Genomic DNA, 72,089 nt, shown 5'->3' on the forward strand with positions numbered 1-72,089 from the left:
TTTAACTTTTACCGTGCACAAATAGATCATTAAAATTATATACAGTTAAACAACTAGACAAACATTCAAAATGACAATTCGTGTGATACCTCATCCTACATGACAGAACACGTGCATTTATTTGTTCAATTTCATTGTGCACACTCCAAATTAGAGGGTACGGTTATTAGCCGAATCCAAGTTAAAGGGTGTTTATGTCTTTTGCTTTTTCTAAACTCTTCTGTCACAATTTTTCTTTCAAACCCTGTGTCTAAAATTATAAATCAAGGAAACTTCTAGGCAGGGTTCTCCTCTATCACCACTTCCCTATCCTTTATTAGTAAACCCTATTTTACGTTTCTCTTCAATTGCTCTCTTCATCGTATTGCAGATTGCTCTGCTTCGTCCGATCTATAAGGTATCTTTTATTGCTTTTTTGTTCTTATTTTCATCTTATTCTATGCTTTATCAATTGACTAACGGAATTTTGAAGTTGTTGAATCAATGTTCATTGCGTATTTAATTACGTTATACAACTGTTCATCGTCGTCCTGATCTATTTCGTTTTAGTGTTTTTTTCTCTCGATCTATTATTTGATTTGATTGATAATATATTTACTGATCTGAATGAGATTATCAGGCGTATGTTTTTAGAGAATTTTGTAGCTTTAGGGGAGTACTAATAAGACTTATTTTGTGAATCGGAGAGGAAATAGGAGAAATAGAGCGGAACGGGGATAGGTAGTTCATATATCAGATTACAAATAAATTGGCATTGATTGAATTAATTTTGTATGTTTTAATCTCTATTAAACGTTGACTGATTTTTTAAGTCGGAGTAGATTGTGAAAGAACAGGTTATTTTGAAAGTTTTTGCCTGTATATGTGGTGTTCTTTATTTGTCAAAAGTGAGCTGAATGGCTCTGCAACTTGATAGTCAAATTAGAGCGGAATGGATATAGATAGCTCATATGTCAAACTCCAAATAATTTGGTATTGCTTGAATGGATTTTGTACGTTTTAATCTGAACAAAACAGACACTGATTTCTGTAGTCTAACTGGATTGTCAAATGATAGCTTATCTGATAGTAGTTGGCCTATATTTGTATGGCTCCCTTTTTGTCAGAAGTGAGCTGAACAGTGTTATATAGATAGCTCATATGTCAAATTCCAAATAATTTGGTATTGATTGAATGGATTTTGGACGTATTAATCTGAACAAAACAGATACTGATTTCTTTAGTCTAACTGAATTGTCAAATGATGGCTTATCTGATAGTAGTTGGCCTATATTTGTATGGTTCCCTTTTTGTCAGAAGTGAGCCGAACAGTGTTATTAAAAGCAAGCGCGTTAAGTGAAGCTGTATCGCTTTTTTTTTCCCAGTACAGTGAGGCTATAGTGAAAAAGCGAGCTTCTTCAGTCCCAGAAGTGAGAAGTGAGACTTCAGTAAAAAGTGAGAAAAAACTCATTTTTCTGCTTAAGCGAGGTTGACAGTAACTAGCTTTTTTTTTCTAAAAAAAAGGAATTGTAGAAACACTTTGCGACTTCTTTCCGAACATTTCCCACTTTTCACTTCTTCTTCTTTGCTCTGTTTCTCTACTGTGAGCTTGCACTAAGGTTTTCTTTTTCAACTTGTAATCTGCAACTTTCTTTGTTTTGCAATATAATCTTTCTCTGCGACTGCGCTACAATATAGTCTTTTTTTTTGCTCTATTTTGTATTTCTTTCTCTGTTATGCTTTCTTTATGTCCATATTCTGCTTTTTTTTCTCTGATTTGTAAGGCATTTGCTATTCTGTCTCTATTTTCACCTTTTTTGGTAGCATGTTGTACTTACTTGAGAATTGAAAGATTTTCTTAATATGTGAGTTCCTGATTATTATTAATCCATGCATCCTTGATAATTTTTACTTTTGTACTAAATAGTGCTTTAATTGAAAAAGGGTGGGCGTTGCTTCATGCTTCTCGCTTTGGTGAAAGCAAGCCTTTGTCGCTTTTTTTCGGCTCACTTTTCAAAACACTGGAGCAGAATGGCTCTGCAATTTGATCCCTCATATTTTATGCATTTAGATGGTGATGGAGTGGAAACACAAATTATAACAAGAATTATCTAGGCTATTCATTTCCTGTTGAAAGAAGTATTAAGGCTTTGACATTGGGGATAAACATAGTCTAGTTTTTGAAACTAAGCAATCGTGGGGTTCTTTTTCATGTTTTTTTAGGTTATGCAGTTTGAAAGCTTATATACACTGATAAATGACCCAAGAGAATGTTGAAATTCCTGGGCGGATTAGTTTATCATTATGATTATGTACCTTTGTTATTCCTATTCATAGAAAAAGTTCTATAGAATGTGTTGATTTTCAAGCTGCTATTGCCTAAGGAACTCATCTTTCAATCTTAAGGGTAGAACAGTTTATGACCTGTCATTATTAAAATCATTACCTTTCATTTATTAATATGAATTTAGTGTAGCAACTTTTAGTTTCCTTTCCTGTATTTGATTTGTGGTTTGTTTGTTTTTGAAAGTTGCAGGTGGTGTGCCTTCTGTAGAGTTTCGAAGTTGTATTGGTCTAAGTGAAACTTCTTTTATGTCCGAACAAGCCATCTTGTATTTGGGATCCATTGGATTGCTTGGAGAGTATTGTCCTACGTCAAAGAAAAAGAACCGTTATTTCTCAGGTTGGGTTGACTGTATGCATCTCAAACCATTAAAGGAAGAGCATTACGACTATTCTGGTTGCTGGAAGGCACAATCGGCACTTTGCAATTGTTCTGCTGAAAAATTCTCTGAACATACGTAACACTTCATCCAGAAATTTCTTACCGAGTCAAAGATGGCTTTGCAAAACATAGGTGCCAGCAACAGCGATGATGCCTTCTACAGGTATAAGATGCCCAGGATGCTTACCAAGATTGAGGGCCGTGGAAATGGTATCAAGACAAATGTGGTGAACATGGTTGATATTGCCAAAGCATTAGCAAGGCCCCCGTCCTACACAACAAAATATTTTGGAAATGAGCTTGGGGCTCAGTCGAAATTTGATGAAAAATCTGGAACTGCCCTTGTCAATGGAGCTCATGAAACTCCCAAGCTAGCTGGTCTTCTTGAGAACTTTATTAAGAAATATGTTCAGTGCTATGGTTGCGGAAACCCTGAAACAGAGGTCATAATAACCAAAACTCAGATGATCCAACTTAAATGTGCTGCATGTGGTTTCCTTTCTGACGTGGACATGAGGGATAAGCTGACAACTTTTATACTTAAGAACCCGCCTGAGGCTAAGAAGGGCTCCAAGGACAAGAAAGCTATGAGAAGAGCTGAGAAGGAGCGGCTGAAGGAAGGAGAGGCTGCTGATGAAGAGCTAAAGAAACTGAAGAAAGAAACAAAGAAAAAGGTTTCCTCCAAAGATGCTAGCACTAAACCTAGTTCTAAAAAGAAACATGGCGGCTCTGATGAGGATCATGCTTCACCACCTAGAAGCCATGTTAATGTGAAAGAAGAGGAAGAAGAAGATGATGATGATGACGTCCAGTGGCAGACTGATACATCGCTGGAAGCTGCTCAGCAGCGTATACAAGAACAGCTGAATGCTGCGACTGCTGAAATGGTTATGCTGTCCACCGTTGAGACAGAAAAGAAGAAGTCAAAAGCCCCAAGTCCTAAAGCTGCTTCTGTGACACCAGAGATTTCCAAGACTGAGAATGGAGTGACGAACCATGAGAGGCTTGTTAGAGAAATAAAAGCAAATCTAGCAAAGGGAGTTACTGCCAGTAAATTACAATCCTTTTTGGGTTCACTCTCTGGATCTCCTCAGGAAGTTATTGCTGCTTTTTATGAAGCTCTCTTGGATGGCGTTGCGAAAGGATTTGCCAAGGAGGTTATTAAGAAGAAAAGCTACCTTGCTGCCATTGCTCAAGATGAGGAGTCTCAACTACGTTTGCTTCAAGCTATAGAAGAGTTTTCTGTGAAATCCAACTCAGTTGCACTGAAGGAAGTGGCTCTGGTTTTGAAAGCTTTGTATGATGATGATCTATTGGAAGAGGAATATATAGTACAGTGGTACAACAAGGGTGTTGGTGCAAACAAGGACTCCAAAATTTGGAAGAATGTCAAACCCTTTGTTGAATGGCTGCAGAGTGCTGAGTCCGAATCCGAAGAGGAATGAGATCAGAAGTGTTTCCGCCTGTTCAAATTTCTGTCTTGTGCTGGTTTGATTTGCCTGAGATTCTATTGTGTTGGTCATTTACATGTGTGTTAATCTTATGCTGTTTGTGTTATCTGTTTATGTTTGTTTATTTCATGATACTTGTGTTGTTGTCTGTTTGTCTTTGCTGCAAACTCATGGAGAAGTGCCTTTATTTGGTATTATTTCCTTTATGGTTGTTATTATTATTATTCATATAAGGAACCCGTTCTTGAGTAATTTTTTGTCATGATCACTATTCACTAGTCACTACCAATCCTTATTTGAGACATGCACAAAATCTAGTGGATTTTGGTCCTCCTTCCCTACCTCAAAAGGCATACATAATATGTTGCTTCGACTCTTCAAAATTATTGTTAGGTGCATGTCAAATTTATTTCTCGAAGGGCATACACATCTATTTTTAAACATGACAAACGACATTGCTGTTGATTGCGTGAAGGGGTGAGTGAATGTTTTGCCAAAAAGCTCAAGCCAAAGGAGATAATTATTAGGATTTTGTATTAATATTCTTACCATGATTTTCCTTTTCTGACGAAGGCAAGACATTATTACCAAATACGCCATAATTGAGATTAATGCACCGCTCTCCATATATAATATATACAATAAGTTCAAACCAAAAGATTTACTATTATTAGAGTGTATGCAAGATCTTACCCCTATCTCACAGAGATAAATATGTAGTTTCAATACACTCTCAGCCTAAAATACGCATTTCAAGCGGTTTAGAAAAGGAATACAGAAATACAACAACCCAGTGAAATCCCACTAATTAGGATCTGGAAGGTTAGAGTGTACGCACACCTTATCACTATCTGATGGAGGTAGAGGAGTTGTTTCTGAAAGACCCTCAACTAAAGTGTATCAAACCAAGTAAAAGTAGAAGAAAACATAACAGTTAATAAAAAAACATGTAAAGTTTACATGAATAAAACAATAACAAAGTATATATGATAAGGACTACAAGAGTATGACTAATACTACGACAGATACTAACAAGCCTAAACCTTCACAAAGCAGACAACATTCAACCCCTATTTAACATTCTTAGCGTAATACACAATCTCCACTCTTTACTATCATGTCCTCAGTAATGTGAAATCGTGTCATATCTTGTCTAATCAACTCTCTTCAATACTTTTTCAGCCTATCTCTATCCCTCTGCGTACCCCCAACAATCAACCTCTCACCCCCTCTTCACATGTCCAAGCAGCTTCTTCAATTTGGACTTTAATGGAGTCTTTGAGATTTTTCTAAGAGTTTTGGGTTTTCAATTTGGAAGAAATGAAGTATTTAAGGTGTTTACCCTTTATATACTTATATAAAATACCCGAAAGACCCTTAATGAACCGCCAATGACTTAATTTAGAAGTGGGGTGAATATACCAATTCACCACTAACTTGGCAGCAGCCTGCGAAGGAAGAAAGGTCGCTTGACGCCTGCCCTTGATGGGGCGTCACCACCACGACGGGCCGTCAGTGGTTACAGTAGCCTTCCAAGGCTTTACTCTTCACCCATGTCCAATTTCCACATGACGACACCCTTCGACGGATAGGCCTACGATCCGTCGACTGCTTCGTCGTCTGGGGCCTGCCTAGGACTGTTTTGACAACAGTTTTTTGTCCTTTCTCAAGGACCCTTAGATGGTCCTTGGGGATAATTTCCCCAACATTTCCAACCCAAATATAATCGTCTATAAGTTTAACACCTCTCGCCTGAATTTCATCCAAAACGAACACGTAAAACTCAGTGAAACACGCCTAGGCGCACAAGGTCACTTCAAGGCATATCTTTGAACGTCATGGACGTTCTTGGTCGTTTGACCTCCAAACTTCACAAAACTTTAAATACTGCCTATATGTGATATATTAACTCATTTAAGGACCTTACAACCTCATGAAACACACATAGTCACATAGAACCACATAAGAGACATTTAGGTGACTTAGTCGTCAAACGTCTTAGTCGTCCCTTGACGTTTGACTTCCAACCCACCTAATATTTTAGATACTGCTCTATACCATATATTAGACATATTTAGGACCTTAGACCATCAAGACCAACATGTTAGTCTCTAGTTAACCTAGGTCATCATTGGGGTCTTACAAAAACATGTGGGTACGACTCTTCAAGGACTACCCTAAGGGTCCTTGGAGAGGTTCCTTGCATTTGATCCAATTTTGAAAAATGAAGTAGAAGCTACTTACGATTTCAGGTGACGAGGCGTAGGTGGGACGATGAGTCATCGATGCCTTCGTCGTTGAACACTTAGACACTTTCCAAAAGTGGCCAAAATGACAAGTCCCTAAACTTACCTACAGATGTGCAGGATGGTTGGGTGAAGGTGTAAAATAGTAATTGCTATGTATTACTTCTTGGATTTACCTTGTTATGACAATTGGTTATGTAATTATTGGTAATTGAAGTATGAAGGCAATGAGAGGGCAATAAGGTATGAAGATTGATTCTTCTTGAACTCGATTATAGAGTATGATTTACTTTGATTGCAATGCTTCTATGTCTAATGTGTGGTTGTAATGTTGATAGCAAGTATACCTCATCCTTAACTTAGACTATTGAATTGATTATGAAGTATGCAAGTATGTTCTGACATGATTATTATATGATTGAAAATAACTTCTCATGATTATGATAAAGTTTTGAGTTAAAGGTTTACTCACTTGTATATGGTTTTCTAAAGTGAAAGGATAGTTCTCACTTATGAATATCTATAAGCCATGATGATGAATTGTTCACATAGGGATTTAGAAGAGACTAATGTGATCTTGTATGAAAGGTATGATGATTACAAAAGGGAATATATGTTTAGTACCAAAAGAGCATGTAAATGAGATGGAGGTCTCACGTTTAGTAAGTCTGGCCTCCCACATGGATTTCTTCACGTTTAGTAAGTCTGGATTCTCAAAATATGTGTTGTCTCATGATATGGAAACCTCCACGTTAGTAAGTCAAAGTTTCTAGTAATAATCTCCTTAACCCTTAACTATGTGCCCATATAAAACTATAGCTTAGTGGATCCACCTCAATAGCTATGTAAATTGGTTACACCGTAGGCAAGTTTTAACCCTCTTTTTTCGGTGTGGGAGGAGAACACCAGATTCCATGTAGCTCACATAGTCTCATGTCGGTTATTGCACTATTTTTTACTAATGTAATAAGATAAATGAATAAGTCAAGTATGTAACTATTTTTAGAGTTGTCTTGAAGGTTACTACATAGGGTAAGGGAGGGTATGAAACTTCTCTTACTCATTGAACATGTGAGATCCTAAGAGATGATTCTAGTAGTGGGTTGTATGATTAAGTAATCTATATGTTATGCATGTCAAGTTATATATGAACTTATGAATCAAGCACGTTATGATAAGTTATGAGATTATGTTGTATGTACGTAATAAGTGACTTCAAGTGAATGCTTAGCTTTGGATAAGGTTATGGGGTTCTATTCTTGGCATTGCACAAGTATTGCTTTGAGTTGCTTATGTATTGGGTTAATATCATGTTGGGTTGACTTATAAAATTTCAAATATGTGCATGTTGAGTTATTGAACATAAAGTATGATTTTGACTAAATTGTGTCTTTTCTCATGCATTGATGATTTTATGCATAGGAACCATACTTAGTACATATGTTTTGTACTAACCCATATTTCTTCCCCTTTCCCCCCAATATTGTAAGTTCCGGCCATTAAAGAGCTTTTAGGTCATTTTGCAAGGATACTTGAACTTCTTCCTCCAAGTAGTGGTGAGCCTTCAAAGTTCAAGGATGGTGACTTTGATCTATCCTAGTAGTGTTGATATTGTTTAAAGACATTTGTTGCTTCCTTATACTTAAAGAAAATTGTTGTAAGCCCTAAGTGGCAATATGTACTTGTGTAAGGGCTATGCCCAAATATTGTACTTCGTTTAGATGGTTTAATGTGAGGCGGTATTATTAGACTAACTCCTTATATGTTGTATATGTTAACTAATCGAAAAGCCTATATAAGCTTTCTATTTGAGGAGTTTAAGTAAATTCTATATGTATATATCCAAAGTAAGCGACAGGTCTATGTATACCTCAATATGTATTAAGTTTCAATTTTTTTCCCCACTATAAAATGTAATGATGAATGTTAAGAGGCTAGTCTTAGTTCTCTACGGAACGACGACGACAGTTACGTATAGGGGGTGCTCCCCGACCGTGACAACTTGGAATGTGACGTACATGTGTTTATGGTGACTTGATGTGGTTTCCTATACTTATGTTATGAGTTTTCTCCAAAAAGAGCCTGTTTTTACAAATGTTCTTTTAGCATGGTTTTAATTTCATGTCACCATACTTAGTGCATTCTAATGTACTAATTCCATATATTTTGTCTTATCTCTAAAGGTGTAGGTGACAATTGAGAGGGGTCCTTGAAGTGAAGCTTGGACATTAGTATCCATTCAAGCAAGTTGTGGTATGTCCTCAATTGATTCGAGGACATAACTATGTTTAGCTTTTCTTGTTAAAGACATTGTATTAGACTTTGTTATTTCTATTATATTGATATATGGGCCGTGACCCAAGATATTCACGTGTCTAAGATGACAACTATGAGACTTAGTCTTTTCTATGATTGTTTATAAAAGAGATTTTGAAGTATTATTTGATTGTTTTGAAAAGTATTAATTCTGCATTACCTTTCATATATACATATATGATGAATGATGTCAAAGGGTCTGTATAAGACCTTCAAGAGGTTGAATACGCCGTGTGGTGGCTTGAGAATATCATTCCTTCTAGGGTATACTCTCGGATCGTGACATATTGACTGCAAAATCATTTTTGAGCCATATTATTGATGATAAGAACATTTTGAGCAAACTATAAACGGAGGACATTTTTATTCATTTCACATAGTTTAGAGCTTTTTTTTTTTTTTTTTTTACCCTTTTCCTTTTTTTTAAAAAAAGTAAACAGTTATGTTGGAGAAAATTACTAAAATTAATAACAAATAGTTTGTCTTAGAGATAAATAAAATTAGTACACATTTCTTCAACTAAAAACATTGAAACATTGTCAAAACAATTTACTTCTAAACAAAAGTATCTTTTAAATAAATTATTCAAATACAAATGTTATTATTTGTAAAACTATTTTCTAAAAAGCTATTTTTAACAGAAGTTCTTACAAAAAATAAATAAACTTATAGGTTAAACAACCCATAAGTTGAACATACTAATAAGGAAAATAAAAAACAAATTAAAATAAAATTAATCGTTAGATAAATATCTTGATAAACAATAATCAAGAAGAAAAAAAAGTAATCTCTAAATACTTTTTAATTTACCCAAATATTTTAAAAATACTTAAAATTAATTTACTTACAAATACTTTAAATGAATCAGTTCAAACATACTCTATTATACTTAATCAAATGCCGTTTAAGTTCAACATACTAATAATGGGAAATACATATATTCAAAGAAAGCTAATCATTAAATAAATTTCTTGATAAATCACAATTAGTAATCTAATCTAATTGCTCATTTTGTTAATTCACCTAAACATTTTAAAAGTACTTACAACTTATTTTTACTTAAAAAACATTTAAAATACATTAATTTAAATAGATTTCTAATTAAACATCGTTTAAATTCACAAATTGATGAAAAAAATAAAATGTACATATGCTAAATAGTCAAACACATTTTTCAAGACAACATTTAAAATTGAGATCTCATAATATTTGACTAAATTCGATTTTGTTAGCAAGTTTTGGAAAAACATAAATATTTTTCCATAAGTAATTTTTTATAATACACTATAAATAATATGATAATAATAATAATATAATAAAATATTGAAATAATATTTACAAAAACCGAATTTTGACCATGATAAGAGTGAACCATTCATCTAGTAGCGAAGAAGAAGAAGAAATGGCGAGATTTTCAGTTGGAAGAGAAGAAGATGATAATGATGAAGGACCCAGTAACCCCACAAGAAGGCCTGAACCCAAGAGACGTAGAACTACCGCCGGAACTTTCTCTTGTAGCGTCGTTATCCGTCAACAAGAAGAAGAAGAAGAAAGAGAAAGAGAAAGGGAAAGGGAGAGAGAAAGGGTTGTTGAGGAAGAGGAGGAGGAGGAGGAGGAGGAAGAGGAGGATTGGGAATCGGAATCGGAATCTGAGGGAAATTTCCGATTGAGCGGTGATCGGAGGTTGCCAGTTCGTGAATCGGAGGTTGCAAGAGAGAACAGGGCCATTTCTGGGGAGGACCCAGATCAGAATTTGGAGGGTTCAAGAGGAAACGGGTCAATTTCTGTGATGTTATCGGATCCTGATGTGTTGGATTGCCCAATCTGCCTTGAACATCTCTCTGTTCCTGTCTTTCAGGTTTCTTCTTTTGACCCTGTTCATTTGCTATTATTTGTAAGAATTTATCTGCGTATATATGTTGGAATCAATTGTGTTTGGAGAATTCTTGATTGACATTTATATAGTTTATTGCTCTTAAGGAGGTGTAGAAGTTGCCTTTTTTGTTAGTCCAACAGGTGGGGTTTGGGAGGATAGTGTTTATGCAGACTTTAGCCTACCTCGTGGAGGTGGTTTTAAGAAACAAAATACAGAAGTTAAGCAGAAACGTCAGATAATAGAGACATGATTACATGGCATTCAGTATTGCATTGAAAGTGCATAGGAAATGTGGATCTGTTAAAGAGTTTAGTTGGGAGAATTGCTGACAGAGGAATGACTGCTTTAGGTGTTTATCCCATTTCATGTGGTTTGAACTCTGAAGTTATAAAATTTCATTCAAATTGGAGAATAACTGGCTAGTGTAGGTCTCTGTTTTACTGGTGAAGTCATAGTCTTAACGCATAATATTCAAGTTAGAGGAAGTACTAGGGTACGATGGAGTATAATAAGACACTTAAAATGGCTACCAGATTCCGATTAGAGATTACAAATGGGTATCATTATAAATGGGTTACTTTGTAATTAGGCTCTCTTTTCCCTTAAGGTAATTGTTGTGTTTGCAAAATCCCTAATACCCAGACCTCCATGTTCTTTTGGTAATATGACTTTGACCTCCCATAAATAGATATCCCTGCCCATAGGAATGCTCTTCTCAGACCAATTAATTGCTCTTTCACCTCCCATAAAAAGATATTGCATGTTCTAGTTTGCCAGCCTCTTCTCCACCTTTTCCACCACTCCGTTCCATATCTCTGGTGCTTTGTATTTTGCACCCAAAGGGAGACCGGAATAGGTAGAGTGGAAAGACCATGTATCATACCCCAGAGTTCCGTGCAGGGTATTCAAATTTTAGACTTCTTTGACAGGGTAGATCTTGCTCTTCATCATGTTAATATGTAGTCCAGAGACAACTTCAAATAGCATGAGAGTTAGATTGAGATATAGAACTTGGAGAGTCTCTGCCCAACAAAAGATTAGGGTATCATCAATGATAGAAATTATTAACTGTTTACTATTCCTTTGTTGGAGATCTATCTGATATAAGTCATTAACTGTATGCTATTCCTTTTTTGGAGATCCATCGTGATAGAAGTTATTAACTGTGTACTATTCTTCTGTTGGAGATCTATCGTGATAAAAGTTATTAACTGAATTCTATTCCTTTGTTGGAGATCTATCTGATAGAAGTCATTAACTGTGTACTATTCCTTTTTTGGAGATCTATCGTAATAGAAGTTATTAACTGTACACTATTCCTTTGTTTGAGATCTATCGTGATAGAAGTTATGTACCTAGGCCTCTTTTTAGAACTCTTGGTTTTAGCTCACAGTAACTTCAGATTTAATCTTGTCACTGCATATATAGGCATAGACAACTGAGATTCAGATCTTAAGATCTACATTCTTCTCCTTGCCAGGGTGTTTAATTTGTGTCTTTTCTCATCTAAGAGTTGCAGAACAGCCACAATGATACTTTAAGTAGAATATAGCTATTGGTAATCAATTTGTTGTTATTACAACAAAATATGACATTTAAATGCATGAGCATGTTTAAATGAAGCTGTTGAGTGTTTTGAACTAAGCAAGAAATGATGAAGAACAGGACTCTAGGGATGTGACAAATGCTAATATGAAAGGCTAAGTAGTGAAGTGAAAGTGGATGTGACAAATGCTAATATGAAAGGCTATGTAGTGATGTGAAAGTGGATACCTTTTTGACCAAGCAAGAAATTAAAGCCTTAGCTGTAGGTTTATAGCTCAATAGTGAATTTAAGTGCAATTTGTTTATGCTTTCTATGTAACACATTTTTCTTTTTCCCTACTTCTTAAGCTGTGTACTTTGAGAAACCTTAAAATTTATAAGCAAGCAGAGTGGAGTAAGCTGTCATCTGCAAATATTCAAACTGCTTACTATAAACGTATTCTGACATTCTTTTTTCTTTCTGGACAAATATATAGTGTGAGAATGGGCACATAGCATGTGCCTCCTGCTGCACCAAGATTGCTAATAAGTGTCCATCATGCTGTTGGCCAATTGGATATAACCGTTGTCGAGCTCTGGAGAAGGTTCTAGAATCTGTGAAGGTCTCATGCGTGAACAAAATGTATGGTTGCAAGGAGATCCTGAGTTATAGTAAGAAAACTGACCATGAAAATGCATGCATCTATGTGCCTTGTTTCTGTCCTTCCCATGGCTGTGACTTCTTAGGTACCTCAACAAACGTATATGCACATTTTAGGGACAAACATGCTTCTTCGGCAGAGCACATTTTTTTCAATGCTGTCCATCCAATTCATATAGAAAAAGATCAAAGTTACAAAATTCTTCAAATGAGGACAGAAGGTATACTTTTTATCATCAACCATGCTAGCGACCGTGTTGGAAGTGCTTTCAACATTATCTGTGTTGGACCAGCTAGGCAGAAGAGAAGATTCTCGTACAAGCTTGTAGTAACAGACGGGGAAAGCTCTTTTAAACTAGAATCTGTTGCAGAGAGCATGCCAAACTGGTCAGAAAGCAGTCCTTTGAAAAAATTCCTTGTGGTTCCAAGAGATGTCGTTAACTCCAGTGCTCCGCTGAAGTTGAATGTTTTCATAGAAGAGAAGGAATATGTCTGCAATGGTTGCAGATGTTGATGTAATCTTATTTTATCATGTCTTGGCTTGTTCATGCCTTGCTAACTTCTTTAGAAATTTTATGTGAATAGTTTTTGGATGGGTGCTCTGCTATATTTGGGGATTTGAATTTGTGCTGTTGAATATCAAAGGATTTTGAATGTTATGTTTGATATTGTTGTGCTCGAGAGAGTTTAGCCTTAGCTTTGCTTCTTAAGTCAGCTTTTCCCAATTTCAAAATTGCTTTGTTAAAATGTACTACTTCTTATCGAGAATTAGTTTGTGTTAGGTCAATAAATTTTAGATGTATTTTTTCTAAACTGATTTCCAATGTCAAATATGTGAGTAAGTATTTCTAAATATATTTTTCTCTAAATTGGTAGTACTTTTGGGTAATGCAGGTGGTAACAACCAAGGCAACCACCAACGTAGGTTGTAGTGCAAGTATCACCATTGAATGAATCTTACAATGCGTGATTTAAATTTAATCGAATTATAATATAAATGCGACCAACATTAGTTGCAGTGCAAGCACCATCATTGAATGAATCCTATAATGCGTGATTCAAATTTAATCGAACTATAATATAAATTTTGAATACGGAATAAACAAAATGAAAAAATAGAAAAAGTAAAACAAATGGGCTAAACCCGGTGCCCGATTGTACTCACTCTTCCTCTTTACCGATAAAAAAAAATCAAGCAAAGAGCCTAAATAAGAAGACAAACGAACGCGTGAATTCCCCGGAGGCCGACGAGTTCGCCCCCATCTACTCGTCGATCAACTTCCGTCACTGTTCATAGCTGCCGGAATCCTAGTATGATCGACATGGTTGAGGTTGAGGCTTCTCCAACTGATCTCACCGCACAATGACTATGGTTTCAATTCTCAATTTCCTTCGATTTTTCATCTTGCTATGTGCCTTATATCACCTTATTTTATTGTTTTACAGTCAATTTTTGATTTCTTTGTTTTTGCGGAACAGCAGCATCCACTTATTGTTCAGATCATTTGGTTCTCTTTCAGTTTAAAATAGCTTAAACTTTGAAGTTTCTCTTTTATCTTTTAATAAAATGATATATAGCCATGCAAATGTCTAAGACTTGTTTTTAGACTACAAATTGGGATGAAGGAGTAGACAACTGCTAAACTGTTTGGAAGAGGAAAGACAGAGTTCCTTAATGTTACTGCACCAATTGGTAATGTTAGAATCTAGTGTAATCCTACAACTGGGGTCTGATAATATGTCCGCAGCCTTACCCCTATATTTATCGGGTAGAGAGATTGTTTTGATCGACCGTCGGCAATCTTCCTTTATCCGGGCATGGGACTAGCAATGTGAACAGGCTCACACAGGTGATGTTTTAGTGAACAGAGCACATGATATTTATATCACATTTGAAAAATGGCGTAGGAAAATGGAACAATCTAATATGGATACGGTATATTTAGCCATTTGTGCCTGAATGTATGATGTCCAGGTTTTTTGTTGTGGAGTTATTGACTTGTCGAAGTACTAATGGGCTTCTGAAGAGACTGAGGATATCTACCATGTAAAAATGATAACTTTTTCTATAAAGTAAGGACATGATATATCAAAGTGCAAGTATCAGCTATGGTTGCCTGTTTTGTTTTGGACTATCAGCATATTTCACTTCATTACATGATGTAATAGCATATCTGTCACAAAAGAAATGCACTGTTTATTAAGGAAATTGACATTGAGGAGTAGCTGAATCTTCACGAATTAGCAGAACGAAGAAGCCTAATATTTAAGTGTGTATGCATAATACTGCAGCCAACTTGCAGGCATATCTTCAGCTGATGCTGTAGTTGGGAGCATCATAGTATATAACGGTCACATTTTCTATATGTGGTAAAATGTTCATATTCTGTACAGTCAAAATAGTTCATTTCTTTTTCGGATTCTATGTGCTTTGGTATCATCTTCGTGTTTGACTCGTTTATAACATTGTTGGCCTTGTGGAGTTTTAGTATAAATGTTTTCGTGTTCTTCTATTTTAAGGTGGATGGGTATTATAGGTAACTGAATTTCTCCATTCTTTAATTTTAAGGTGCCTAGTGAAGGAGAATTTGCAACAGAAAGAAGATGGATCAAGGTATTAGTGAACCTGAACGGAGTAGAAAAAAGAAGAAAAAGCCACTCCTCATCCTACTTGCTCTAGGGTGCACTTCAGGTGACATGTTTATTTGAGTAAATACCTTATCTTTGTAACTTGTTTATCTGATTTCCACTGCTTTTGAACCACCATGTTCTGCTAACACTGAGAACAATATTTTCAGCTGACTTTATAAAAAGCACAGTGCTACAACACATCCTCAATCTTTAGGCCTGAAAGCTGTAAGAATCTATTTCTATGCATGAAATGCCTTAGTGTACACCTGTTGAGTACATTGAAGCAAGTTAGTAAGAGCACATCACTTTTCAGGCCACAGAGATGGAAGCTGATGGGTCGTTAGGAGAAGGTAAAGTGCACTACTCGTGCCTGCAAAGTGTGGGATAAGTACCCGAGGAGGTTGATTTTTCAGTTAACTCTTCTGCTTCTCTATATGTGATATTGTCGTCTGCTTCAGGTGTGTTCTCTATAACATCTTTTGATAAGATTACCATGTTTAAGATCCTTATATGCATTAAGTTTATGTGATAGCATGAACACCTGTGCTTAAAACTTATATTTACATGTATTTCTTTGGTTAATTCCGATCCATTTATGACATTTGTTCCTTTGTCATTAACTCTGATCATGTCAGTGATATTCTTAGGTGATTATGGAGTTGTTTGGTGTGACATTAATATGATGCTAAAATCTCTAAAAACACGTCACCGATCAATCTATTTATACATTGCTCCAAAAAAAGAAAGTCATAATAAGATCCTAACTTGTTCATCAACTTATAAATAGAAAGCTTACACATATATATAACAAAAGATAAAACTAAATTTAGAGAAAATGCATAATTACCCCATATAACTATAACACTTCTTTTAAAATGACGCTCAAACTTTACAAGAATCCTAATACCCCACTAAACAATTCGAAAGTAATATAAATACCTCATTTTCCATTGAAACCCACTTATAAGAAAGAAGGTGAAAGCACACACCAATTGTTACTTTACATGTGTCAATTTTATATACTTCTGGTTATTTTTGTTTTTATTTGCATTTTTTTTAAAATTTTAATTCTTTATTTTCTTTTCCGTTTTCAATTCACCATTAGTGCCGTGCTATGCACTATTTTCACTTTATTTTTTATCAAATCAAGATTAAAATTGGAAAATCAAATCAGCTGGCAAATTATTTTTTTCTTAAATTCAAATCTCTATCAAAATATTATTTTGTGTACTTTGCCTTTGATTTTTGCAAATCAGCACGGTTGTATCAACAAAATGGAAATTCTCTCTCCGAGCTTGGATGGGATAATTTTGCTTGGTTTGAGGACGATTTTAGCCCCGTAATTGATTAGGAGTCAATGGAAATAACACCAATACTTCTTTCTTTTAACATTGCCATCATCTTCGTGCGCTTCTTATGACCTCGCCGGTCAAAAAGGATGAGAAGATTTCCGTCGGCCAAGAAGGACGAAAAAAAATCTGAGGATGAAAGGAAAAATTGTCGTCGCTGCTATCGCAGAGGAAATCAACTAGTTGCCATTGAAAGAGAATGAAAAGAAAGAATAAAAAGAGAAAAGAAATCCTAAAAGTCATTGCCATCTCTTTCAATGGTGAAGCACTTAAGAAAAAGAAAGAAAAAATAAAAATTTAACTCTAAAATATTTCTTTTATATTTTAAAGGGAAAAGGGTTTGATATACCCCTCAACTTTGTGATTTAGAGGTGATATACCCCTCGTTATAAAAGTGACTCATATATGCCCCTACTTGTAAACAAATGACTCACATATACCCTTTTCTTCTAACGGAAATGAAAAAAAAATTTGATCTAAATTTTTATTATTTTTTTCTAAAAAATATAATCCCATATGAGTAAATTTAATCCTCGTCAAACATATTCTTTTAATTTTTTTTTCAATGACTAATTTATAATTATTATTTTGATAATCAAATTTATTTATGTTTCACTAATATTCTTGTAAAAACATATTGTAGATGACCAAATTCTTTCTTCGAATACGAAATTAAATTACAATACACACAAAAAAATAGTTTAATTTTTTTCTCTTTAAACTAAGGAATGAAACAAAAAAATAAAATAAGAATAAGAAACTCAAATAATTATAATTAAAGAAGTCAAAAAATAATTTATGTATGAAAAAAATTAAAATATACCTTGAATTTTGATAGAAGAATCATATATACCCCTAAATAATTTTTAAAAAAAAATTAGAAGTAATAAATATAAATTTAAAACTAATTTTTTAACTTCCGTTAAATGAAGGGTATATGTGAGTCATGTTGTAATGGCAGGGGTATATGTGAGCCGTTTGTATAACGGTAAGGGCATATATAAGCCACTTTTATAACGAGGGGTATATTAGCTCCAAATGACAAAGTTAAGGGGTATATCAGACCCTTTTCCCCATTTTAAAAGAAAAGTATTGAAAATAAAAGGTTTAATTTTATTTTAGTTTTCACGCCCTTCAGGCGAGTTATATACACTCTATTTCTTAAATGTCGGGATAGGGTTTTTCAATTTAAACTACTTTAGGGGTTTATTAGGATCTCACAAAGTTTAGGTGTCTTTTTCAAAAAAGGGTAATAGTTTAGGGGGGTTTCTATGTATTTTCTCCTAAATTTATAAAACATAAACATGACCCGTAACTTGACGTCAGCTGGCAACTGTGACCTTTAACTTTGAGTGTGCATAAGTAGACACTCAAAGTTGGAGGACATAATTGTTCGCTGAAGCCAAGCTAACGGTCATGTTTATGTATTGTACCTTACATTTAATATGCACCTTTAATGTGTGAAAAAAATTGTTGTAAAAATACAATATAATACGAAGGATAATACATATTTCCCCCTTTTTCTATGTGATATTTATGTGATAATTAAAAGTTGAATGACTAGGTAAAATTTACTCTTGCATAAATTAACATGTTTGGGCATGTGAAGATTAGATACATAGATGCTCCATTGAGGAGGTGAGAGAGGTTGAATATAGTGAGTACGGTCAAAGAGGGATAGAGATAGGTCGAAAAAGTACTGAGAAGAGGTGATTAGACGGACACAACAAAACTTCAACTTATCGAGGACATGACCTTAAATAGGAGGGTGTGGAGGTCACAAGTTAGAGTAGAAGGCTAGTAGGTAGTGAAGTGTTGTCTTGTTTATCGACTTGTTAGGTTTGGTGGTTCCACCCTAGCGTTAGTTTTATTCTTGTAGTGTCTTCTTTTTTATTTCCTATCACCATTTGCTATTTATGGTGTTTCAGTTATTGCATTATTTTGTTATTGTTACGATTTCCATTTTAGTTGCTATGTTTTTTTCAGTGTCGTTTATATTTTCACTTACTTTGATTTGTTATACTCAAGCAGAGGGTGTTTTATCGAAAAAATATTCTCGAAAAGAATTTGTTTTATTTTAAGAGATATTTTCGACTTTTAGGAGTCGCCACTTAATTTTGAGAAAATTAAGAAAACTTATTTTCCAAACAACTTAAAACGGAAAAATTGTTAGGAAATTATAAAAGGGGGTTCGGGATTCATATTAGCGTCTTAGGAAGGTGTTGAAAGCACCTAAGACGCTCCGTTTAATACGGTTTTCCGGCGATTAACTACTTGACTATTTTTTATTCTAAAATTTGCGTCTTCTTTTGTTTATTGAACTTATTTAGCAATTTACTTAAGCGAATCTTCAAGCTTTGAAATATTTATTGCTTATCTTGCAATTTTACGAAACTGTTTCGAAGTTTGAATTTAAAGTTTTTATCTAGATAAATTTACAAGTTTGAAATGTCATCGTTTTGAGATTCCGTTTTAGTTTTAAGTTTTGATAAAATAGATAGACGTTTTGAAGAGGTTTGGAGTTTTCTAACCCTAACTAACGACATTCAAGTAAACAACATAAACAAATAGTAAGGAGAGAGAGAGAGAGGGAGAGAGATTCGGGTCCAAGTTTCGGGTGTTGTTCGCCTTGACTGAAATTGGACCCAGCCGCTTTTGGGTATTTGACCCATTTTGTACCTGTGCTAATCTAAACATACCAAATAAAATATGAGAAAGTAAAGCGATAAGGGCTTATGCCCGTTACAAAATAAAAATACAATATAAAAAAAAAGTCTTTCCGTCTCTTTTCTTCCAACTTCTTCAATTCTTCACTCTTTTTACGCGATTCTCGACTTGGCGAGTTGACTCGATGGAAAGAATTTTCGAGCCTTTATGGCTCTCCCGAATGGAATCCAAAAATGGACTCGAGGAAGGTTTCACATGCAAGCAAACGACATGAATTAGTGCATAAGGCAACGTAGCAACGGAACAAGCTATGAATTGAAGCAACTTTACAAATCATTTAACAATAATCAATAACCAATTTAGTTTTGAAGGAAAACCAAGCACTAAGGTGATATCCTTTGGACCTCAAAACAAAGAAAAGCCATAGGAGATAAACGATAAATGCATATACTGTCGAAGTAAAAAGATAATCCAAACTAGAGAATGGTCAAAACTAATCTCGAACAAGTGATGAGCATGATCATGAAAACATCCAATGATGCTGTGTATGTACATTTTCACCACCTAAACAATGTAAAATAAATACTAATAGAAAACTACTTTATGCCATACAAAGACTTAGACTAAGCAACTAGAAACTAGGATTTCCTTCAAATGAAGACTCAAGAATAAGTCATTCTAGCAATTATCAAAACAAGATCCAGACGGGAGGTCGCGAAGCGAAGCCATACTAGTACGAGATAAAAGGAGAACATCAGAAAATCAAGAACATGCTGACTAACTAGAAGCTCACTCGGTTTTTATTGTCATTTCTTTCTCAAATAGAAAACACGATAACCATTACATCAAAGAAATAAGATATGTGCATCATTAACGACTTTACGAAACTTGAGCATTACTAGCGACCTTGAGGAAACAAAAAAAACACAACATCACATTATTGAGCTACGGAAAACAGAACAGGCTTCGACTAGTTCAATAAAACCGAAGCCATGACAAAGGGAAGCAGGACACAACGAATACCAAACTATAAAAACGACATGCCATAGATGAACTCAACATGGAGCAGAACGAGCGTACATAATAGAATAGAGGCATAACACACGACACCTCGCAATCTCGGACCCAAACCCAACAGATAAAACATCCTATATTCCCAGCAAACAAGCCATATATACTCTCATTTGAAAATTTTTACACATTTTGATCCAAAACAAACGAAAGACATTCGAATTAATTAACAGCACACTCCGAATACCAGAACAGCGACAAACCAGTTTTGAAACCACAAAAAAAAAACGCAGAAACAGTAAGAAGCAGGGGAATTTACCTGTTGACGAGCAGCGAAGCAGGGACGGGCGAGCAGCAACAGGACGAACTTCCACAACTCGAATGACAACCCCCTTTGCTTCTCAACGTGTCTTGCTTTCGTGGCTCAACTATTCCTTCTATTCCGGCACACGAGCGTATCTTGCTAAGAGATTTTGGCTAAAACGTTAGCAGAATGCCAAGCCTTCCGAGAAAATCTCTGTATATCTCTATGTCATGAAGCTATATCCCACAATTTTCAATTCTTTTCCCCACCCAAATTTTCCAACCAGAAACTCCAACCTAAAGCAAAACCTTGTTTAGTGTTCTCGGAAAACAAAGAAAAGCAGCCAAGAAAATTTCCCAACCCCCAAATTTCTAACACTCAAAAATTCTCCCCCCTAATCTGGAGAGGGAGGGGGGTTTAAATAGGAAAAACTAGGGTTTCGTAGGGAAGGCGGGGGAATTTTAGGCAAAGGTTTGGGGCGGGGGAATTTTAGGCAAAGGTTTGGGGTAAAATCGAAATTCTCCCCCCAATTCGAATTGAAATCCCTTAAAGGATGAGATTAGAGATGTCGATAGTACGCTCCTTGTACGATTCTCCAACGACATGAAGCGAACAACCGTTGATTTCGTTGCAAGGACGAGAGGAGTGCTGCGATATAGCCACGTTGCTCTCCATTTCGTACGAGCACCTTACACCCTTTTGAAAATGGACGCACAAATAGACAAAGGGGAAGGAGGGAGAGTTCGCGTGGGGGAGACGAGGGAAGGGAGATGAGAGGAGGAGAGAGCGTGGGGAGGAGACGCGAGGGTGAGAGAGGGGTTTTCCGTTGGTGAGGTTGCGTTTAGGGAAGGGGTTTGTCGCGTCTGTTTCCTGGGGAGCGCGTGGGGTTTCGTTTGTAGCATGGGGGAATCTGTTGGGGTGTGGGGAACGCGTGGTGTGAGGGGGAAGGGCAGAAGGAAGGGGGAAGTCGGGTCGGGGGACGGGTCAAATGGAGTTGGGCTGTTGGGTTTGAATATTGAAAAAGGGTTGGAGGGATTAAAAGAAAATGGGTTTTAGTTTAGTGGGCCTGGTAGAGAGGAAATAAAGATGGGCTGGAATAGAATTAATTAAGGGAAACTTACATAAATATACTAAAATAAAAAAATATTTACCATTTATAGCAATAATATCTTTTTTTCACTTGATCACTTTTAATTCATTTTTAATACAAATTTAATACATATTACAAATAACAATTTATTATTCATATATAATACAAATTTTAATAATGGATAATACATTTATCGCACATTTTAATACACTTATAATACAATATGTCAAGTTTTTAACAAACAAACATAATATATTTCAAAAAACAATTATAATTCATATATATTGCATACATAATTCACTTTTAATTCATATTGTAGATTTGACATAGCATTGTTATAAATGGTAATAAATAAAAAGTATTGCTAAAATCAGTAATTATTTATTAAAATGTACTAATTTATGTAATTTTTCCATTAATTAAAATGGGGAAGGGAATAAAATGGGAAGTGGGCCACCTGAATATTGAATGGAAGGCCCAAATCTGGTTCTTCCAAATTAAAGGGAAAAAGAGTTCAATTTAAATAATAGCCGATTGATTTAAAACAAAACGAATTTGGTGTAAATTTATTAACGAGCTTATTTATTTAGTAACATAATTATTTAAACTGTAAAATAGTGATTCAAAAGTATAATTATAATTTAGATTAAACTAGTTTAATAAAACATTTAAATGTATATTTTTTGATGGTTTTTTTTTGAATAATCATAAGATATACTAATTATATACATAATTATGTGAGAAATATATTGTCGAAAATTATGTTAAAACGTATTCGAAGTAACATAAAGTTCATGTATTATATTATTTAATTTTCGCAAAATTTATAAAATTAATTGATTAAAATAATTTGGAAAACTTACGAAGCTCGATATTTAAATTACGCCGTCGTGGGTCAAAATTGGGTGTCAACAATTGTCCCTCATTTTACTCGGATTGATACACACAATTTACGCAATTCGAGGAAAATGAAATTGACCAAACCAATTTTGACCAACCCTATTCATTTTCTAAAGGAAGGATTTGACAAAGGGTTTAGGAATTATGGCCGAACCCTTGGAACGGGTTTCCTACATATCTCAGGTTATATGAGAATTCATGCCACTTGTAGTTCGATAAGCTTGATTTACCGCTTGATTTGAAATAGTCAAAAGCCACCTCGATACCGAATTATGAAGGTATCGAAATGCTCGAGAATAGGATTCGAGAGCGAATGTTGGAATACTGTCGAGTTTTCGACATTGAATCCGCCTACATACCTTTAAACCTTCGGAATCAGGCTGTGTGTAGTTCGACTCGATCGGTGGAAAAGGAAATCTATTATGCTAGATAACCTTTGGTTTTTTGACAAGTGACAAATTAATGAATATGAAAAGGATGCTTGTAACCTCTTTAGCCATGAATGTGGCGCGCTTCACACCCGTAATTAAGAACTTACATGGACATAATTTCCAAAGCTCTTGGCGCATTTGTCACTCAGATTGGAAACTTGCTTCCGATAAATCGAAACCTTCGGACGCGAGACTGAAACTGACAGAACTAAAGAAAGACTCGCATGCTTCGAGGGGGGTGGTTCGATTGTGGTGGAAGTTGCTCCTCTGCTCGCATCCTAAGAGTTTGACGTTCCTCTTTGGACTGTGTCCCAGTTCGCTGCTAAGAAAAAGTTCCACGTTGTGCTATGTCCTTTTGATGTCGTCCGCACCTGTGGTTTTTGGCGAATTCATCCTTTTGGATGCTCTCGACAAAGACTGAGATAAAACTCGTCAGCTTAAAAAAAATGCAATTAGGATGGTAGACAGTGTCTTTTTACCATGTCGACACTTTATTGTTCTCCTCAATATTCGACGTCGACTCGATTGGTCTGACGTCCAGCAAATAAAGCTTAGGCTTTGTGTTTTGCTACATACTCTTCAATGTATTCTATATCTGATGTCGAAATAAATAAATAAATGCTGATGCGGTATTGATGTCTCTTTTGTCGTCATCTTCGATGCTCTTCTTGATGTTTATTTTTATCAGAAAAAAAGAAAAAAAAGATGAAGTTGAGGCCGATGGATAAATGCTGTTCTTGGGATACACAATTTCCCTTTCTTTATCCGTGTATGTCCTCTTGCGGGGCATGAATATCTTCCCGTGATACGTAAATTCCTGCGAGGTATGAAATCTTCTCGCAATGCATAACTTTCAGCGAGGCATAAATTCTTCTCGTGATGCATAAATTTTGGCGAGGTATGAATTCTTCTCGCGATGTCTAAATCTCAGCGAGGTATGAAATCTTCTCGCGATGTATAAATTTTGACGAGGTATGAAATCTTCTCGTCGTGCATAATGAATTCTTCTCGTCGCACAAATTCCAGTGAGGTATAGGTTCTTCTCGCGATGTCTAAATTTTAGCGAGGTATGAAATCTTCTCGCGATGTATAAATTTGACGAGACATGAAATCTTCTCGTCGTGCATAAATTTCGACGTGGTATGAATTCTTCTCGTCGCACATAATTGTTAACTCGCAATGCATGATTCTTCAGTGTATGAGTTCCGCGATGCATGATTTCCGCGATGCATGATTCTTCAGTGTATGAATTCCGCGATGCATGATTTTCGCGATGCATGATTCTTCAGTGTATGACTTCCGCGATGCATGAATATTTATATCGTCTGTGTTGGTAATAACGGCAAAACGACCTCCAAATAATATACCGACTTGATCGATAATAACAAATAATAATAAAATAACTATCTCTTCTGGGTAATGCATTGTCTTGATTGACAATAATTATCTTGCTTTGATAATGTAATGCAAATAGCGTCCTTTACGGAAATCGTGAAACCTTCGTTGAGATTCCTGTTTGATTCGCCTTTGAATCTGGCTAGACACTTTTGTAAATTTCATATTGTTGGGAATTTCTTGAAATAAACAAATCATATTCTCAAGTCTTTGACATAAGTGATATAAACGCCTCTTGCTTTTAGGAAAACCCTTGATTTTGGGATAGCTTTCTCCTCTTTGGAGTTCTCTGTAACGAGTTAGCTAGCTCAATAATTATCCAACTGTAACGAGGTGGATGACTCGATAATATTCCAACTGTAACGAGGTAGATGGCTCAATAATAGTCCAACTGTAACGAGGTGGATGGCTCGATAATATTCCAACTGTAACGAGGTGGATGCCTCGATAATATTCCAACTGTAACGAGGTGGATAGCTCGATAATAGTCCAACTGTAACGAGGTGGATGCTCGATAACGGTCCAACTGTAACGAGGTGGATAACTCGATAATATTCCAACTGTAATGAGGTGGATGGCTCGATAATATTCCAACTGGTTCAAAAATAGAAACCTGAAATGGAAAAGCATATATACGAACCACTTATGGGGTGGATCGCCCAACAAACTATATGCTAAAGTCTTTGATTGGCCAATCAAAACACATAATCCACTGATGGGGTGGATACCCAACAAATAAGAATTATGACTCTTGACATATTCAAGAAACAAAGTACGCCGAAATTGCTACGCGACAAACATACTAAAAAAACAAATTGACGTTTATGCACGTCGCGACTATGATTCTGTTCTTTAAAAGAAAGAATTATCGAGGTGAATGACTTAATTCATTCACATGAAAAATAAAGACTCTCTCGTCTTCCTTGACAAACTCAGCAGAATTTGAGTTTGTTGCAGTCATTTCTAATCATTTATCAAAAACTTGTAACAATTCGATAATTTGACTGTCAAGGAGGTATTGTGGTCACCATCATTTTTGTGATGTGATGGACTCGGCAAATTCCCTTGCAACACTTCTAAATTAGTGTCACTTTGATCATTTTCAAATTTGACGTCGATTCATATAATTTGACTTTATCAATACTATCACCTGCAAAGCTCGACACCAAACATTAGTATCGATGATGAAGTAAAGAATAAAAGTAAAATTGAGGAACTAGATTGAGTCATTTGGCTTATCTAGATTAGGCTATGATGAGTCCAACGGTAACTTTGATCATGACTCGTAACTAGCGATCCTCCTGCACCTTGTTTCTTGCAACTTTGGAAGAATCTATCAGTGTTCGGCCTCAATATTCCTGCAAGATAAAAAGAAACTTGTTTATCACTTGAGGCAATATAGAGCAATAGAGATAAAATGAGATTGAAGATTTTTTAGGTTTCGCTGATGAGTCCACGATGGGTGCAAGTGACGCCCTTTGTCATTCATGACAGCTTTATATAGCCATTTTGTGACTTCAATGTTCCTGCATCCAAAGAAAAATTCTTAGTTTGAAGGACTGATCTGTGTTGGTCTTGTCTCCATGCTCCTTCCTGCGGTCAGCTTACACGCTCACCTGTCCTTTATATGACATATTTGATGGAATTTTCGAGGACCCTCCTCAAAAGTTTGTCCCGGTCTACAATACATAAGAACTCTCATAACTTGCTCTGTTAACTCTGAGGTTGCTCATTCTGGAATTTTATTTATCCCAATTTACCTCAATAAGCAACAAATGACATTTGTGGAATTTTTGAGATCAAGACCAAAATTCGACGGAGTTAGCCTTGGATGGATCTCAAAAATTACGACAATCTAGTTTGCAACTGGGACAGAATTTTTGAGATCACCAAGGCTAACTCCGTCGAATTTTGGTCTTCTGTTCTGACATGTTAAAGAAGTCCAACTTTAAATGAATTTTTGAGCTCCTCTCAAAAATTCTGTCCCAGTTTCCATTATGAAGGGAAATGGAAATCTTACTAGGTATGTGACCGAGCCGTTGTGGCGCCTACGTATCCCATTGGAGCAGGAATCAGGTCGAACGTAGTTCCCCTCTCAAGGATTAACCAAAATAGGAAGTTTTGATAAAGAAACGACCGAGGCCGACATAGGCCGCCTACGTATCTCGTTCTCGAGAATTCAGGTCGAACGTAGTTCAATCAAGAAATGTGCGATACATTTTCAAAAGAAAGGTAACAAAACTTCATATGCAAAATTTGGCCAATGTTGGGCATTCTTCTTCTCGAATGAATATCTTCAAATGACTCAGTTCAGAAATGTCTTGTACTCACTCTTGAGCATCCAATATGTCATTCATTCAGGTGGTTTCCTCAATATTGATTAAGTTGCTGTTGATCAAGTTTTGTATCTTGTGCTTCAGAGTTGAAAAATTCTCTGTGTCATGTCCAACGGCTCCTGAATGATAAACACATCTGTGGTCGGCTCTGTAAAATTTTCCCAAAGGGTTGGCTGGTCTTCCTTCTATAGAATGGAGCATACCCATTGCCTTCAACCTTTCATAAAGTTGAGTTTGAGATTCCCTTAATGGTGTAAATATTTTAGGAGCCTTCCTAAATTTTGGGCGAGGAAATTTTTCCTGATTGACATTATGGTTTTGGTATTTTCTTTGAGAAGCTGACCTTATATGAGTAGCCGTGATCATACTTACCTCCTCCACTTTTCCTTTTGATTTATCCATATCAGTAATTCTGGAAGATTTTCCACTAGATCGCAATGCGGTAAATTTGGTGAGCTTTCTAGTCTTGAAACCCTCTTCCAAAGCTTCTCCCACTTTGACAATCTCGACAAACTTTTGTCCCATCATACACAACATTCTTTCATAGTACTCAGGCTCTTAGGTACGAATGAACATTTCAGTGAACTCACGTTCGGACATTGGAGGTTGAACTCTTGCGGCCTCTTTTCTCCAACGAAAAGCGTACTCTCGATAATTTTCTGTAGACTTCTGTTTGATCTTCTCCAAGTAGTAGCGATCTGGGCATCTTCTATGTTATGTCCGAATCTTTCCGTGAAATCCTCTGCGAGTGCATTCCAACTTTTCCATTGTTTCAGCTCCTGTGATGTAAGCCACTCCAGAGCTTCTCCACTTAGACTTCGACCGAAGAGACGCATCAACAATGCTTCGTTTTTGCCAACTCCCACGAGTTGATCACAATAAACTTTCAGATGTGTTAGAGGATTTCCTGTTCCGTTAAAAGTGACAAACTTTGGCACTTTGAACCCTTCTGGGAGGTCGATATTCGGATGAATGCATAAATCCTTATAGCTCAATCCATCGACTTCGGAAATATAGTGCAACTCCTTCATGGCTTTCTTGATCTCTTCTTTCATATTCACCTTGACTACCTCTTCTTTTGACCTCCACTCTCTCTCCTGTTCCTTATAGTGATCAAGCTCGGAACAGTCATCATAAGGTTTATTTGAAGTTGGGATTTGGAAAGTAGTCTTTTGAGGTATGGGTGGATCAATGGAGGGATTCTGGGTATTTTGATTGGCTTGATAATTTTGGGGGAAAGTTTGAGGATCAGTATTTTGGTTTTGAAGATGGGGGAAGATTTGAGCATTGTTCGTACTTTGGTTTTGAGTGAGCGGAAGGATTTGATTGGTATTGTGAGGACGATGTGGTGCTTGACACGATGTGGTGGCGTGATGGGGATTGGGGGTAGTTGAGTCAATGGTTGGAGGATTTTGAGCGGGGTTAGAGAGAAGGTTCTGAACCTGTTATGCGCTTGGTGGAGGAAAGTGGAGTGGAGGTCTTTCATCTCTTGGATGGTTGAAGGATGAAATTGGATTAGACAAATCTTGCATTCTTTGCATTTCGACCCTCATTTCGGCAATCTGTTGCATCAACTGCATAATCAATTCATTTTTATCAGCGGCGGCAGGTTGAGCCATGACAACATCATTCATGTCAACCTCATCATTGTTATCCCCCATCGTTGTCTCTTCTTTTTCTTTTTTGCAAATTTGATCAGGTAAGGAATCTTTAGGGGCCTTAGACCTTGTGAAATGCGGCTGATCAACCAACACAGATCAGTTTTAAATACCTGACAAATGAAAAAAACTCAAAACACCAATATGTTAGTGCCTGGAGGTGGTAAGTAATACAAAATATCACATATAGATGTAAACACATAAGAGTTGCTTTATTCGGGGATAAACTGACTCACAAATATAGAGAAACCAATATAGAGACAGGAATTTGTCTACTTGACTTTGGGATAAAAATGTCGACTTGAGTCAAGACAAAGTTGGCGGTATCTTTCATTACCGTACTTTGATTTTTGATTGAGATGTAACTCTAATTTCCTTGTAAGAGTCGAAAAAGATAAAATTTTTCAAAATTCTTTTGATTTGAAATGATAAATCTTTTTCTGATATGAGAGCAGTACTAAATTTAATTATTTTTTTTATTTTTTTTATTTTTATTTTTTTGGGAAACTAAAGACTCGAAAAATATTTGGACGCACTTTTGATAGTGACTTGATATTTGTGCCTAGGGTTTTAAAACAATTTGTGAGCAAGAGTATCTCCAAATAAAGCAACATATTCACATAAACAGTTATAACACATAAATAAATATTGCGCATTCTAAACCGATATGTGGCCCTTTTCTGGCAAGGGTGGCCCTAGCGATTTGAGGGATGTATACGTCATTTCATTGCCCCAAAATTCGAATTTATACAAATTTATAATCCTTACCCTATGAGACAATGATTTTTTCTCAAACAACGTATACATCCTTCAAATTTAAACACATAAGTATGAACGTCCGTTTAGGCCGTGTGCCGTTTTGGACTCAAGGTGGTCTTCTAATGGGGCCCAACACGCCATGGGTATTGGGTCATCTTAGGCAAATGCGCTATTTTCAGGATTTGATTTAGCTCTATCCTAGGTTTTCTAGATTTGTTTTCAAATAGACGGTTACCCGAGTCGGACAAACATCGGGGTGGAGCTATCGAGCAACACCGGATGACCGCATTTCGACTATTTGTTCGATACTCCCAAATGACTTCTTGGGGTATTTCTGAGAGAAGTCGCGGTAAGCCGCGTAACTTCCGTTTCCAAATGCAACTATTTGCCGTTTGTCGGAAGTTATGCCATGAAAAAAATGCAATTTCTAGAAGTTTAGAACAACTTAAACAAATAAACAGTTATTTACAAATAGTCTTATAAAGTTAGTCTTTAAGGTTAGAATCCTCCGTTCCCCAGTGGAGTCGCCATTTCTGTTTTATCGAAAAAATATTCTCGAAAAGAGTTTGTTTTATTTTAAGAGATATTTTCAACTTTTAGGAGTCGCCACTTAATTTTGAGAAAATTAAGAAAACTTATTTTCTAAACAACTTAAAACAGAAAAATTGTTTGGAAATTATTAAAGGGGGTTCGGGATTCATATTAGCGTCTTAGGAAGGTGTTGAAAGCACCTAAGACGCGTCGTTTAATACGATTTTCCGGCGATTAACTACTTGACTATTTTTATTCTAAAATTTGCGACTTCTTTTGTTTATTGAACTTATTTAGCAACTTACTTAAGCGAATCTTCAAGCTTTGAAATATTTATTGCTTATCTTGCAATTTTACGAAACTGTTTCGAAGTTTGAATTTAAAGTTTTTATCTAGATAAATTTACAAGTTTGAAATGTCATCGTTTTGAGATTCCGTTTTAAGTTTAAGTTTTGATAAAATAGATAGACGTTTTGAAGGGGTTTGGAGTTTTCTAACACTAACTAACCACATTCAAGTAAACAACATAAACAAATAGTAAGGAGAGAGAGAGAGAGGGAGAGAGATTCGGGTCCAAGTTTCGGGTGTTGTTCGCCTTGACTGAAATTGGACCCAACCGCTTTTGGGTATTTGACCTATTTTGTACCTGTGCTAATCTAAACATACCAAATAAATTATGAGAAAGTAAAGCGATAAGGGCTTATGCCCGTTACAAAATAAAAATACAATATAAAAAAAGTCTTTCCGTCTCTTTTCTTTCAACTTCTTCAATTCTTCACTCTTTTTACGCGATTCTCGACTTGGCGAGTTGGCTCGATGGAAAGAATTTTCGAGCCTTTATGGCTCTCCCGAATGGAATCCAAAAATGGACTCGAGGAAGGTTTCACATGCAAGCAAACGACATGAATTAGTGCATAAGGCAACGTAGCAACGGAACAAGCTATGAATTGAAGCAACTTTACAAATCATTTAACAATAATCAATAACCAATTTAGTTTTGAAGGAAAACCAAGCACTAAGGTGATATCCTTTGGACCTCAAAACAAAGAAAAGCCATAGGAGATAAACGATAAATGCATATACTGTCGAAGTAAAAAGATAATCCAAACTAGAGAATGGTCAAAACTAATCTCGAACAAGTGATGAGCATGATCATGAAAACATCCAATGATGCTGTGTATGTACATTTTCACCACCTAAACAATGTAAAATAAATACTAATAGAAAACCACTTTATGCCATACAAAGACTTAGACTAAGCAACTAGAAACTAGGATTTCCTTCAAATGAAGACTCAAGAATAAGTCATTCTAGCAATTATCAAAACAAGATCCAGACGGGAGGTCGCGAAGCGAAGCCATACTAGTACGAGATAAAAGGAGAACATCAGAAAATCAAGAACATGCTGACTAACTAGAAGCTCACTCGGTTTTTATTGTCATTTCTTTCTCAAATAGAAAACACGTTAACCATTACATCAAAAAAATAAGATATGTGCATCATTAACGGCTTAACGAAACTTGAGCATTACTAGCGACCTTGAGGAAACAAAAAAAGCACAACATCACATTATTGAGCTACGGAAAACAGAACAAGCTTCGACTAGTTCAATAAAACCGAAGCCATGACAAAGGGAAGCAGGATACAACGAATACCAAACTATAAAAACGACATGCCATAGATGAACTCAACATGGAGCAGAACGAGCGTACATAATAGAATAGAGGCATAACACACGACACCTTGCAATCTCGGACCCAAACCCAACAGATAAAACAACCTATATTCCCTGCAAACAAGCCATATATACTCTTATTTGAACATTTTTACACATTTTGATCCAAAACAAACGAAAGACATTCGAATTAATTAACAGCACACTCCGAATACCAGAACAGCGACAAACCAGTTTTGAAACCACAAAAAAAAGGCAGAAAAAGTAAGGAGCAGGGGAGTTTACCTATTGACGACCAGCGAAGCAGGGACGGGCGAGCAGCAACAGGACGAACTTCCACAACTCGAATGACAACCCCCTTTGCTTCTCAACGGGTCTTGCTTTCGTGGCTCGACTATTCCTTCTATTCCGGCACACGAGCGTATCTTGCTAAGAGATTTTGGCTAAAACGTTAGCAGAATGCCAAGCCTTCCGAGAAAATCTCTGTATATCTCTATGTCATGAAGCTATATCCCACAATTTTCAATTCTTTTCCCCACCCAAATTTTCCAACCAGAAACTCCAACCTAAAGCAAAACCTTGTTAAGTGTTCTCGGAAAACAAAGAAAAGCAGCCAAGAAAATTTCCCAACCCTTAAATTTCTAACACTCAAAAATTCTCCCCCCTAATCTGGAGAGGGAGGGGGGTTTAAATAGGAAAAACTAGGGTTTCGTAGGGAAGGCGGGGGAATTTTAGGCAAAGGTTTGGGGTAAAATCAAAATTCTCCCCCCAATTCAAATTGAAATTCCTTAAAGGATGAGATTAGAGATGTCGATAGTACGCTCCTTGTACGATTCTCCAATGGCATGAAGCGAACAACCATTGATTTCGTCGCAAGGACGAGAGGAGTGCTGCGATATAGCCACGTTGCTCTCCATTTCGTACGAGCACCTTACACCCTTCTGAAAACGGACGCAAAAACAGACAAAGAGGAGGGAGGGAGAGTTCGCGTGGGGGAGACGAGGGAAAGGTAGATGAGAGGAGGAGAGAGCGTGGGGAGGAGACGCGAGGGTGAGAGAGGGGTTTTCCGTTGGTGAGGTTGCGTTTGGGGAAGGGGTTTGTCGCGTCTGTTTCCTGGGGAGCGTGTGGGGTTTCGTCTGTAGCGTGGGGGAATCTGTTGGATTGTGGGGAACGCGTGGTGTGAGGGGGAAGGGAAGAAGGAAGAGGTAAGTCGGGTCGGGGGACGGGTCAAATGGAGTTGGGCTGTTGGGTTTGAATATTGAAAAAGGGCTGGAGGGATTAAAAGAAAATGGGTTTTAGTTTAGTGGGCCTGGTAGAGAGGAAATAAAGATGGGCTGTAATAGAATTAATTAAAATGGGGAAGGGAATAAAATGGGAAGTGGGCCGCCTGAATATTGAATGGAAGGCCCAAATCTGGTTCTTCCAAATTAAAGGGAAAAAGAGTTCAATTTAAATAATAGCCGATTGATTTAAAACAAAACGAATTTGGTGTAAATTTATTAACAAGCTTATTTATTTAGTAACATAATTATTTAAATTGTAAAATAGTGATTCAAAAGTATAATTATAATTTAGATTAAACTAGTTTAATAAAACATTTAAATGTACATTTTTTGATGGTTTTTTTTGAATAATCATAAGATATACTAATTATATACATAATTATGTGAGAAATATATTGTCGAAAATTATGTTAAAACGTATTCGAAGTAACATAAAGTTCATGTATTATATTATTTACATTTTCGCAAAATTTATAAAATTAATTGATTAAAATAATTTGGAAAACTTACGAAGCTCGGTAATTAAATTACGCCGACGTGGGTCAAAATTGGGTGTCAACAGAGGGTCCTTTGAAAACAACATCTCTACCTTTACGAGATAGTGATAAGGTATGCATACAATCAACCTTTATACCTTACTTGCGGAATTTTACTGAATATATTATTGTTGTTGCATAAACTAACATATTGTCTTTTATCTACTATATATTTAAAGGAATTAAATAGTATTTACTCACGGAGTAAATAATTTTCTATTATTAATTAATATTTCTATGACATGTTACTAAATTATGAATCAATTATTAAATAAGAATTGATGTTTAGGATTATTTTTTTTCAAGTCAAAGTTCCCTACAATTTAACTTTTTTTACTTTTCATTTTAGAATTTTATCCTTCATCTACACTTTTTTATTTTATTTTACATTTTATGTCACGACTCGGACCGTCGTGATTGGAGTCCACACTAACTTTCCGGTGGGAGAACCACTACTACAACCCAAACAAGCAACAAAACCAAAAAGCCAAGTTATTTAAGTTTCAGTAGCAAGTTAAATCTAAGGAAGTTCCCATGAACTCTAACAAAAATCTATCAACTAAAACAAATGCAGAAGAATTAACCTAAAACCTGAAAGTCAACGCACCAAAACATCCAAGTTCAACAAGTCAAGCAATAAGGGTCACAATCCCAACTAATGAACTAATTGACTAACTAGAAAAGTCCAAGTCCGAAATGTGAACATAGACTCCAAGAGAATCTAGAGCAGCCCGGAAGATGCTAGTTCATCCTTGAATTCGAAGTTGACGATTACAAATCTTCTAAGCGAGGTCTGTCAATAGCCGCCGGAAGATTCCCTGTTCTCAACAAAAATAAGAGGAAGCGCAGAATCAGTGTTCAACCACCATGTACTGGTAGGATCATGCGGCTATCCCAGGATTCTTAGTCCGGAATATGCTAGTTCATCCTTGAATTCGAAGTTGACGATTACAAATCTTCTAAGCGAGGTCTGTCAATAGCCGCCGAAAGATGCCATGTTCTCAACAAAAATAAGAGGAATCGCAGAATCAGTACACAACTACCATGTACTGGTAGGATCAAGAGGCTATCCCACTAAGTGCAACATAAACAAGTTAATTACAACAATATAAACATGCAACATATCAAACATATATAATATTGAATGTCACATGCTTTAACAATACACATTTTTCACAAGTTGTTGGTCCTTTCATGGAACTGAAACCCAAACTGTTAGTGCACTGGAACGTGGTATCTGATCCCAAAGTTATGCCAGGACGTGTCAATCCGATCCCATTTTTATATTGATACATGGCAACCAATTCCAGTTAGTTATGTCGGAATGTGATAGTTCGATCCATCAACACACTACGATCACATTCACAAGTATATTTCAATAATCATATCAAGAAATGATTCATTACATATAATTATTCATCTATGTCATTTACAACCAGTGTGAATCAACAATGCAACATTCACATACATGAATGCATCATTATGAAGCAATAACAATAATTCATCACAGAATCATAGAATCACAACTATCACATACCTTGAAATAATCTTGAAACCCTAGGAATCTGGATCCTTCCCTTTCCGGATTCATGTCGTTTGTTCTTGGTCTACAAACAATCATAATAACACGGGAATCAACAAACAATGGTTAATTACCCGAAACTATAGCAGTTCTATAAAACCTAGATCATACCCATGATCCTAAGTATCCAATTAAGGTTTGTTAACGACCTTAAGTCGCGTTGAGCCCGCTACAACAACCTTTATCCCATTGTAGTGGCTTTGCCAGAGCGGCATAAATCCCCGCCACGGCGGTTACGCGAGGCAGTGAGCTATTTCGAAAACCCCAAGACCCTTATTTCACAACACACCTCCAAATCACGACACTCAGAAAATACCTTCCACGCCAAGATCAATTCTGGAGTTCTACTCGCTCAAATATAAGTTTGTTAAGTCGTATGGATTCTTTAACGAGTTATCTAGCTACTCATGCAATCAAACTCATAAATGATTCACCCGATTGTTACCAGATTTCTCCACACGTCAAAGACTCCATTTCGTCTAAAATCTGAACTAGGTTGAGAAAAATTCAAATACTACGAAAAAGTTTTTCGACCCAAATTTTCCCCCGTTGGCTTTTCTTTAACGGCGGAACCCGATTCTTACATTTTATATATTGTTGTTTTATATTTTAATTTTAATTTGTGGAATACTTTTATAAATTTATTTGACTTGATGTTTTTAATTATATTTAAATTATTATGTTAATTTTTTGTTTGATTTATCTATTGGTAATTTATAATACTTACTTTTTAATCAAATAAACATAAAAAATTAATATAATTTCATAATAGATATTCAAAATAGTTTTTTAAAAAAAATATATATATAAGTATATTCTTGATATTAAAAGTGTATGTGTAACGGTCCTTTTCATAATTTGACTCTCAAAAATACTTTTTAAAAAATATTAGAAGTGCTTAAAAAATTTAACATTTTCTAGCCGCTTGGCCAAATAGGTCAACACCGTGCAAGTTCAATGTACTAATGACATTAAAAACATAATTCAAATTAAGGTAATTATTAAATAAATTCTTGATTAATTATAATTGGTAATCTAATTACTCATTTTCTTAATTCAATGAAGATTAAAAATCCGTCAACTCTTTTTGAATTTATCTAACACTTCAAAACTGCTTAAAAATTGTTTTCTCTTGAAAACACTTAAAACAAGTCAATCTAAAAGACTCTTTGGCCTCATTTGTTTCCATTAAGGTTAAGAGGTCTGAATATGAAATCACATCTGAATATTGAGATTTGCATTAAGATTGGTTGTTTTGATCTGAATGCACATTTGAATATTAAGATGTGGTCTCTAAATCTGAACTCTAAATAACTAATGTTGTTTGTTTTCAATATCTGAATGTGGAAGTGAAATTGAACATTATATTAATAAATATTATAGAATTTTCATTTCAACAAAATATATCTCTTTTGATAAAAACAAAGTTTTAGAAGTTTTAATAATCATGATTTGAAGTACTATTTTTTCATTCAAAAATCTTGATAAACAACAATGCACCAAAAATATTATTCCAACCAGTATTCTTGACACACATCAATACAAGAAAGTTATTATTATAAAAAAATACTTGAAAGCAGAGAAACTAAGAGTTATTATTTGATAACTTATCAAATGAGTCTAAATGTTGTTAAGAGTCTCCTAGAGATCTGATTCGTTTTGACCTATTCAGACTCCTTAAGAGTTTTTTTTTTAAAAAAATAAAACAAATAAACATAATGGGTTGAATATGAATGATTCAGATTTAGAGCTAAAAACAGACGTACTTAATGGGCTGAATGGGTTGAATCTGAATGATTACGATTCAAACCTCTATTAAGTGCAAACAAATGAGGCCTTAATCAAACACCGTCCCTGTTCAATGTACTAATGACAAACAAATATATTCACATAAAGGTAATCATTAAATAAAGTTCTTAGTAAACCATAATTGGTAATCTATACTCATTTTCTTAATTTATGAAGTAAAAAATAATCTATAAACACTTTTTAATTTACCTAAACACTTCAAAAGTGTTCACAATTTTTTTTAGCTAAAAACATTTAAAACAAGTCAATTCAAACGCACTCTTAATCAAACACCGTCCAAGTTTAATGTACTAATGTGACATAATCATTTAATAAATTGATTAGTAAACCATAATTCGTAATCTAATTACTCATTTTCTTAATTTATGAAGCAAAAAAATACTCCCTTCGTTTAAAAAAGAATGACCTCATTTCCTTTTTAGTCTATTTCAAAAAGAATGTCCCCTTTCTTTTTTGGAAAAACTTTAACTTTAACTTTCCAGGTGACATATCTAAGATCACAAGATTAAAGGGCAATTTGTTATATTTGTCATAACTTTAATTTAGAACCACAAGATCAAAAATTCTTCTTTCTTTTCTTAAACCCCGTTCCAAGTAAAACTAGACCATTCTTTTTTAAACGGAGAGAGTAATCTATAAACACTTTTAATTCACCTAAATACTTCAAAAGTGCTTACAATTTTTTTAGTTAAAAACACTTGAAACAAGTCAATTTAAACACACTCTTAATCAAACACCGTCCAAGTTGAATGTACTAATGTGACATAAAAAATACATATTCAAATAAAGTTAATCATTAAATAAATTTCTTGGTAATTTCATTACTCATTTTCTTAACTCAAAAATAATATAAAATCTATACAACTTATTTATAAATTAAATAAAACTATTACCTCATAGTCAAAAACATTTTCAAGAGAACTTTAAATTCAAATCTTAAAGTATTAAAGAAACAGTATAAATATATGATAATAATGATAATATAATAAAATATTGAAATAATATTTACAAAAAAATGAATTTTGACCATAATAGGAGTGAACCATTCGAAGTAGAAGAAGAAGAAATGGCGAGATTTTCAGTTGGAAGAGATGAACATGATAATGATGAAGGAGGACCCTGTAACTCCTGCACATCCGTACGCAAGAGACGGAGGACTACCGCCGGAACTTTATCTCGCGGCGTCGTAATCCGTCAACAAGAAGAAGTGGAAGAAAGAGAAAGGGAAAGGGTTGTTAGGGAAGAAGTAGAGGAAGAGGCAGAGGAGGAGGATTGGGGATCGGAATCTGAGGGAAATTTCCGATCGAGCGGTGATCGGAGGGTGCCAGTTTGTGAATCCGAGGTTTTAAGAGAGAACAAGCCTATTTCTGGTGAGAGCATGTATCAGAATTTTGAGGGTTCAATCATAAACAGGTCAATTTCTGTGACGTTATTGGATCCGGATGTGTTGGATTGCCCGATCTGCTTTGAACATCTCTGTGTTCCTGTCTTTCAGGTTTCTTCTTTTTACCCTTTTCATTGCTATTAGGAGTATAAGAATTTATCTGTGTTGGAATTAATTGTGTTTGGAGAATTCTTGATTTTCCTTTAGAGGTTTTTGAAAGACATGGTCTTGAATAGAAGGGAATTTGTATTGACATTTACAATCTGACCAATATACTTTATTTCTCTTAGGGTGTAAAAGTTACAGTTTTTGTTAATCCAACAGTGGGGTTTGGGAGGATAGAGTTTATGCAGACTTTAGCCGTGCCTGGTGGAGGCGGTTTTAAAAAATAAAATATAGAAGTAGAGCAGACATGTCAGATAATAGAAATATGATTACTTAGCATGCAGTATTGCATTGGAAAAGCATAGGAAATGTGGATCTGTTAAAGAGTTTAGTTGGGAGAATTGCTGACAGTGGAATGACTGTGCTTATCCCATCTCATGTGGTTCTAATTTTGATGTTACAACATTTCATTCAAATTGGAGAATAACTGGCTAATATAGGTCTTTGTTTTACTGGTGAAGTCATGGTCTTAATGGCGTAATATTCAAGTTCAAAGAAACACTGGGTTATGATGGAAATTATAAGACACTTAAAGTGGGGAGATGCCTACCAGTTTCAATCAAGTTAATCTCATTCTGACTAGAGATTACAAATGGGTATCATTGTAAATGGGTTTTTTCTTTTCGCATCCCGATTTAATCTGGGCTTAAGTTACATTGTAATTAGGCTTTTTTCTTGCAAAATATCTGGTGATATAGTTTGTTCCCTTAATGTTATTGTTATGTTTCTAAAGATATCTAATGCCCAAACTTCCCCGTTCCTTTGGCAATATGACTTTATCCCACTTCACAAGGTGGAATTTATGCTCTTCACGGTCTCCTTTCCATAGGAATGCCCTTCTTAGACCAACTAGTTGCTCTTTCACCTCATATGACATTGGGATGAGGGAAGTAGGTAGGTACCCTGTCCAGTACACTATTTATGGGGGTAAGCCTTTCTTTCATAAATAGATATTCCATATCTCAGGTGCTTTGTATTTTGCATCTAAAGGGAGACCAAATTAAGTAGAGTGGAAAGAGCATGTGCCATACCCCAGAATTCCACGCTAGGGTATTCAAAATAGACTTCTTTGATAGGGTAGGTCTGGTTCTTCATCATGTTAATATGTAATCCAGAGACAGCTTCAAACAGCTTCAGAGTTAGATTGACATATAGGACTTGCAGAGTCTCCGCCCCACAAAAGATTAGGGTATCAGCAGTGATAGAAGTTATTAACTGTTTACTGTTCCTTCTTGTAGATCTATCTGATAGAAGTTATTAACCGTATACTATTCCGTTTTTGGAGATCAATCGTAATAGAGTTATTAACTACATACTATTATTTTGTTAGAGATCTATCGTGATAGAAGTTATTAACTGTATACTATTTCCTTTGTTGGAGATCTATCGTCATAGAAGTTATGTACCTAGGCCTCTTTTTAGAACTCTTGGTTTTAGCTCACAATAACTTAAGATTTAATCTTGTTACTGCATTTAAAAGCATACATAACTGAGGTTCAGATCGTAAGTTCTACGTCCTTCTCCTTGCCAGGGTGGTTAATTTATGTCCTCTTTCATCTAAGGTAGAATATAGCTATTGGTAATCAATTTGTTGTTATTGCAACAAAATATGACATTTTAATGCATGAGCGTGTTTTAAATGAAATTATTGAGTCTTTTGGACCAAGCAAGAAATTAAAGCCATGACTCTAGGTTTATGGAAAATGCTAATACAAAGAGCTAAATAGTGAATTTTAAGTACAATTTGTTTACGCTTTCCATGTATCACATTTTTCTTTTTCCCATCTTATTAAGTTGTGTACTTCGAGAAACCTTGAAATTTATAAGCATGCAGAGTAGAGTAAGCTATCATCTGCAAACATTCTAATTGCTTGCAATGAATATATTTTCTGACATCCTTTTTTCTTTCTGGACAAAAATATAGTGTGGGAATGGGCACATAGCATGTGCCCCTTGCTGCATCAAGATTGCTAATAAGTGTCCATCATGCTGTTTGCCAATTGGATATAACCGTTGTCGAGCTATGGAGAATGTTCTAGAATCTCTGAAAGTGTCATGCGTGAACAATAGGTATGGTTGCAAGGAGATCCTGAGTTATAGTAAGAAAACTGACCATGAAAATGCATGCATCTATGTGCCTTGTTTTTGTCCTTCCCATGGCTGTGACTTTATAGGTACTGCAGCAAAGGTATATGCACATTTTAGCGAGAAACATGCTTCTTCAGCAGATCACATTTCTTTCAATGTTGTCCATCCAATTTATATAGAAAAAGACCAAAGGTACATAATTCTTCAAATGAGGACAGAAGGTATACTTTTTATCGTCAACCATGCTAGTGACCGTGTTGGGAGTGCTATCAACATCATCTGTGTTGGACAAGCTAGGCAGAAGAGAAGGTTCTCATACAAGCTTGTAGTAACAGATGGGGAAAGTTCTTTTAAACTAGAATCCGTTGCAGAGAGTGTGCCAAACTGGACAGAAGATAGTCCTATGAAGAAATTCCTTGTGGTCCCAAAAGATGTCGTTAATTCCAGTGCTCGGCTGAAGTTGGATGTTCTCATAGAAGAGAAGGAATGAGTCTGCAATGGTTGCACATGTTGATGTAACATTGCCTTGATAACTTCTTTAGAGATTTCATGTCAATAGACAATAGTCATTGGATTGGTGCTTGCTTTATTTGGGGATATGAATGTTTGCTGTTGAATTTACTTTCTTCCTTATTTTAAAAGGATTTTTTATATATTATGTTTGATATTGGTGCTGCTATATTTGGGGATTTTGAATTTATACTGTTGAAATTACTTTGTTCCTTATTTTAAAATGATTTTTCATATAATGTTTGATATTGTCATGCTAGGGTATACTAATTGCATATTTTGTCAAATTTCTAAAATTAGCTTATTTCGAAAGCGCATTCCGAACAAAATATTTTTTTATTGGAATCAACTTGTGCTTTGAAATTTATTTTCCTCAACTGTGTTTTTCAAAAGCGTACTTTTGTGTAACAGAAGATATTGTTTTTTAGCTTCTGCTACTTCACAAAAATGCTTATTTTTTAATGATATTTGTCCTTGGGATGAATTTTTAATAGTAATGTTTTCCCACTTATATTTGTACATGACTATGAGATATACTTTTTGTCAGAGTACCTCATCTTGAGTATAGTATCAATCTACTTTAATATGTTTATCCATTCATAAAAAAATAGTGTAATCGAGTAATATATAATATCATAATAATTACATATAAGATGATGTTTCACCCCCAAAAAGAAATACTCCAATAAGGAGATTTTATATATTCCACCATGTTTAGCATTATCAAAGACCAAAATATTAGCGGGTTAAATATACATTACAATGGCTTTCGTATGAACGTATTGAACATCTTTTCAGAGCATAATATTGTTTTGCAAAAAATAGTTTTGTAAAAAGCAGTTTGTGTTTGACTTTTAAATTTTAAAAATCCTTATGAGCAACAATTAGTGTTTGATCAAATTTTTAAAAGTGCTTTTTTAAGTATATTTCTTTTTTCTCGGAGATGCTTTCTCAAAAAAGTATATTTGAGCAAACGCTACTTTTTAGCTTTTGATAAATAACTTGTATTACTTAAAAAAAAACTTATTTTCTCCCAAAAAGTTTATATAAACACCTCATTTAAAAAAAATAAAAATAAACATTTAATTTTTTTTAAACATTTCACCTCCTAAAAGATTGACCAAAATTAGAAGAGAAGGTTGTGGGGAAATACAATATTAATGTCCATGAGATGAATTTTTTATTACGATAGTTAACAGATCAAGCATGTTTGTCCTCAACTATTCAATTAGATATACGCTATCTCTCATCAACTCAACTATCATAGACATATTTGGAAAAGTCGTCTAGAAAATCTATATTTATCATATTTACATTTATATGTGTCCCAAGTTGATGCATATCATTCACTTTATGATGTTTTCTTGTGCAAATTGCCCTTACTACTTTATATCTAGTTACTTCTTAATCCTCATTTAAGAAGATGAGGGTATTTTAATTAAATTCCTTTTATTGCTTAATGCTTTTGAAATCCTCATGAATGTGTCAAAACGCTTAAACATGACATAAAGTTGTGAGACATTTGCTTTTTGCAACCAATGATATTGCTTTTAGTTGTAATCTAGTAATCTGGTTCTACATTCATATTCTTCGGGTGACAGATTAGTAATCTGCTTATATATGGTATCATTAAAGTTTTTTGTTCAGAAATTACTTATTAATTAAATATATTACAAAAGTTATTAACAAATAACAACTAATGATCATATTCTACACATATATAATGCACTCCAATTGACATAATACATAACGTGACATATGATACATTTATTAATATTAATTGTCACATTTACACTTCACATATTAAAATACTCTCGTATGAATGCAATTTGAAACATATTTTAAATTAATTGATTGATATATATTGAACAAAACCTAACAAAAATGCACCCTCTTGGTTCACAAAGAAACTTTCTTCTATTTTCTCACTTTATTTTCTGCTAGTGTCTTTCCTATTCAAAGCCATCATTTCCATCAACCTTCACAATACCATGTTTAAAAAGTCATTAAAAATCAATTTTTTAAATAGAAAAAAACAAGAAGATGGAAATCACTTGGTTGGTACTATATATTTAGTTGTTAAGTTTGACTCATACCGTGTATTGACCAATATAAATAAAATCTTATTTCAAATAAATTCAAAAGTTCAATAAATATATATTCGTTCATAACTTATAATAAAATTGATTATACATAGTCCTCCCCCATTCACTTTTACTGATCAATTATTTCTAAAATATATTATTACTTTTACTTGTTATTTTTAATAAATTAAGAAAATATAATACTCCCTTCGTTTTTAAAAAAATACCTAGTTTGACTTGAAACGGAGTTTAATAAAAGAAAGAAGACTTGTTAATCTTGTGATTCTAAATTAAAGTTATGTCAAATGTACCAAAATGTCCTTTAATCTTGTGGTCTTAAACATGTCACATGAAAAATTAAAGTGTTTCCAAAAAAAGAAAGGGGTCAATGTCATTCTTTTTTAAACAGACTAAAAAAGAAATAAACTCATTCTTTTTGAAACGGAGAGAGTAATTTTTTCCACGTTTTACTCATTAATATTAAATATTATTCTCTAGATCATCCTATAAGATCTAATAGTGGACATCAATTAATACCTATGTCACTTATTATTATTTTAATAATTGTATCAAGTCAAATAATAACAAGTAAAAATGGAGTACCTACTATTAATCTTCAACAACCACAATTTACTAGTTTTTTCCTAGCAACCCCCTCTCACATATTTCACCATTTACTGGTTTTTTCCTAGCAACCCCCTCTCACATATTTTGTTTACCAACCATCATTTGTTCCTCTATATATACTCACCACATGATAGATACATATATATACCACAACCAAAACAAAAGGTTTTATAAGTTCACAACATTTTTTATATACATACAAATAAACTCTAACCATTTTCTCTTCACTAAAATTTCTTCATTACAAATCTAACAATTTACTTGATCCAATGGCACCATCAATTGCACAAAATGGACATATTAATGGAGAAGTAGCTATGGATTTGTGCAAGAAATCAATCAATGATCCATTGAATTGGGAAATGGCTGCTGATTCTTTAAGAGGCAGCCATTTGGATGAAGTGAAAAAGATGGTGGATGAATTTAGAAAGCCAATTGTGAAACTTGGGGGTGAAACTTTGTCAGTTGCACAAGTTGCATCCATTGCAAATGTTGATGACAAAAGTAATGGGGTTAAAGTGGAACTTTCTGAAAGTGCAAGGGCTGGTGTGAAAGCTAGTAGTGATTGGGTTATGGATAGTATGAGTAAAGGTACAGATAGTTATGGTGTTACTGCTGGATTTGGAGCAACATCTCATAGAAGAACAAAAAATGGTGGTGCTCTTCAAAAAGAACTTATTAGGTAAACAAACTATTTTTTTTCGTTATATATACTAACAATGTAAAGAATTTAATATTTTTTTGTTATATATACTAACAATGTAAAAAATTTAATATTTTTTTGTTATATATACTAACAATGTAAAGAATTTAATATTTTTTTGTTATATATACTAACAATGTAAAGAATTTAATATTTTTTTGTTATACATAGCTTATCGACTACTTAAGTGCTCCATTGATAAAGATTTTTTTTTGTTTTTACGCGAAGGGGATTCGGATGAATTCAGTTAAAATGTGATCTTAATGAATTATGATATTTTTTTGTAGGTTCTTGAATGCTGGAGTTTTTGGTAATGGAATAGAATCATTTCACACATTGCCACATTCAGCAACAAGGGCAGCTATGCTTGTTAGGATCAACACTCTGCTTCAAGGCTACTCTGGCATTAGATTTGAGATCTTGGAAGCAATCACTAAGTTGATCAATAGCAACATCACCCCGTGTTTGCCTCTCCGTGGCACGATCACTGCCTCGGGTGATCTCGTCCCTTTGTCCTATATTGCTGGTTTGCTCACTGGCAGACCTAATTCCAAGGCTGTTGGACCCAATGGTGAGAAACTTAATGCTGAGGAAGCTTTCTGCGTGGCTGGTATTAGTGGTGGATTTTTCGAGTTGCAGCCTAAGGAAGGACTTGCACTTGTGAATGGCACAGCAGTTGGTTCTGCTATGGCATCAATAGTCCTGTTTGAGTCCAATATCTTTGCTGTTATGTCTGAAGTTTTATCAGCGATTTTTACTGAAGTGATGAACGGAAAGCCCGAATTCACTGACTATTTGACACACAAGTTGAAGCATCACCCTGGTCAGATTGAGGCTGCTGCTATTATGGAACACATTTTGGATGGAAGCTCTTATGTGAAGGTAGCTAAGAAGCTCCATGAAATGGATCCTCTTCAAAAACCAAAGCAAGATCGTTATGCTCTCCGAACATCTCCACAATGGCTTGGACCTCAGATTGAAGTCATTCGTGCTGCAACTAAGATGATCGAGAGGGAGATTAACTCAGTGAACGACAATCCATTGATCGATGTTTCAAGAAACAAGGCCTTACATGGTGGCAACTTCCAAGGAACCCCTATTGGTGTCTCCATGGATAATACAAGATTGGCCCTTGCATCAATTGGTAAATTGATGTTTGCCCAATTCTCAGAGCTTGTCAACGACTATTACAACAACGGGTTGCCATCTAATCTGACAGCAGGAAGGAATCCAAGCTTGGACTATGGTTTCAAGGGCGCTGAAATCGCGATGGCTTCTTACTGCTCGGAACTTCAATTCTTGGCAAATCCAGTGACTAACCATGTCTAAAGTGCTGAGCAACACAACCAAGATGTGAATTCCTTGGGCTTAATTTCAGCCAGGAAAACAGCTAAGGCTGTTGATATCTTGAAGATAATGTCATCAACCTATCTCGTGGCTCTTTGCCAAGCTATTGACTTACGACATTTGGAGGAAAACTTGAAGAGTGTTGTCAAGAACACAGTTAGCCAAGTAGCTAAGAGAACTTTGACAATGGGTGCTAATGGTGAACTTCATCCAGCAAGATTCAGCGAAAAAGAATTGCTTCGAGTCGTGGATAGAGAATACTTGTTTGCCTATGCTGATGATCCCTGCAGCTCCAACTACCCTTTGATGCAGAAGCTGAGACAAGTCCTTGTTGATCAAGCAATGAAGAATGGTGAAAGTGAGAAGAATGTCAACAGCTCAATCTTCCAAAAGATTGGAGCTTTCGAGGACGAATTAATCGCTGTGTTGCCTAAAGAAGTTGAGAGTGTAAGAGCTGTTTTTGAAAGTGGCAACCCTTTAATTCGTAACAGGATCACAGAATGCAGATCATATCCATTGTACAGGTTGGTGAGAGAAGAACTTGGAACAGAATTGTTGACGGGTGAAAAAGTTCGATCACCCGGTGAGGAGATTGATAAAGTGTTTACAGCAATATGTAATGGACAGATTATTGATCCATTGTTGGAGTGTCTCAAGAGCTGGAATGGTGCTCCTCTTCCAATCTGCTAAATGTGTTATTCTTTCAAGTTCTTTTTTTGTACCTTTTAGTGAATTACTAGAATTATAATGATGTTATGAACTTATATTAAAAAAAAATATTTTTGACTATAAAATTTAGTTTTGTTATTGAAATTAAAGCTCAATCTGTGTTCTTTCCTTCTCTTATCTGAATATTATAAGAATTCAAGTAATCTTTTAGCTTTGTGAACATGATGACATGCTTTCTTCTGTACAAAATGCCTTGAATTTAACTGCATTTTAAGTATATCATCCATCTCATCATGAGCATGCTATCGCCTGCCCTCACTGTTCGCATCATAATGACTTCCTGCACTTTCATTTTGGGCATCTTTGCAGGCATATGGATAACCAATCAAAGACGTAAACTGTGCTTCTAATTTCTGCGGACAAATAATCTTTTTGCAAGTTGTTTTATCCTTTCTTTTCTTCTTAGGAACATTGTATTGCAAGGTTGAGGCTTCTTCACCTGATCTCAACGACAAAGCCAAATGGTTTCAATTCTCAATTTCCTTTGATTTTTCATCGTTCTTTTTGCCTTACATTATATTACTTCATTTTGTTGGTTAACAGTCGATTTTCAATTCCTTTGTTTTTTCTTGAAGTGCAGTATCCACTTATTATTCATTAATGCTTTCATGATCATTTGATTTTCTTTCATTTTCTCGATTCGCCCTTTGTTTCTATGTGTGAAATAGTTGTTCAGCTTTAGAATGCAGTAAAAAGCTACTTTTCGTTGCAGCATGTGAGCATTTCCTTTTTAGTCCGTTTAAAAAATAAAATGTCACTTTTCTATAACTTAAAATAGCAAGAAGTCTTACATTTGGTTCTTTAAGCTTTGTCCCAAGTCAAATGGTGCATACATGAATTGGGACGAAGTGTGTAGGCAACTGCTAAACTATTTGTACCAGGAAAAACGAAGTTGCTTAAAAATGTTACTGCACCAATTGGTACTTTTAGAACCTAGTGTAATTCTTCAAGTGGGGTTTGGCGAGTGTAAGATGTGCGCAACTTTACCCCTATTTTTATGGGATAGAGAGGTAGTTTTTGTCAACCCTCGGTAACAGTGCTTTATCCGGGCTTGGGACAGGCAATGTGAGTGAGCTCACATAGGCGGAGTTGTAGTGAACAAAGCACATGATAGTTATATTTCATTTAAAAGATGATGTAGGAAAATGGAACAATCTAGTCATTGGTGAAAGTATGATAGTATAGGTTTCTGTCATTGAGTTATTGACTTGTCAAAGTACTACTGGGCTTCTGAAGAGACTGAGGATATCTACCATGTAAAAATGATAACTTTTTAAGTAAGGACACTATATACCAAATTGCAAGTATCAACTCTGCCTAGCAGTTTTGTATTGGAATATCATCATATTTCACTCCATTACATGGTTTAATAGCATATCATTCACAAAACAGTCCACTGTTTATTAAGGAAATTGACACTGTGATGAAACTGACACTAGGGAGTAGCTAAATCTTCACGAATTAGCAGTATGAAGAAGCCTAACCTTTAGGAGTGTATGCATATTACTGCAGCCGGTCTGCAGACATGTTTTCAGTCACATTTTCTAAATGTGGTGAAATGTTCATTCGTTGTACACTCAAAAGTGTTCATATTTTTCGGATTCTATGTGCTTTGGTATCATCTTCGTGATTTGACTTGTTTGTAACATTGTTGGCCTTGTGGAGTTGTCGCATACATGTTTTAACGTTCTTTCTTTTAAGGTGGATGGGTATTATAGGTAACTCATTTTCTCCATTCTTTAATTTTTAAGGTGCCTTTGTGGAGTGGAAGTTTGGGAAAGAGGATTAGTGAACCTGAACCTAGTAGAAAAAGAAGAAAAGCAAGTAGCCACTCCTAGTTCTACTTGCACTTCAGCTGACATGTTTATTAGAGTAAATACCTTATAGTTGTAACTTGTTTACCTAATTTCTACTACTTTTAGACTACCTTATTCTACTTACACTAAGAATAACATTTTCAGCCGTGACTTTATTAAAGAGCATTGTACTACACATCCTGAATCTTCAGGCCTGAAAGATGTAAGAATTTATTTTTATGCATGAGAGAGGCCATGGTGTACACCAGTTAGTTACACACAAGCATGTTAGTAAGAGCACATCACTTTTCAGGCCACAAAGGTAGCATCAGATGCATGGAAGCTGATGGGTCCTGAGGAGAAGGTTAAGTACAGTACTCGTGCTCGTGATGTGTGGGATAAGTACCTGAGCAGATTAAACTCCCCTCTCCCCCTTCTCGAAGGTTTTCTTTATATGATGATGGAACTGGCAACTCTAAGAATGTTTGATGTCTTAAACTTCTTATGTTCAACTTTATGGATTTTCAGTTGATGTTTCTACTTCTCTATATGTGAATTTGTCGTCTTCTTTAGGTATGTTCTCTGTAATATCTATTGATGAGATTACTACGCTTAAGAGCCTGACATGCATTATGTTTATGTGATAGCACGAACACATGTGCTTAAAGCTTATGTTTCCATGTATCCGTTGGTTAATGTAATATCCCGTAACTCGAAATTGCTAGGAATCAGATAAGAAACTAAAAATAATCACTCTTGTAAAGAAAGGGAAAAATCTGGAAAATTCTTCTAAGTTTAAGAAGTGAGTTATATTCATTTTCAAACGGTAATAACTTCTAGCTCAGGATGAGTTAGGGGTAGTTCTTGATATGGTTGGAAAGCCCTTGGAAAGATCTCTTCAACGGCTCCAAGTTTGCACGATTTCGATATCGTATGAGGCAGATACTACGTTTCGAAAGTTTGGCTATTGAAGTAAGGAAAGTTCAATCCGAATTTAAGGAAGGGTATACTAGTCTGTTAACCCATTTATTTCCTATTTCGTTTTAGGAATTTATTTGGGGTAAAAACCAGTTTTAGTCAGATTAGAAGGTTTAACTTTACGCTTAGGGCTTGGAGAAAAGAGAAGAGAAGAAGGAAAAGGGAGAAAGATCAAGGTTTCGCCAAGAACACCATTGGATTTCGAGTGAAATTCGTCGGGAGTGATCCTTATCATGGTATGTGAGATCTTTTGTGTTGGGTTAATTCATCCGTACACAAATATTGCTTCAATTCAGTGGTTTTAGAATTGTTGACATTATTAGAAGTGAATCCTTGACGAATCTTGTCGAATCCCTATTTGGTTGAGTTGTTTGAATGTCCATTGATGTTGATTCGTAGTTTCTAATGTTGGTCTCGAGTTAGATCTGTTGGGTATTGAAGGTATTAATCACTTTTGTAAAGAAAGGAAAAATTAGGAAAATTCTTCTAAGTTTAAGAAGTGAGTTTTGATCATTTTTAAACAGTCATAATATCTAGCTCAGAATGGATTAGAGGTGATTCTTGATATGGTTGGAAAGCCCTTGAAAAGATCTTTTCAACGACGCCAAGTTTGCACGATTTTGATTTCATATAATGTTTTATATTAACTTCAATATTTCATGAGTTGAGAAAAGTCAAGATTAGTGTTTCTTCTTATCCTTTTTCGAGCTTAAGTTGTTGTTTAGAATTCCAACTCGTATACTCGTACATTTTATGTATTGATGCAGTTGGTCTGCATCGTCTTATGATGTAGATGCAGGGTAACCAGGATCAACATCCAGCGCCTTATTGATCCAGTTTGAGCACTCAGAGTCATTGATGAGCCTCTTTGCATTCCAGAGGACTTTTTATTATTGTTTTTCAGTCTTTTCATTTACAAAATGTTGTGGGATTTGTCCCAACATTCATTCGGTATTATAGAGGCTTCATAGATAGATAGTCATTCAGATAGTCAGATTTGAGTCTCTCTTTATTTTTCATTACAAATATTCTATTTTTGAGACTTAAGTGTCATTTTGGCCAAGACATTTTATTTTAAGTTATTCTTGCAAGAATGATTCTTTCTTATTATTGAGTTAAGTCTTTCGCTGAGTTAAGTAAGTCAGGTCAAAGATTTGCTCAAGGCACATCTAGGGTGTGTAGGCTCGGGGTGTGACGGTTAATTATGATTCCATTGATGAAATTCATTTCTTTGTCATTAATTCTTATCATGTCTGTGATATTCTTAGGTAATTTTAGAGTTGCTTGGTGAGACTCTAATATGATGCTAAAATCTCAAAAAACACGTTATTGATTAATCTATTTATACATTACACCAAAAAAAAGAAAGTCATAATAAAATCCTACTTCATCAAATTATAAATTTACTTAACATAAAATAAAAGTATTTGTTTCTCATGTTTGTGATTTTGAGTGGAGATAATTAAATTATTGTGTGCCTGTGATTTAGGAGAAGAGGTGTACTACAATCATTAGTGTTTATGTCTTAGATAGTTATTAATCAATTATCCCAATTCTCTAAATTCACCATAAAAGAGACGTGCATACATATTTAAATTGACCTTTATAATTTTTAAAATTAATTGCGGTAACAAATGAAGATAAATTATTATTTTTTATTTTACTTTCGTAAGAGATAAAGATAGAAAATCCATACAATTTTCATCCATTAAAATAAAATTGTATTTGTTGCAATAAAATGTGCTATATATAAATATATATTTCTATGATGTAGACTTTTCAGATTCTTCTTCTTGTCCTCACAATCTAAGCTTTCTGGCAAATTTCATTATTAAAGCGGGAAGAAGAGAGTTTTGAAACAGTGAAATACATATGAAGTTGCCACACATGGACACACGTCATTCAACTCAAATAAATAGTGGAATGGTAAAATTACTCTTGGATGAAACAGACATGTCGACGAAGAGCTGTAAGTATTGAAGAAGGTGTCACTTGAACAATGTGGCATATATGTAATTAGTATAACTAGTTTGTTAAGAGTTAGTTATAGTGGTTATAAGTATTAGTTATTGTATATATACATTGATGTAAATAGGCATGTAACACACATTTCATATAATATACAACTCTGATTTTCTCTGTTCTAGATCCTTCTTCTTCTTCTTCTTCTGCATCTTCATCTCTTCTCTCTTCCTCTCTTTTTCTTCTTCATGCTGCTTCTATTCTGATTTACTGCACATGGTATCAGAGCAATCGCAGTAGTTAGGATCAAAAGTTGTTTAAACACAGTCTGAAAAGTAGAAGCAACAATGGCAGCTGTTGATAATGAATTACCAGAAAAACTAAGTCATAATCACCCATTGTTCTTGAATAACATCGATAATTCAGGTGTTATGTTATTCTCGATTCAGCTATCTGGATCTGAGAACTTTTCGGTGTGGAGCAGAGCTATGAGAATAGCCATTTTGGGAAGAAATAAGCTAGGATTCATTGATGGATCTTGCAAGAAGGAAGCATATGGAGAAAACATGAAGAATTTGTGGGAACGATGTAATGCCATTGTTCTGTCGTGGATAATGAACTGTGTATCAAAAGAATTACTTAGTGGGATTGTTTACTCAACAAATGTAGCAGAAGTGTGGAAGGAATTGAGTGAAAGGTATGATAAAGTAGATGGAAGTCGAATTTATCAATTACACAAAGAAATTGCAACTATCAGTCAAGGTATGAGTACAATTTCAGTGTATTTTTCTAGATTGAGAGAACTATGGGTAGAGTATGATACTTTGGTTCCTATATCTACTTGTGGTTGTCCTGGTTCAAGAGATCTCAATGTGTTTATGCATAATAAAAAATTGCTGCAGTTTCTCATGGGTCTTAATGAGTCATATGATCAAGCAAGAGGCCAGATTCTTATGATGATGCCTCTTCCTTCTCTTAACAAGGCATATTCCATGTTGATTGAGAGAGAGAGTCAGTGTAGGATTACACAATCTGTTAGTAATGAACAAGTAGAATCGCATGCAATGTTTACTGCTCGAAATCAATCTGTACCTAAACATAAAACTCCTAATGTTCCTAGTTATGATTCAAGTGTGTATTGTGACTATTGTAATAGAACATGACATACTCGAGCTGTATGTTTTCAGCTTCATGGATATCCTCCTAGTCTTGAAAGAAGGAAGAAAGGACCATCATATGGGAGAGGGAGAAATCATAATGATAAAAGACAACTTCATACAGCTCATAATGCTATTAGTAATGATCAAGAAGAGTTTAACCCTAATAGAGAAGAAAGTTTAAGCAACAATTCTTATAGTCAAAACTACAATGGAAGAGTAAATCATAATGACTATAATAGAGGATTGAGTGTCATTCAGGATCAATACAGTCAGATTCTACAAATGCTTGGGCATACAAATGCTAAGGGAGGAACAGAAGGGTCAGGCTCACAGTCTAACAGTGCTGCAAATGCAAATATAGTCCAAGATTATGCATCTTCAATAGGTAATGATATTGCACTTATAGTTGGGGATAAACAACAGGGGTGGATCATAGATTCAGGTGCTACTAATCATATGACATCTTTGCCTACTGTACTTGAATACCAACAACAAGTTTTATCAGATAAGCCTAGAAGAGTGTATTTGCCAAATGGAGATAATGTCAAGGTTACTCATACAGGATCTTGTCATCTGACTTCACAAGACAAAATAGAGAATGTTCTGTTAATTCCTGATTTCAAGTTTAATCTGTTGTCAATCTCAAAGCTTACAAGAGATTTAAACTGTGTTGTCTCCTTCTTTCCTGACTTTGTTATATTTCAGGACCTCTACAATGGGCAGGTGAGGGGGATTGGTGGAGAAAGTGAAGGTCTCTATCATTTACCTATTCACAAGGTCAGTAGAGACAAACATGAGCAGTGCTTCACAGCAGAAGAGAATAAAGAAACACAAACTCAAAGTCTTCCATCCATACCTCCATCTATATCTGATTCAAGAGTTCTACTATGGCATCAAAGGCTAGGCCACACCTCACCTAGTGTCTTAACACAAGTTTTTCACTTTCCTGTCACCCAATGTTCCAAGGAAGTACACACTTGTAGAAATAATTTCTGAAGTAGGACTTGGTGCTGCCAAACCAGATTCTACACCACTGGATCCATATGTTAGATTAACAACTAAGGAATATGATGATATGAATGGAAAAGGAGAAGAAGACAAGCTATTGGAAGATGCAACTATATACAGAAGACTAGTAGGCAAGTTATTGTATCTTAATGTTATAAGACCAGATATTGCATTTGCTACTCAAACACTGAGTCAATTTCTTCATCAACCAAAGCAATCTCATTTTAATGTTGCACTCAGAATTGTGAGATACATAAAGAGTCAAGCAGGACAAGGAGTATTGTTATCTAGCAAAAGCTCCAAACAGTTAAAGGTTTATTGTGATGAAGATTGGGGAGCTTGTTTACACACAAGAAGGTCAGTTTCAAGTTTTATGGTGAAGATGGGAGAATCAATGATCTCTTGGAAATCAAAGAAACAGGCCACAGTATCTAGAAGCTCAGCTGAAGCTGAGTATCGAAGTATGGCCAGTTCAATAGCTGAGATTACATGGATAGTTAAGCTGTTTAAAGAGCTTGGAGCTAAGATTCAAACTCCAGTCAGTTTTTACAGTGACAGTAGGTCAGCAATACAAATTGCTGCCAATCCAGTATTACATGAAAGAACAAAACATATTGAGTTGGATTGTCATTTCATACGTGAGAAAATTCAACAAGGATTAGTTGAAACAAAGTATCTACATACAAAGGAACATGAAGCTGATATGTTAACTAAAGGTTTAGGAAAATCTCAACATGAATATTTGTTATCCAAGTTTGGTGTAATGAACTTGTTCATACCTCCAAACTTGAGGGGGAGTATTGAAGAAAGTGTCACTTGAACAATGTGGCATATATGTAATTAGTATAACTAGTTTGTTAAGAGTTAGTTATAGTGGTTATAAGTATTAGTTATTGTATATATACATTGATGTAAATAGGCATGTAACACCGTTATCAAAATCACTAAGCCAATAACCCGATGTCAAAAAAAATAAAATCAAAACCGTTATCAAAATCACTAAGCCAATAACCCAATACTATAAACCTATAACTTTTTTGTCGGTTCGACTTTATCGATTTCAATTCGATTTTGAACGGCCTTAGCTGTATGCTTCAACACAATTATATAATAATAATAAGAGAATATTATAAATTGAGATATAAACGAAGACAAGCAAATTAATTAGATATTCAAACACTTTTAACTTTTGAGACGAAAATAGATAATAAGATGTAACAAATAAACAATGCATTTCAAAGTACAAATTGAATTATATTTGAAAGACAAAGTAAGTATTTATTCCTCATAATCATAATTGTTACTTTATTCTCTTTTTCAAATAATTTATTCTTAATTCTAAATGTCTACTGTGTCATGTAAAAATTATTTGTAAATGTTTAACCTTGAAGAACACAATTTATTATATTTTGAAAGTGAATCTGTCATCATGATCATAATAAAAATGATAAACTTTAACATTGAAAAATATAGTTATAAATAAGTAAACTCAAAGTTTTGTGTTTTATCATTATTGGTAAATCTTTCTAAAATATAATCCATTGAGATTCAAGCAAGTCTTTATTCTTAATATATCTTCAATATATGTTGTACACAGACTAACCTCAAATACTCATGCAATGTATCCATAATCTAACAAAAATTTGACAAAATTTATGATGGTAACTGAATCATTCATAGTTAAGAATGTAACTAAGTCACACTTATAAAAAACGATCTCTTCACATATATGCATACACAGAACACTGTTTACTCTATGCAAGAATGTTGATGACTTCTTTGTGCTGCCTTACCATTGCAATTTTGCAATATAATTTATGTAGAATGTAGATGCCTATTTTTGAAAAAGAAGAAAATAATCTTTTTACATGGATTTTTTTATTTATGAATATATAAAGATAAAGGATATAGGAGTGGTTGAGTAATTTTAGGTAACCATTTTTAAATTCAAATAAAAAGTAACTAATTTACAATCTTATACTTTTTATTTTGTACGTGGATTAATTTAAAATATTTTTCTAGAGCCCTCAATATGGGCTAGGTCCGTTGGGCCGGTCTGGCCTAACCCCGAATTTAATAAGATTGGACTAAGATTTTTGGAGCCAATTTAAGAAAAGAACTTTTTATCTCAGCCTGAATAAACCTGTTGATTTGATGGGCTTGAAAAATATAGGTAGGGCCGTCCTGTGGGCCAATAATAATTAACTAAAAAATATAATATAATATTAAAATTAAAGAGAGTCCAAATTCAAAATAATTAGGTTAATATTGTTATTATATATTTAAACTTTACTTGAAAAAAAACTTACTCAATAGAGATAATTTCAAAGACTTCCCTCCAGGCTTCGCTCTTTAACACTCACCTTTCCTATGGTTTACGATACTACGTCTACCTCTATTATTTTCATTTTCTTGTAACCATTCTTTAAAGCTATTTAAATAAATATAAATTAATTTAGATTTGACAAATTTACCCTTTTATATGAATGTTTAGATTTAATTTTCAATGATTTATCTTTATTCGTTGGATCATGTTTCTTCTTCGCTTGTGTAAATGTTTAACTAGAATAAAATCTTATCGTTCTTGTCGAATTTCTTCCTTGGGAAGATCAATTTTGTCTTCTATTTGAAGAAATTGTTGCCGGAAAATGATGGGTCATTATGGGGAAATTTTTTACGTGAATTGATAAAGGTGAAATAGATAAAGAGTTAATATTTTGTGAAAACGTGGGTCAGTTTAGTTGAAGACTTTGATCTTTGTTGGATTAAAAAAATAAGTCTTTGTGTTAATTTATTTTTAAAGTATTTGTTAAATGAGTTATTTTTTTAAAAAAGTGGGCTGACCTGTCAAGCCTGTAGCGCACGTACTTGTGGTTTGAGCCGACCATTTTCTGGCCCACTATAATAATGGGCTAGCCCGATTTGACCCATAAAATGTTAAAGCTTGTATGAGTTAGCCCGGATAGGATGGACTAGCCCATATTGAAAGCTCTATATTTTTCCTTCAAACTTCAACTACTTTTTGTGTGTTTTTTGAAATTTTTTGTCCATGTTTTCCATTTTTCCATTTTAAGTTTGCAATTTAATTTTTAGTTTCAATTTTATCTATGTTTCAGTAAATATATAAACTAAATAAATTTTTTGAAAAAAATAAAAATAAAAGCAGTTTTTTCTAAATACATGAGACTAATTTTTTAAAATTGTTCTAAAATGATTTATATTTAGTTATTTTAATTTTATTTATTTGAAAATATGTTTTAACCGTGTTTTCCATTATATATTATTATTATCTGCATTTTTTTATAAATAAAAAATGTTGTATTTTTAAAATTTTATACTAATAACTACCCACTAAAACTACTCTTTAGAATTATTTTAGTTGACGTGATGCATGTTTTTTTTTAAATTTTAAATTAATTACTATCCTCAATTAAAATTTTGAAACTAAAATTGCATATTTAATATTTATTTTTAAATTTGCAAAATTATGGAGCAACTAAAACGAAATTTCTTTAAAAAAGTGACATTAAGGTTTCAAAATAAATGGGTGGTGACATAAATCTTGAATATTGGGTGTAAGTGACAATTATGTGATTAATGATTAAGGGTTGTGGAGTTGCCCTTGAGTTTATAAGTTGACAGTTTGGTCCACTGAATTAAATGAAGGGTAAAAGGGTAATTTCACAATACCTAATTTAACCAACTTTTGGTGGGAATTAAATGAGGGGTAAAATGGTAAATTTGATTATACCAAACCTAATTTAACCAATTTTTGTGGACAAATATCGAGCCAAAAGAGGAAATAAAAGCTTTTTCCCCCTGCCTCCAGCTGTCGTATTCGTCCTTTTCTTCTTCTTCTACCCTCGTCTTTGCTTGCTTGCTTTTCCTTTCTTCTTGCTCTCTTCATCTTCATCTTCTTCTTCTTCTTCTTCTTCTTCTTCTTCTTCTTCTTCTTATTTTCCTACATTGCGAGTCTTTGCTGGTAGTGCTTGTACTTTCTTCTTCTTGAATCAGTTTTTTACCTAATCTGTAAATGGTGGACAAAATTTTATTATGTTCAATTGGAATTATTGCATAAGCATTATACACCATTGTTTCTGGTAAGTACAATTTATAGTTATTTAAAATCAATTCATTATCATCTGATCTGGGTACCTGCAATTTTTTCAATAATTTGCATTCGCGTTTCCAAAATATTGTTATATATATTGCAACAGTTGACTATTATAACATATTATAGTCATATGTAGCAACATGTGATTTATTTTCACAACAGAACAGTCATATGTAGCAACATATGACTTAATCTCGCAACAGAATAGTCATATGTTGCTACATATGATATAACTAAAAAATGTACCAACACGTGATTAATTTTTCACAATGGATTTGTATATGACTTACTTCTCGCAACAGAATGGTCATATGTTGCTACATATGATATAAATAAAAAATGTAGCAACAAGTGATTTATTTTTCAAAACTGAACAGTCATATGTAGCAACATATGACTCAAATATCGCCACAGAATAGTCATATGTTGCTACATATGCTTATTCTTCGTAATTAATAATTGTTTTTTTCAATTATTTTCTTCTGGTACAATGTCATTATTTGTAGGAATTGATTGTCGTGGTGAATGGGTCGAGAAGAAAGATCGATTCATATTGCGTTGGGAGGATGGTAAAAAATAAGGTGCCGGTTTAGTAGGGATGTATATCGAAAGAAATATTTTGTATGATTTCTTCAATTTAGTCGTGCAAAAGTATGGTTACAATTGTTAACCGCAAAATCTTGTCATGAGTTACATTCTCCATTTTTTCATAATGAGAAGGTTTTACCTTTTAGAATAACTGATCAATCTAGTTTGAGTGTTTATTTGGGAGGAACAGAGAAATCGCCAATATTAAGAGTCTACGTGGAAGAAACTTCTATCGAGGAGGATCATAATGTAGACCTAGGCCAACAAGATATGGTTAATGATGAATTTCATCCTGCAGACATGAATAATCCTGATGATGACATTGGAATAGGTGAAAGTGAAGGTGAAGCTCAAGCTGAAGGGTCAAACCTTGAGAGCAAGTTTGCTCCCACACCTATAAGCAACAATCCATGTGCTTTTCAAACTTCACGTGTGAATAATGTTAGAGATGATGAAATAGGATTTTATAAGGGAATGACATTCAAGAACAAGCAAGAACTGACAAATTCATTAAAAATTGCTTGCTTGAAAAAAAAAATTTAGACTGAAAAAGGTGATCAATTCTCGTAACGTGTTTTCCTTTAAATGTTCATATCCGGATTGCAATTGATGGCTGAGGGCTGTGAAATTTACAAGTAGTGATAGGTTTGCCATTATAATCTATGAAAAGTACCATACTTGAGGTTAAGAGCATCTTACAAGCCATAATCCCCACGCCACGGTAAAAGTCATAGGTAAGCACTTTGAAAATAGATTTCCAATGGTAAAGGCCCATCCACAAGAGACATGTCAAATCAATTCCGCACAGAATTGACTTGTAAGGTAAGCTATTGGAAGATTTCTAAGGGCATGGAGCATGCTAATTCTAATGTTAGGGGAACACATGAGCACGAGTATGTAGTGCTTAATGCGTATCGGTATATGCTTGAAGTTGCGAATCCATGAAGCAAGACGGCATTGCTGCTCAATGAAAATGGGAGGTTCCAGTACTTCTTTGTATCATATGCTGCTTGATAATTGGTTTTCAAGAAATGAGAAAAGTAATAGCCGTTGATGGCACCTTTCTAAGGAGCAAGTATAGAGGAGTTTTGCTATCGGCGGTGAAACAAAATTCCGAGAATCATATATTTCCAGTGGCTTTTTGTGTCGTGGACAATGAATGTGATGCCTCATATGAATATTTTTTTTAAAATATGAGAAGCTTTGTAGGTGATACCAATGACTTGTGCATTATCTCTAATAGGCATCCAAATATTCGAAAGATGGTTTCAAGAATCTACCCTGCATCTCATTATGGTTGTTATATGAGACACCTTAGGGAAAATATTCGAAATAACTTTCACAATTCAAAGGTAGTTTCCCATTTTTATAAAGCAGCAAAGGCGTACGATATATGTGACTTCAATGATCATTTCAATCAAATAAGAGATTTGGTACCAAAGACCGCTGAAAATCTTGAACGTATTGGATTTCACACATGGAGTAGGACATTTTGCCCAGGAAATAGGTATAATTTCAATTGAGTTTATTTTTACTTTATGTGTTCTATTTGATTTTTATCTGTTGTTGTGTAAATATAACATTATGAAATCAGACATCGCGAAATTGGTGAATGCTATGTTTGATATTGAAAGAGAATTTCCCATTGTCGCTCTATTTGATGAAATAAATCAGAGATTTGCATTGTTATTTCACCAGAGGCATATGGAACTGGTGCACTGCGCAAATAGATTTGTTCCTTCAATTGAAAAAGACTTATCAGAGTATGTCAACGCGGACAACAAGTTGTTGGCCCATCAAATCGCTAAATACAAGTTCAGTGTCACTGGTCATGGAGATGTTGCTACTGTGGATCTACAAAGAAGAACTTGTACTTGTAGAATTTTTGATTTGGACAAAATACCTTGTCCACATGCCATGGCAGCGATTTGATCCCAACATGGTGATAATTTTAGGAAATCAGATTTACATGTACTCCTCTCCATATTATTCAGTGGAAAAATACATAATCGCATATTGTCAGGAAATTCACCTGGTGCCAATTGAAGATTCTTGGATTGTCCCTTTGGATATCATACAGAGAGAAATACCTCCTCCATACGTTGATCCAAGTAAACCCAGAAGAAGGACATATAAGAGACGGTGTGGAGTTGGTGAATCATTTCCAATAAGAAAAATAAGTGTTCAGTATGTAGGGACTTTGACCACAAAAAAACTACATGCCCAAATCGAAATGCCCCATAAGGAGTGTTAAGCATTATGTTGTTGAATTTTGATGAATGTTGTTTCTTATTTGAGGATAATCTCTATTATATAATCTTATTTTGAAATGCCTTAATGCGTGGTTTGTTGCTCTTCTTTGTTTTTGTGTCAACACATGTCAAATGTTGCTATAGGATATACTAGATGTGGCAACATGTGCAACAAATGTTGCTACAGGCGAACCATCTGTAGCAACATATGCCACATGTTGTGATTCGCCTGTAGCAACATTTGCTGCATATGTTGCCAAATATAATATATCTAAAAGCACAATCAAACGTAATCATTATTTAAAAGTATATGTTGCCACAAATTATTATACGTAGAAGCATATGACTCAAATGTTGTAACGGATGAATGTTGCGATATATGCATCAGCTGTAGCAACATTTTACCGATGCATAGTATATAGCGATATTAGATTTAATCCAAGGTGTTTGTTTTGTAGTCAACGAGAGTAGTGACCCTTTATCTGTTAGTTGCATACCATCAGTAATCTTTTTTTTTTGTTTTCTATCTGTGCTTTGCTTAAAGCATATGTCACTAGGTTCCTTTGAATGTATGCCCTAGTGCGTAAAATTTATGCTAAACTTGGTTTAATATTCCTTTGTCTTCATTACCCTCTTTGTTCAAATTTTGAAAGCGCAAAAATGGTTTTAGCATTATGAAGCACTCAGCTATTGCCATTGATTTCTTTGTGTGATCCTCTGTACCTTTAATGGCAAGCCTTCATATTCTCTTGTTCTACTAAGACTGATGATTGTGTATGAATTAATTTTCCTCTAGTGTGTATTAATTATTTTTTCTTACTCTTTTGTTTGGCATGAATTTTTGAGCGAGTCCATCGGATTACTCCATTATTTAAATTTATTTCACCTTGAGCTAAAGAGGCTCAATCTTGTTCTCCCAAATCAAAATCGAAGTACAGGCGGAGGATGATAAACGCAGGCTGAAATCAAACTTTCCAGACCTAGGAAGGTCTGAAAACAGGCGATATACTTTTTGTATACACTGATATATAATTAAAAAAATGATTTATAGGCCTAAAAGAATACCAAGATACAGGATGGTGAATTACACTTTATATTCTTCTCATTTAGAAATCTCTCATTTTAGTTTATTTCCCTTTAAATAGTTAAGTAAAGTGAAGTAGTAATAAAATAAATCAACAAGAAAATCTGAATTCACTTTATTTAGATAATATTTGAAAACTATTTTAAAATGGTCATTTAGTCAAATCACCGGTCAACCGTGAGTTAGCAGACATTTCGAGGGCCTAACACTTTCTCGCAATGAACATATGAACTTCGAACCCTTTTTCAACTGATTTTTATCTGTTTAAATCTTTGGAAAATAATTCTAAGTTTTCTTGATTTTTACTAAAAAATCAAGTTACGACTCTGTCAATTTGGAAAATTAATTTCTCTTAAATCATAAGATAAATTGATTTTTTGAAACTTATTCATTTTTACTTTACTTATATATTTTTAATAAAACTGAAATGACGACTCTGCTAGGGATTAATTAAGTTCTAACAAAACTGATTTGATTATTTGGACGAAGTGTTATTATTGAATTGTTTATATGTGATTAATTTGTTTAAATTATAAACTGGCATTGCATATCATGGCATATTTATGATATATATTGTATAGTATATTGAAGGCGGTTCGCGGAATCGCAGCCGGACATTTTTATACTCACTTTCTTTCAGAATTAGTGACAATTTATTGATCCGTTATGCGTCCAATAACTGTCACAAGTTCCTGCCTAAATTGTCTTTTTGGGTTCCCAGTTTTTTCAAAAGTCACTCCTAGTCAACTAGAATACAACCGAGCCAAATTTCTGAATTTAGGAGCATTCAAACTAGGACGACTCAACACTCAAGGTGTGTGGGGCCCATTATAAGTCAACCTTTTGTCTACTTGGCCCGAATTACCAAAAATAGACAACCATGCTTTTGTGATAATTGAAGGATGTATGTGTTTTTTTAAAATGATTTGTTGTCTACGGGGGTAGGGTTAACTAATCTTTGTATGTTATTTTTTAGGATGAATCCGGCACATGAGCCTTTGAAAACAAGAATGGTTACCGTCCCCGATCCCATCCTCAAAGTATGGTGGAGGTTCATGAACAACAACGACAAAATGATCGTTCAGAAACACATAGGTTACCTCCCCTCACTGACAGAGATGAATGCTTGGCCTGACCTAATTGGACAAATGGTAAAATTCTGGGATAGTGAGCATATGGTCTTTCGATTTGGAGAAGTAGATTTGACGCTAACAATAGAAGAAGTCCTCACGAGTTACAAAAGGTCTCCATGTGCAACAAAAGGAAACGACATCCAGATACAAATCTCCTAAATACTATAATATGGGATTTCGTTAAAGTTAGAGAAAAATTGTCATTGGTTAAAACCGAGTGGATGGACAAGCTCCCCAGCCCAAATATAACTTTTAGAAAACTATATTATCGGTTCGGATGTGCAAGGGCTTATTAGAAATATAAGGATGAGTTCATTTCAAAAGAAAAATGGAGAGTGACGTGTCCCCTCGCATTCACAATATGTTCAATTGGAATGAGTGTTTTCCCTCAAGGACAAAAATACACTATTCATTCTAGCATGTTTATGGTCACTCATGCCATCTTCTACGGAGTGAACTATAAATCATCAAGAAAGTACTACACTTTAGTGACTATGATTTTGGTCGATATCTATAGGGCTTTAGACAAATATCAGAGCGGAGAACACTTCTTTCAAGGGTGTAATTCGATACTACAGTGGTGGATGATGCGATATTTGATCAAGACTCATAATCCAAAAGAACCATATCCGCTAAAGCAGATAGACTAGCTACATGGTCATGATTGGTGGTTGTACCACAATCGTTGCAATAAGATTGGAGAAGAAAGTATTTGGTATCTGAGGCTTTGAGGGTTGAGAGAAGAAGACGTACAGTTGTCAATAGACAGTTTGGTGGTAACTAAGAATATGGTGGTTCGAACAAAAAAAGTCCCTTACTTAGTATTTGCTCTGTTAAGAGGGACTAGACCATATGCTCCTGGTCGAGTCCTAAGGCAACTAGAAGGGAAACAAGAGCTTCCCCTGATCGCAGATATGAGATAATTTGAAACTGATCACGAGAATGGACGAGTTGCATTTGCTGAAGACATACTTAGGATGTGGCAATCTCGAAAAGTGTTGGGTGAACCTGTACCAAAGAGGTTTCGTCCAGAGTGTTTTAAGGAGTAGAAAGAATGGTTGAAAAAGAGTTTCGCTGGAACTATTGAGCCTGGTCCAAATGTTCCCCACATTATTGCAGATGTTGGAGCCAAACATATAGTCCGACTTCACCGACTTCAAGAGAAGTTTGATAAAATGAATTACAACATCAACTTTGTTACTCAAAAGACACCAAAGTCATAGCTCAGTTGAAACAAGAACTACGAAGAGCCAGACAGTGCATGACGAAGAAAGAGGCAAAGTTCGACATAAAAGAAGAGATCAAGAAAGCCATGAAAGAGCTTGAATGCGTCCCTGATATCGCTGGGCTTAGTTACGAAGACATGTATTCATCAAAATTTGGACCTTCCAGAAGGGTTCAAGATCCCAATGTTTGACACTTTCGTAGGAGTGGACAACCTTATGGCTCATCTGAGAGCCTACTGTGACTAGCTCGTGGGAGTTGAAAGAGATGAAGCTCTATTGATGCGTCTCTTCCGCCGAAGACTGTGTGGAGAAGATCTTGAATGGTTCACCTCCCATGAAACCAGGCAATGGCCCAGCTGGAATGCATTGAATGACAAAGATTTTATCGATCCATTTGATTACAACATAGAAATTATTCCAGATCAATACTTTTTAGAAAAGATAAAGTAAAAATGAATCGAAAGGTATAGGGAGTTTGCCTATAGGTGGAGAAAAGAAGCGGTGAGGGTGAGACCGCCCATGTCTGAAAAAGAAATTGTAGAAGTGTTCATGCGGGTGCAAGAGTCCGAGTATTATGATCAAATCATGTTGCTCGTAGGAGCAAAATTTGTCGAGATAATCAAAGCTGGTGAGGCTATCGAAGATAGGTTGAAAACGGGAAAGATAGACCGTGTTGCTGCATCACCCGGATCATCAGGAACGTTGAAGAAGAAAAGAGAAGAAATTGTTGTTGTTTCATATGGGGGAAAGAAAACCCCAGAAGCTCTTCATATTCCCAAGGTCGTTCTCGGTCTTCGCAAAATTCCAACCAAGCTTGCTAAACGCAAGCTAGTCATCCCAGTAATCCTCCAATTTATCAGAATGCTACCTCCACTTATCCAAATGTCCAAGCTTTACTATATCAAAGTCCACCCCCAAATTACCAAAATCCATCTCCCGCTTATCCAAATCATATTCCTGTTAATTTGAGCATAAATTTTAAAGTTGAAATTTGAAAATTTTAATTCATGAAGATGTCATATTTTGAAATTTGATTTTATGTTTGAACAAACATTTTACTTAAAATAAATTGAATTTTTGTGAGTGAAAGTGAAAATTCTCTCAAGAAGAACCAAATTTTGAAACTTGAAAATTATTCAAGCATAGGTTTTTAAAATTTAATCCAAAGTTTATGGTCAAATGGTTAATTTCATTTCTTCATTGAATATGTTAGGGAAAAATGTCAGGTCTACCTCTTTTGTCTCGTGAATCATGAGAACATAATTAGTTTTTCCAATAAAAACTTTATTTTGTGCCTAAACATGGTGTAGTTGTATATTGGTGTCTCATAAGTACTTTAATCCCATCTTCTTTGTTTAATTTCTCTTTTAATTCTTGAATTCATCGACTATTCCAAACATTATGTTAGTGCTACTCTACTTCCCTCCTTGTCAATTGTGAATTTAAATAGAATGATTTTTAGTCTTAATCAATTAGAATTTCTCAAAATCCAATGTAAGAAGACAAATTAAATTTCATTCCCTTGAAAAAAATATTCCTTTGCACAACCAAGGCTAGACTTAATTTTGAGCATGAATTAATCGAGGTTCTCACAAATTTCATATATACAAAAATGGCATGTCTTTCTTTGTTATCCTATTAAAATTCGAATCTTTAACCTTTCATTGGTAGAGACTAGATAAGGAGGCGTAAAATGTGCAAGATCTATACCTTATTATTTCTATAAATGTGGGACAATTTAAAAAAGGTCGAATAAAAATATTATGTCCATTGACAAGTGCCTTGTAGTCGCGCCTCTGTCTTCATTCCTTTATTTTCAAAGGCTCCTTTAAGCCATAAAAGAAACACTACTCATGTATGGAGGACATGCAGATGATGATATCCAACTTGGCTTCCAACCTTGTGTAAGCTAAGTGTAAAATCTTATCTGATTTATTAGCTATGAACATAATGAAGTCTATCATCTCGTTTCGCTACAATTTACATTAATAACTCACTTCTTTCAATTCATGTGACAACATTTGACTCACTTAATGATTAGAAATATAAAAGATCATTCTTGAAATAAGTGATTATAAACATGAGTGTCATAATATTTATATAGATTAATTGAACACAAAGGTTGTATCGATTCAGAAATTGAGATTAAATGAGATTTTTATCGAAAAAGTTTCCTTGACTGCTTCTATAACTACGTGAACTTCCGTAGGTGGTGTACGTACGAAATATGACACTACTTGAGTCTAACTCAATCCTAAAAGCTAGTTCATTTGGGGAAGATTTCCCAACTGACACGCGAACCACGAGTTCTAACGATGATGGACCTAACATTGATACCATGAAAAGGTATGCCACCTAGACCTAACTCAATACAAAAAACTAGCTCATGAAGGAAGGATTTCATAGTCCATATGAGGACACCACCACCGGTCTACTTCCCAATCAAAGTGGTACTTTTACCCACACTATCAGCGTATTCAATTGCACATAAGTTTCAGGATTTGTCGTATTTTGATAAAACATTGCTTGTAATCTCCATGACTCTTGAAAGAAAGTGATTCTTCACGTCTCAAAGCCACTATTTCTCGAATGTTTTTTTTCTAACTCAAGTTATCACGTGATCAATCTTTAGTTCTATATTATGATGTATCCTTCAAATTAACTGACCATAACGTCGTTAGTAGCTAGGAGTTCTTTTCCAATAGACATAGTGACATGGTACTTCAAGCTAAAAAAGTTTGTGTTTAAATTGACCCAAGCTTCTATTCAATGTCATCATGTGTCCTTCTACTGAATGAATATAATATTATTTCACTTGTTAAGTACTCTAAACTCCGACTTATATTTTGTTCAGATACTTTGTGTTTGTTCCTTCCTTTTTTAAATGGAAGGAAACAATGTATCTATGGATCTTTATTTTAGAAAGAGTTGAGCATGTTCTATTGTAGTAAATCTATATATATAAGATATATGTCAAAGAATGTTCTTAATTGATATCAGAATGTTCAAAATTCAATCAAAACAATCACTAGGTGGATAAAATATAGAATTTTTTTCTGAAGTCATGTGGATCACAAATGAATCAATTTTTTAAAGTCCACTAGCTGATTTTGAGAAAACCAATCAATTGGATATAACAACATCGTGACTTACTTAATTAGAACCCCAAAATCTATAGTCATCAAAACTAATTTACGAAAGAAAATGTTGCAGTTTCTCAAATGCTTCCTTTCTTTTTTTAGTTGATGAAAGGCCTGATTAGCTGAACAACACTAATAGCACAATCAACTCATATTACTGTTCAATCTAATTTAATAAGAATATGTAGTGTTGTACTACTGTATTGATAATTCCAAATTTCTTTTAGTAAGTGTTTTAATTTGATTTTTTATACCTTATGTCACTAATACTGCAATAGAACTTGATATGGTAATTGCTTGAATTGGAACACTTATCATCGGATCAGACAATATTAATGAAATGGAAAAAATAACTAATCCTTAAGACATGAAACTTAAAGGTATGTCCATTACATACTTTTTCTTAGTTCCTCTTTGGTTTGGGACAAAACGAGGCAAAATAAAAACCTACTTACAAAGGCCTAGGGGAGTGTAGACAAGAGTAAGAGAGAACCAAGCCAACTAGGGCCTTACATCATGAATTTTCTTCTTTCTTGTTGGTTTGGTAGTGCTTTCCTTTATATGTGGCGGGAATATAGAGAAGGACTCACACCAATGCGACATTTGGGGGCTCGCCCTATTCTAGTATTTCAAAATACATTTGCTTTTTTCTTTGGATTCGTTTTTAAGAATTTAAGTTTTGCAGACTATCTTTGGATTGGAGTAGCAAACTTTCATTAGGATATGTTTTGATTCAAATAATGCTCATAAACTGCATATACCTTTTAAATAATTCACATTTATGAATTAACTCAAAAATATATATTGCTTAAAAATTATTTCAATATCCTAAAAAAGTTGATATGATAAATTTAAATCTATTTCTACAATCGCCGCAAATTTCACTAGTTATTATAAATAAAACGTAGAATAATAGTGCAAGTGTAAGTAAGAGGTAATAGGGTAAATGAGTCTTTAATAGAAGTCAAAAAGAAAAAGAAAAAAACAATATTTGTGCATTCCAAGACAAAGCAATAGTAGTCATATTCACGTGAGAGAAAATAAGTGGTAATTAATAGGGTTAGGTGAATGAGTCTTAAATAGAAGTCAAAAAGAAAGTAAAAAGAAACAACAATCTGGTTATTATTCCAAGACAAAGCAATATAATAGTCATCATAAGCATCTTGTGATGAATGAGATACAATAGAATCCTCGTGAGCAAGCGTTGCATGGTTCTCGTGAATCAAACTCATATATAGAGTAAACAAGTTCTTCAACAATTACCCATCCTACCGTCTATCATTGTAATCAAGTTCTGTGAATCTTCCATAAGGAACTGTTCTCCCGACAACCCTAAGTTCATCCAAAACATTACTTCATTAGATGAATTACGCCGTCTAGTAAGTAATTCATTGTAATATTAGTCCTTGTAAATTGTTGATTTAGTCCAAGATATAAGTTAACCTAATTGTGTTTGTATGAAACTAGATTTTCCATTTCTTTTGCACACAGAGGATCCTAGTAGTATTTTCCAAAAGACACTGCGAGAACAAGTTTAACCCCGTGTTTCTTGAGTTTCCCCATGGAAAAGCTTGGGAGGTTGAAGTGGATAATTCTCAAGGCCAAATTTGGCTAGCCAAGGGATGGAGTGATTTTTGTGACTATTACTCAATAAGCGTCAAGAGCTTATTAATGTTCACATACAACCCGCGTTCTCACTTTGTTGTCGCTATATATGATCAGAGTACAACAGAAATTGAATATCCAATAGATCAAGATATTGAATCAGATGAACAAGAGGAAGATATTCTAGTTTCCCAAGGTAATGCTAATGTAATCGATGAAGATATTCTAATTCTCCAATCTAATGCTTATGTAATCGAAGAAGATATTCCAATTTTCCAATCTAACGCTAATGTAATCAAGGATGAAAAGGAAGATATTCCAGTTAATTGCCCTCAAACTAATGCTAATGTATTTGAGCAACGTAAGTAAACATCTTAAGTGCTTTATTAGCTATTAATTAAGTTAATTCATTAGTAGAATATTGTACTAGTTGTTATACTTATGTCAAGGTGTTGTAGATAAGGAGGTTGGAGAGGCTAATAATATATGTGAAAAAGTTGTTCCAAATAATTATAGCAGTCAATACATTTTGGTGGACTTAACTGGTGACAATCCCTTTTTTTGAAATGGTTATAAAAAAAGGCACAAGCTACTTGTATGGTAAGGTTTAAGAGTTTTACATTGTGTTTTGAAATTCGCTAGATTTGCACATTCTAGTTATTTTCCTGAAAATCTATTGATCATGTTTGTTTGATGAATATGTTTTTAAGGCTATCCCGTCGAGATTTACCCAAAAAATAGACATAATCCACATGAAGAATATGAGGTTTGTTAATGAAAAAGGAGTAGAATGGTAAGTAAAAATAGATTATACTAGGAGTAGGGTTATCATAAAAGAAACATGGACTGCCTTTCGAAAAGATAACAAGATAGCTAATTGTGACATTTGTCGCTTCAAGTTGATACGGGGCCCTATTGCAAATGTTTTGCAGGTTCAGAAGATCCCAACACCCCTTTGCTTGCAATAAATTAGCTACAATTTTTTTGAATTGCATTTTGGGCTATTTTAGTTTGTCTTATGAAGATTCTAGCCAGATGCTATATTTGTTTGCTTTAAAAAGACTAACAAACTTGTACTTAATTTGCTACTGTATCAAATTTAAGATATCTTTTTTGCATAAATTATCTTCTTATAATTGCAAGTATATGTATTCAACAAGTGCTCAAGTAAAACATTTTATTTTGTAAACGTTATGGAATGTAACTCTTGGATGGTTTGGCATATATATGTTTAAATCTTTTTTTTTCTAATTGTCACTTATTTATAGCAAATTAATTACTATTTTGCAGCTTTGTGAACAGTTATAAGTCACGATGGAAGAAAAGAGAGAGAAAATCTACCTTATCACTTACTTTAATATTGCCTTCGTCTTAGAATAGTTGTCGCGTTCTGTTTCTCGAGACCTAAACCCACTAGCCCCACCTGATAAATGAGGATTAGAATTAAGCCACGATTGAGAGACCAGAAGAGAGGAAGAAGTCTTTCAGAACATACTAATTCCTCCCTATCTCCTTCAACATGAATGAGCATCTAGCACTCATGCCTTAATAAGGATGAACAACAAACATATAAGAAACTATCACAAGAGGATGAAGAAGGTGACCACATATTATTAATTATTATCCAATCAAGAAAAAAGAAGAATCTATAAACTATGAACTAATTCCATTAAATGGGAAAAAAAGAATAACCTCAACTATCTAAAAGAGACATTGATTATGTTGTGGAGAGTGATTGAGAAAGACCGTCAAATCACGCACTTCAAGAAAACTAAAATTATTAACTACCCTAGTGAGTCTAATTCTAAGTTGGAGAAAGAAGCAAGGGATTGGGCGTATCATCACTAATTTAGCTCACGACTATTGTATAACAAGGTTTTATAAAGAGGAAAACTTGCTGCAAATTCTAAAACAAGGACCTTGATTCATCAACATATACATTTTATATGTCAAAAAGTGAGATTCAAATTTTATTAGCTCCGAAGCCTGAGATGTACCTGTTTCAACAATTTCACCTTTCTTCTGATTTAGAAAGGCTACTTTGCCCCTTAGAAATCAGTAGGTGTTTGCTTAATTTGTAGTCTAAGGGCGAAAATGTGTTCACTTATCATGTTCATTTCAAACTCAATACTCATCTAAGTTATGGCCATATTTTTACGTCACCTTTTTTATGTCCTTTCTATTAATTACTAAATACATTAGCGTTGAAAAAATAAAGGAAAAAAGATACTTGTTAAAAAGGAGAAAATGAAAATAACTATCCAACAACTCCATACATAATTGATATTTATAGATTGATCAAAGAATTAGATATAAGGGAATTAAGGTGACATGTAGTTAATTAAGTGAGAATACAAAGGTATATGGTTTTTTATATAACTCATGAGATTTATTTAGGTGTAAGATTTTTTTATAATTATCAAACAAATTTATTAATGAAAATAATGAAGTAAAAATTTCAGAAAAATATAATATAAGAGATAGTAGTAATTTTCTATACCAAGAGATGTGTCACATCATCTTGTCTATATCTAGCTTTATAATTATGTATGTAATTTACGGTAGTTTTTTCTCCTAATGAGAGTAACGATGAAGATTAATTTCTTCTCCCATATATTCTATAAATGTTGGATTTATTTCTAATTAAATATTTTCACTCATATTTTATATAGAAGAGCTTGTTAAATTCAAGAATATTGTCACGAACGGAGTCTTGAGACGAGACCGGCGTCGTTGACCTCTCAGAGGTCACAAACAAGCCTACTTACGTCATTCTTACTTTACATAGGTTAATTTTAGCGAAAAATTTGAAATTTTTGATTCTTTAATCATACTTGTTGAAATTCTTAATATTTCGTAATCGTTCATCATCAAACATCTAACATTTAGAGATAAGCAACTGAAAGAAATAATTCATTAAGTATTAATCGTATATCGGCCAAAATAGCACCAATACAAATTCTGAACCAAAACAGGAAAAAAACGCTAGTGGAACATACTCAACTAGCTTAACTTTAAAACTACGCTAGAATGTAAAACAGTAGCATCCTCGAAAGCATGAGGACCTACCAAACTCCGGATGAATGCGGATGTCCAGATAGCTGCAACAGCGAACCTTTAGCTCTACCGTCCACCTGTGCCTGCACCTAAAAATTGATGTTTGTATGGAATTAGTACACACTTGTACTAAGTATGGGTATATGCAAGCACACACCAAGGACATGCATGAGAAAGAATAGATCTTTCCTAACGACATGATTTTTGGAAGTAAAGCTAGTGGACTTGCCAAATTGAGATTGAGAAAGTTATGACATGAGAGTGACATGCATCATTATAATTATTATATGACAAACAACACATAATATCTTCATATAGCACATAACATATAATACATAACTTCCTTTGTATTATTCATTCATATGCCATGAGACCTTATTATCATGGACTTGACCTTAAGACTTTCCAAAATGAGGGCTCAACATATGGGACCTCAACTAGGGAGCCTTCTTTAGCAAACACAGCGTCTGCTTCATTCATTCATACGTACCTCATTTCAGTTTATTCATAGGCCAGTGTGAACACCAGCTATACGTAGGATGTATTTTAAGACTTTCATCGGGTTTCCTGTGCAATGATACGGAATAACCTAATGTCATTACTTGAATACTCTTGATTATCCTA

The 72,089-nt window shown here is 34.5% G+C and overlaps 5 protein-coding genes across 11 annotated transcripts; 4 read left to right on the forward strand and 1 right to left on the reverse strand.

Moving 5' to 3' along the window:
- Positions 1-146: 146 nt before the first annotated feature.
- Positions 147-4,407, forward strand: LOC101262596 (eukaryotic translation initiation factor 5). Of its 2 annotated transcripts, none has more exons than XM_010319426.4 (2): positions 147-397; positions 2,516-4,407. In XM_010319426.4, the coding sequence occupies exon 2, from the start codon at positions 2,818-2,820 to the stop codon at positions 4,147-4,149; it is 1,332 nt and encodes a 443-aa protein (XP_010317728.2). In that variant the 5' UTR covers positions 147-397; positions 2,516-2,817; the 3' UTR covers positions 4,150-4,407. The 2 variants fall into 2 exon arrangements, with proteins under 2 accessions (XP_010317728.2, XP_004234580.2); XM_004234532.5 differs by having other exon boundaries at positions 213-397; positions 2,510-4,407.
- A 5,624-nt stretch (positions 4,408-10,031) lies between these two features.
- Positions 10,032-13,444, forward strand: LOC101262896 (putative E3 ubiquitin-protein ligase SINA-like). Its single transcript, XM_004234533.5, has 2 exons — positions 10,032-10,575; positions 12,615-13,444. The coding sequence occupies exons 1-2, from the start codon at positions 10,075-10,077 to the stop codon at positions 13,290-13,292; spliced, it is 1,179 nt and encodes a 392-aa protein (XP_004234581.2). The 5' UTR covers positions 10,032-10,074; the 3' UTR covers positions 13,293-13,444.
- Positions 13,445-13,888: 444 nt separating this feature from the next.
- Positions 13,889-41,041, forward strand: LOC101256260 (putative E3 ubiquitin-protein ligase SINA-like 6). Of its 6 annotated transcripts, none has more exons than XM_010319430.4 (6): positions 13,889-14,628; positions 15,348-15,470; positions 15,577-15,634; positions 15,723-15,867; positions 37,761-38,220; positions 40,199-41,041. In XM_010319430.4, exons 5-6 carry the CDS (start codon positions 37,792-37,794, stop codon positions 40,850-40,852), a joined length of 1,083 nt encoding a protein of 360 aa, XP_010317732.1. In that variant the 5' UTR covers positions 13,889-14,628; positions 15,348-15,470; positions 15,577-15,634; positions 15,723-15,867; positions 37,761-37,791; the 3' UTR covers positions 40,853-41,041. The 6 variants fall into 6 exon arrangements, 4 of the variants coding, with proteins under 4 accessions (XP_010317732.1, XP_010317729.1, XP_010317730.1 ...); XM_010319427.4 differs by having other exon boundaries at positions 13,925-14,150; XM_010319428.4 differs by having other exon boundaries at positions 13,955-14,109.
- Positions 26,914-27,947, reverse strand: LOC138347346 (uncharacterized). The gene is made up of 2 exons (XM_069295466.1): positions 27,483-27,947; positions 26,914-27,405 (listed from the first exon to the last, which is right to left on the reverse strand). Exons 1-2 carry the CDS (start codon positions 27,945-27,947, stop codon positions 26,914-26,916), a joined length of 957 nt encoding a protein of 318 aa, XP_069151567.1.
- A 2,682-nt stretch (positions 41,042-43,723) lies between the features above and the next one.
- On the forward strand, positions 43,724-46,427 carry LOC112941051 (phenylalanine ammonia-lyase-like). The gene is made up of 2 exons (XM_026029821.2): positions 43,724-44,265; positions 44,574-46,427. The coding sequence occupies exons 1-2, from the start codon at positions 43,853-43,855 to the stop codon at positions 45,613-45,615; spliced, it is 1,455 nt and encodes a 484-aa protein (XP_025885606.2). The 5' UTR covers positions 43,724-43,852; the 3' UTR covers positions 45,616-46,427.
- Positions 46,428-72,089: the final 25,662 nt, after the last annotated feature.

Source organism: Solanum lycopersicum, chromosome 3 (genome assembly GCF_036512215.1).
Source record: "Solanum lycopersicum chromosome 3, SLM_r2.1".
In the NCBI taxonomy this organism is placed as follows: domain Eukaryota; kingdom Viridiplantae; phylum Streptophyta; class Magnoliopsida; order Solanales; family Solanaceae; genus Solanum; species Solanum lycopersicum.

What these genes read in the sequence shown, in the direction of transcription:
- LOC101262596 (XM_010319426.4), top strand. Translation starts at nt 2,818, where the DNA reads ATGGCTTTGCAAAACATAGGTGCCAGCAACAGCGATGATGCCTTCTAC.
- LOC101262896 (XM_004234533.5), top strand. Translation starts at nt 10,075, where the DNA reads ATGATAAGAGTGAACCATTCATCTAGTAGCGAAGAAGAAGAAGAAATG. An exon ending in TCTCTGTTCCTGTCTTTCAG is followed by an intron (nt 10,576 to 12,614) that starts GTTTCTTCTTTT and finishes ACAAATATATAG; the next exon opens with TGTGAGAATGGGCACATAGC.
- LOC138347346 (XM_069295466.1), bottom strand. Translation starts at nt 27,947, where the DNA reads ATGAAAGAAGAGATCAAGAAAGCCATGAAGGAGTTGCACTATATTTCC. An exon ending in TCAACCTCCAATGTCCGAAC is followed by an intron (nt 27,406 to 27,482) that starts GTGAGTTCACTG and finishes ATGGGACAAAAG; the next exon opens with TTTGTCGAGATTGTCAAAGT.
- LOC101256260 (XM_010319430.4), top strand. Translation starts at nt 37,792, where the DNA reads ATGGCGAGATTTTCAGTTGGAAGAGATGAACATGATAATGATGAAGGA. An exon ending in TCTGTGTTCCTGTCTTTCAG is followed by an intron (nt 38,221 to 40,198) that starts GTTTCTTCTTTT and finishes ACAAAAATATAG; the next exon opens with TGTGGGAATGGGCACATAGC.
- LOC112941051 (XM_026029821.2), top strand. Translation starts at nt 43,853, where the DNA reads ATGGCACCATCAATTGCACAAAATGGACATATTAATGGAGAAGTAGCT. An exon ending in CTTCAAAAAGAACTTATTAG is followed by an intron (nt 44,266 to 44,573) that starts GTAAACAAACTA and finishes ATTTTTTTGTAG; the next exon opens with GTTCTTGAATGCTGGAGTTT.